Source organism: Arachis hypogaea, chromosome 7 (genome assembly GCF_003086295.3).
Source record: "Arachis hypogaea cultivar Tifrunner chromosome 7, arahy.Tifrunner.gnm2.J5K5, whole genome shotgun sequence".
Taxonomy (NCBI): Eukaryota; Viridiplantae; Streptophyta; class Magnoliopsida; order Fabales; family Fabaceae; genus Arachis; species Arachis hypogaea.
The window spans coordinates 5,097,474-5,169,562 of NC_092042.1; the positions used below are offsets into that span (position 1 = coordinate 5,097,474).

Sequence of the window (72,089 nt, forward strand, 5' to 3'; positions counted from 1 at the left end):
CGGGCTTGGATTTGGTAGTGATTTGCTTGGCCCGTTTGATTCCTCGGCTTTGTTTTCTTTTGAACTTTGTTTATTTCTTTAACCCATCAGCCTTGTTTTATTCCATTCCATTTGGGTTGTAATTCAGATTTTGGCCTGCAACAATAAATAGTTAGCAATATGCAATTATAATTAATCAACACTAATTATTTATTTTGCCTAAAAATAATGTTTGTCATCACTAATTAATTTAGTTAATTTTTTAACTCAACATAAATCAATTGAATTAATAATAAATACGATTTTCCTAACTTTTACAAAAAGAGAAAAAAAATTTGTTGATTCATATTGTCAAAATATTTATGGAAGTCACGATTAATGAAAAATTTATTTCGTTGTTGCTTTTAATTGTTTGTAAATATAAATTATTAATAATAAAATAATAATTATATAATAAAAATATATTTTAGAATTAAATAATAGATGAAGAATTAATTTATAAATAAAATTAAATAAAATTATAACAATTATTATATTAAAAAATATATTTTGTTATTAAAATTATTTAATAATTCAAAAATTATGAGACCGCTAACATAAAAAACAGTTGATAAACAGACTATAATAATAATAATAATAATAATAATAATAATAATAATAATAATAATAATAATAATAATAAAAAAAACTGTTAACAGTTGATAAAACTCAAAAGGCTTTCTGGCGGGTAAGAAAAAAGCTCACTTTCTCTTGGACCAGGCTGAAGAGAAGAGGAAGGGGCCTTCATCATTGAGGAAGAAGCCTTTCTCAATGAAGCCTCCGGTTGTTCTATTGTTTCCTAACTAAAAAATGTTTCCCAAACAGCAGCAGCAAACAGGCGTCTCATTCTACTTCTGAAATTCGACCACTTTGCTACAGTAGAAGAATAGAATAAGTGATTGAGCAATATATATATAAAGGCTGAAATGACTGCTACAAAACAGAAACTTTCTAAATTATAAGGTCTTTTGAAGGAAAGGTTAAAGAAATAAGCGCTTAGTATCAAGAAGAAAGAGATCAAGAAGAGTCCATTTGTGTACATAAGGTATTTAGTGATCTGTTATTGGTTGGTCTGCATAATAGTGCAGCAGCACATGTATAAATAGCTTGTAGTCTTTAGGATTAGCTTAGATGAAAAGAATCACTTTTGTGTACACCTTTCTTTCATATAAAATAATAATAGAGGTATATTCAAATTTGTTTTTCTCAAGCTCTCTTCTGCTATTACTTGTTCTTCACATGTGGTGTTTAAATAGAGTGATAAGAGAAATAGTGCGTGGCTTGTATTATATGTATGAGGTTCACAGAAAGTAGTGAAAATTGTATTGGTGTTATCAAGTTAATGGGGGCGTTAATTATGTCCCATCATCCAAGAGACCACTAGACTAGAAGCACAAACAATGCACAAGTGACCACCAAGTATTGAATTATATAACTATTATTAATAAATTTTTGAGTAAAAGACAAATAGGTCCTGACCTTTTAAAACGCGAACATTTTTGTTCCTTTAAGATTGAAAAATACATTTCGATTTCTCACAATGTAAATTTCGTGACAATTATGTCTTTCCGTAAAATTGGTGCTCGAAATGGTAACGGAAATTGCTGAGGTAGAGGGGTGAAGAGTGATGTGTCCATTACAGTTGCTTGCTGAAGTGGATGGAAACAAATTGTTGGAGGACAAATTGGTCCTTAATGGCCAAAACGACGCCAGATGCATCCCCCACTTTCATGCCCATCATCCCAGACCTCTTCTTCTTCTTCTTCCATGGCAGTTTCATCGCGTCCTTTCTTCCTTTCTCGTCTCATAGACCTCTCACTCCACAACCCCCTCCACCTTCCAAATAAAACAAAAAAATAGACTAATTGTAATACAAAGCTAGTATCACCATCAACACAAATAATAAGAACAGCCGAACAAAACCAATAGAGGTTATTAGCAAATGCAGCTAGCTAACAGCAGCAGCAACAAAACTACTAGCTACTCAGGAAACTGAAACTCCCAAAAGGCAAATTGAACCAAAGAATTCACCTTCTCATATTGTCAAATGAGGACTTTGGCAAGAACGCGTTTGCTTTCTTACTAAGATCATGAAAATGCTACTATTGAGCGGGGACATTATCATTGTTATACCACCTTCTCAATGCTGATTGCACTACACTTCTATTAGCCAAAAATCCAAATGTTGCTCTCAACATTGCCAATCCATTGTAACCATTTGATGCTTCTGTTGCTGCAGCTACAACAGCCACCTCCCTATTTTCTCTGTGAAATGTTATCACATCATTCGCTGCATGATCATGATCAATTTGACTCGCATTCAATGCTTCATAATCACTATTATCAAAACTAAACGCCAAAGACTCTCTATGTTCACGCACCCACTCCACAATCATACCAGTAACCTTTCTGCATCTCCTCACCTTAAACTTAATCAATTGGGGCAATCAGAAGCAAGAGCTTCAATCCCCACATTGGATATAGGGCACCCCTTAATGCAAAGTTTCTTGAGTGCAACACACTTGTTGGCAACACACTCAATCTCAGCGTCACCAACGGTATTAAGCCCACAAAGTGCCAATCTCTCCAAAGCCTTGCATTTGGAAACAATTGACTCAAGGCTTGAAGATGTTGGATAAATACCAATAAAAGCAAGTTCCTGCAAGTTAATGCAGTGTTTGACAACAGAAATCAAACCATCATCACCAATCCTATTGGTCCTCCACCAATCAACTTGAAGCTTCCTCAACATCCTACAGTTCTCAGCAACTAGATTGAGACCCACATTTGAACACTCAGCGGTTTTCACAATGTGAAAAGTGTCCAAAGTCCAAACTCAAACACTTAGACAAACCCACAAGACCCACATCGCTAACTTGAATCTTCTCAAGGTGAACATCAACCAACACAGCGTGGAGGTTCCCAATCTTCTCAAGGGTGTCATCCCAATCTCCCCAAATACCCAATTACCTTCAAAGATCGAAGCCTTACCTTCAAAGATCGAAGCCTTTTCGACCCAATCATAAGGGGCGCGAAGCTCTAGCCATTCACGATCTCCTTCAAGGAAACAGAAGTCACCGACGTCGTTCCGGAACCAACCACCTCGCCACGCAGCCGCTTAACGGAGAGCTCTTCCAAATCCTGGCAACGACTGGCGACAGCGTTGATTCCCTTAATGCCGAACACGCACGAAGCGCAAGATAGCTTCTTCAACGCCTTGCAGTTTTCGCCAACAGCGGCCATTCCTGCCTCCGTTATCTCACGGCATCCACGGAGCTTGAGCCACGTTAGGTTAACGCACCGGAGCAAAATCAGGATCAAACCTTTGTCGTTCACGCTTGTTTTGAAGGGTGGAGAGGGTTGTGGAGTGAGAGGTCTGTGAAACGAGAGAGGAAGAAAGGGCGCGATGAAACTGACATGGAAAAAGAAGAAGAGGTGGTCTGGGACGATAGGCATGAAAGTGGGGGATGCATACGGCGTCGTTTTGGCCATTAAGGACCAATTTGTCCTCTAACAATTTGTTTCTCATCCACTTCAACAACAGTAACGGATACATCACTCTTCACTCTTCTATCTCAGCAATCTCCATTACCGTTTCGAACACCAATTTTATGGAAGGATATAATTGTCACAGAATTTATATGATGAGGGATCAAAATATATTTTTCAATTTTAAAGAACGAAAATATTCACATTTTAAAAGGTCAAAAACCTATTTATTTTTTACTCTAATTTTTTTTTTGGAATGGGAGAAAGAGAAAGGCAAAGTGCCTGAAAAATACAATTAAAAAAATAATATTTATATAACTATTATTAATCCTAATCTCACCTTAGTTTTCATTCCTCTTTTTTATTTTTATTTTTTATAGTTACATATTTCTTTTTTTTATCATTTTCTTTAATTTGTCTTATAAATTATCCAAACCGATCCCTTTCATATTTCATTAATTTAAATCAGTTCGGTTTCAATCATAGTTGTCAGAACCGAACCGGTGATCGAACCGGTGAGGTCACTGGGTCACTGGATTACTAGTTCAACCGGTGGGTCACTGGTCGAACCGGTTAACCTGGTATAATTAAGTAATTATGTAAAATTTAATTATTTTTTCTTTATTATAAGTACTTTTATTTTGTTTTTATAAAAATAATAATTATTTTCAAATTTTAATACTTTATTAATTAATTTATATTTATTGTATTATTGTATTATTATAAATAAAAACTTACATACAGTTAATTTTCATGTGAAGTTGATATTTAAAAACAGTTAGATGATTTGACAAGTTTAACTAAATATCATCTAACGATTTTCAATTATTAACTTCATATGAAGATAACTGCATGTGAGTCTTTACCTATTATTATATGCTACAATTATTTATTGAAAAAATAATATTAATAGATATCATATAATCATAAAAAGAAAAAATAAATTATGGTTAATAATTTTTTTATCTTTTTAATATATATATATATTAATAAAATTTATAATTAAATAAAATATAATTGATTTAAAAATGAGTGACTTTAAAATTAAAATTAATTGAATATAAGTAAAATAAAAAATTGCTATATGTATTCATTAAAAATAATATTAATATATTATATAATTATGAAAAGAAAAAATAAGTGAGTTTATAATTATTGTTAAATAAAAATATAATTAATTTAAAAATGAGTGAGTTTATAACTAAAATTAAAATAAAATAAATAAAAGTAAACTATTTGATAAAAGATATCTATATATATTATAATTTGCATATATATTAATGAAAATCAACGCAGTTCAGTGGCAAGGAGAGGTTTTGATCTTCCAGCAGATAGGGGTTCGAACCCCATATCACACATTTTGGATAATTTGCCTTTCAAACGGTTCGGTCAGATTGGTCTTATCGAATTTGACCGGATCGGTTCATCTAACTCGTCTAAGTCCGTATCATAAATTCTGTCAATTAAGATGAGTTTAAAATACTAGCTGTTTCTTTTTACGGTGGATTGGTAGACTGGCAGTGACGGATTAGTCGATTTGATATTTTTTAAAATAAAATTTATTAAAATTAATCAAAAAATAATAATTAAAAAATCAAATACAAATAAAAAATAATCAAATTATAATATAATTTTTTTTATTTTTAACTTCAATAAAATTGTTTAAAATAATATTTGTCGATAGAGTCATCTTTATTTTAAAAAAAAAGTTACATAATTTGAGCATATATACGAATTGTAAAATAAAATAAATAAAATTAATAACTAAAAAAAGAATAAAAATAAAAAATAAAAAAATATTTAAAAATTATATAATTATTTATTTTATAATAATAATGACTCTTTTATTTAATAATAAATAAATAAAAATCATTGACCGACTCGCTAAAATTTGCAAATTTAGCAGTGTGAATTTGGTGCAATTTTTTTTAATTTAACGAGTTTTAAATCATAACTCGACCCTTTTTTTAGCAGATCATCCCAACAAATTTGACCCATTTTATCCTCCTAATTTTAAATTGGTGTTTTAAGTTAAATCACAACCTCACAGGTGTCAATTATTGAACCTAGGTCATCACCTATGGCCAATTGTAGCCATCTTTTAAGTGAGTTGCCACCTCACACCTCACAAGAAAGAAGAAAATTCAATTAATCGAAAAACTCGACATTGTGTCTTCCATTCAAAACTCTACTATTTTTATGTGCTTCATATTATGAAAAATACAACACCAATGTTATGATATCCTAAAAAATATCATTATTGTTATTTTTATTTATTATTAAAAAATATTTTTAATTTAATTTATTAAATATATATATAATAATTTTTTAAAAAAAGATTCACAATACCAAATCTAAAAAATAACCACCAAATCATTACTTATATAAGAGTTTCTCTTATGAAATAGTTACCTTGTACTCTTTTTTTTTATTATGGAGTACTAAAATTCTATATATTAACGTTTTCTCTTTCTTACAATTAAAGAGTACTAACCCAATGAGTTACAACTCAAATGACATAATCTTCTCGTACTCAATTAAGAGATTATGGATTTGAGTCTCTTATTTTTAACCAAAAAAATAAAATTAAAGAGTACTAAAATTCTATATTATTTTAGAGTATATTCTCCTTAAAACTTTAGAATTTGGAGTATTAAAATTATTTTAAAAAATTAAAAAAAAGTTAATATTTATATTTATTTTATATTTTTGTATTTAAAATTTATTTAGACTAAGATTAATATTTTATTTTGGACTAATTTAAGTTTATTATTTTTTTTAAAAAATTATATTACTCGTTTTTTTTGTTGGTGAAGTACTTGTTGATTTATAGGCTGTCGAGGGAGATTTGTTCACCTGGAGGTTGAAATTAATGGTCACAAGTTGAATGAATTGTATGATTTGTTCACCTGGAGGTTCACCTGGAGGTTGAAATTAATGGTCACAAGTCGAATGAATTGTATGATTTGTTCACGTGGAGGTTAAAATTAATGCTCACGTAGGTTTTTTTGTTCTTTTTTCTTTTTCTTTCACGCACGTATATTTTTCGATGACATGATTATTTTTTTATTGTGTTTCACTCTCAAATTTTCGCTCTCGTTCCTTCACTCATTCTCTTTAAATATGGAGTACGTATTCTTTCTAAAATTAACACTAAAAATAATTGATAAAAATTTGCCATTTATTTAATTTGTATGTATATATATGTATTATTTAATTATTATATTTTGAGCTTTAGTATTATTATTTGGCTACACAAATTAAACATTGTTATTACCAGTGTATTATGATTTAATTATTGTCATCACGTACTCATATTTGTATTATTGTATTAAACATTGTTATTATGATTGCATTGTTATCACGTACTCATATTTGTAGTTTTTAAAAATTATGAGTATTTTTAAAAATATTTAAAACATTTTAAAATAAATTTGTTTATTAATATTTAAAATATCATATATAACTTCATATGTTAGCAAATATCTCATTTTACTCTTATATTCATATTTATTTATAGTCTTTTTAAATTTTATAAATTATTTTTAATTTAATTTATCAAATATAGATATTATAATTAAAAAAATTATCTTTTAAAGTTAATTTTAATAAATTATTTTTAAAAAATGAAAATTTTATAAAACTAAATCTAAAATATAACCACCAAATTAATATTTATATAAAATATATATTAAAATATAAATTATATATTAAAATAAATTAAATAATATATATATATATATACATACAAATTAAATAAGTGGCAAATTTTTATCAACTGTTTTTAGTGTTAATTTTAAAAAGAGTACGTACTTCACATCCAAAGAGAATGAGAGAAGGAAAGAGTGAGAGCCAGAGATGACCATGCCATGTAAATATGTTAGTAAAATATTGTTGGTAATGACGAAAGATATGCGTGCACGAAAAGGAAGAAGAGAAAGGAAAAAGAATATGCGTGCACAAAGAAAAAAAACCTACCTGCGCAAATTCAAAAGAAGGAGAAGAAGAAGGAAGAAGAAAAAAAAAAACAAACAGAGAAAGAGAAGAAGAACGAAACCGAGAAAAAGGCGCATAATTTAAAAAGCAGTTATAACAATTTTGTTAGACTTGATTAAGTATTTTGTTTAAATGCAAAGATTTATTCTTATCAAATATCGGTATTATAATTTAAAAAAAATTACAAAACCAAATCTAAAATATAACAACCAAATTATCACTTATATAAAATATATATTAAAATATAAAATATATATTTAAAATAAATTAAATAATACATATTGCGTGTGTTTGAATGATTTAAATGCAGGTAAAGAAAAATTAATTTTCTCTCCATAAATTCTAGTAATTAATTTTGGCAATATCATTTTGACCGCATCTTATACATACATATTGGTCAAGATGTATGCTCTATCCATCCTCTAGTATGGGAAAATATTTAGTTATACATTTTCCAAAGACAAAATTATATATAGACCTTTATTATAACAGATTTTCTTTCCATTAATAAGTTTTTCTTCTCATTTTTTATTATTAACTCCACACATATAATAAAAACTTTACTTTTCTCCTTTAATTATATATATACACATTAAGTTTCATTTCATATATCATATAATATATTTTGTTCAATCAGATTTCTTTGCATCAAATAGTTATGGATTCTAGCTCAGAAGAAATAGTTTCATCATCATCATCACCAACTAAAAGGGTTTGCAAGCATTGTAATAGGAAATTCACATGTGGAAGAGCTTTGGGGGGTCACATAAGAACTCATAACATCAAAATAAGATTCTCCAACAACAACAAGTCACCAAGAACAACAACAACAAAAAAGAGTATTAGTAACAATAATAATAATAATAACAATAATAATTATTTTTTGTTAAGTTGGAAGGTTCACAAGAAGAGAGGAAGCAACCAACAAGTAGTGGAAGAAAGCATCAAGAAGCCAAAGACACAAGAAAATGATGATGATGAAGTTGAAGAAAGTAATGGTGATGATGATCATGATGATTATCAAGAAGATTCATCAGAGAAAAGGTTATTGTTAGAGAGGTTGAAAGAATTTGATAAAACAAAGCACAAGATCTCAAGAAAGATTAGAGAAAGATATGTGTGTCACACTTGCAAGATGGTGTTCCCAACATTTCATGCAGTGAGTTGCCATGTTCATGATGAGAAGATCAATAATCATAATCATCTTTCTTCTAATTCATTATCATCACCATCTCCAACAACAACAACAACCGTTAATGATGACAACAATAAAGTTGGTAAGTTAGTTATTAATAATTTTAATGATGAACATGTCAAAAATAATAGTGAGTCTAAATTCAATAAGGGAGTAGTGGTTAATGATCCTCCTACTATTAGAAGAGTGCTAGATTTTGATCTCAATGAGTTGCCTCATGCGGAGGAAGATAAATAATAGTTGTGAAATGTTCAACATAATCTCTTGTCTTTGTTTTCGTCGTCATTATTATTATTATTATTATTATTATTATTATTATTATTATTATTATTATTATTATTATTATTATTATTATTATTATTATTATTATTATTGGTCTATCTTTTTAATTTTAAATTTCTTGCATATACATATACATGATGTGTTAAAACTTATGCTACCAAGTAATGTGGTAATTGGTAAACATACGATTAATTATATGCTGAATAATAACAATATTAGTATATTACCGCAGCAGCAATGAAATTTAAAAGAAAATAATAATGTTCAAGTCTCAGAAAATGGTCAATTATATCAAGTCTAAATTTTTAGCCAATGTTTGAGTGGCAATACAAAACCATATAAAAATAGTTTAATGAAAAGGTCTTAAATTTAATTAACTTATGAAAAATGTTGTGATCCTCTTTCTATAAGTCATGTCGCATGAGTCATGCAGAAGACAACAAAAAAGTAAAATCCATCCCGACTCGATTATATTGGTATTATACCCGACTTTAATAAGTTCGGATATCGGATTTAAAATTGTGAAACTCAATTATCCAATTATCTAATATATTATATTAAAAACATAATATTTATATAATTTTTACTAATCTTAATCTCACTTTAATTTTTAATTTTTTATTCTTCTTTTTTATTTTTATTTCTCATAGTTACATAAATATTTTTTCTTTTTTTTTTTTCCATTTTTTCAGTTTGTCTCATAATTTAATTTTAATCGGATATTCGATTACCCAAATCGATCCAACTCATATTTCATCAGTTTGAATTAATTCGATTTCAATAACAAAAGCACATTAACCCAATCCAACTCGAACCGATCAAATTTAATCGGTTTAATTCTCAAATTCACCCAAACCCAACCCAACCTGACCTGATTACACCCATAGGAACCAAGCAATGACATGCAAACATTTTTTCTTAATGAACGTATTTATATCCCCCTACAGCTCTACATATATATGGGTTACTTGGATTGGTATTTTCGATTGAACCCCAACTTGACATGTGTCAATCATTGAACCTACATCGTCATGTAAAACCAATTGAAGCTATTTTTTGAGTGAGTTGCCACCTCAAACCTCACAAGAAAATTCAATTTACCAAAAAACTTAACATTGTCTCTTCCAGTCAAAACTCTACTATGTGTATGTGCTTCATATTATAAAAAATACAGCATCAGTGTTATATTTGTGCCTTCTAAGACGAAAAGAGCCTAGAAAACAAATAACCATGGCAACCCTGCATTGAATCTAGCAGAGGTGCAACTTGGCATGCATCGTCATCGTCGCGATTCTTCCATTTCTCTAGTATATCTTCAGCATTAGGAGCAAGTTGATGCTGCAAAACTGCAGCACCAAGAGACCTATCAAATTCAATCTTGTAGCAGCAGAAATAACATCCCTTATTGTGATGTACATATAAGCTCTTTGAGAATCAGTACTATCTAATCCTAGTGTGCCACATATAAGTCCAAATATAGGAGCATGGTGAAAAGATACAGTACCTGAAAGAAGCATTTCTCATTGTTTTCAAAGAAGAGAGTTCCGAGAACACGGCCAAACCCACCCTCATTAGTGCAGACCCTTGTGAGATCGATGCCTTTCGGCTGACTTCATTTGTCAGTGTGGCATCCAATATTTTGTTAAGATTGTGCCAGGTTTCCAACTTGGGCGACACGGAAGCCGAGTGCACGAAAGGAAGGAGTAAGCTTCCTGTGTTCTCCAAGACATGGATAATGAATGTCTTGAGTTCATCTGGATTTGAGACCAGGTTGGACTGAACTGCTGCTTCAAGGCCAAAAGAGTGAGCAAAGCCGCCGGTAGGTAGAAGAGAATCAAGCAACTGCCATTGGCTCTACTGTGAAATGGAGTCTGCAAGGCGAGGTCCGTTGTCACACCCTTCACCTATTTGCATTGTAAATGATACTCAGCTGGCGTATCAGATTCCCACAAAAGCCTAGAAGAAGAAACCAGGCTTATACATTCAAATTCTTTAAGGAAATTGAAATATTTGCAGACATCATTTGAAAATGAATTACATATCATACAAGAAATAAAACTCAATGTGTCGACCAAAATTGAGCTTCCAAAAGCCTGATCTTGAGGTCACACAGAGACAACTCAATCATTGCTCCAAACCTATCTTCAAACAACTGCTTACAATCCGGAAGAACCTTGAAAATTCCTCGGTTCCCATTCTTTAATTATTCTGAACTCTCTATGCCATGCTTATTAAATATTAACCATAATTCACTTATAGAGGGAGTAAGATATTTATTTATCAGATCTCATTATGAATTTGATCTCACTATCTTGTTCTGTGTCCAAACAAGGATTTGCAAAAAATATTTTTTTTCAGTCCAATCAGAATCATATCTTCCAACATAACAAATCAGCATGTTAAAATGAAATTGCACAAGGAAGTAAGAGTTGCAACAATCTATTAATGGTGATTCTACATTATGAGATAAAAAGACAAAACATTCAGTAGTTCCAACTTACAGACAATCCACCTATGCTATCACATTATCTATTATCTCTGTCCCTAATATCATTACCCAAAAGAAAAGAGAAAGGGAGGGGAGGGACTAAGACTTGTTTTCTTGGGATTTATCATCGTCCCTGTTCATGAAATGGAATCCCATAATATACCTATATTCTCCGGTACCAAGGCAACGGGAGCAGTAACCAAGACCGCTTCCACCACAAGTTCTACACCATTTTGGCCATTCGCCTTTTGGGAGCATTTCCAAATGAACCTGGTTTGTCCTTCCCTTCCCACGACACTGGTGGCAATCGACTCGTCCACTCCCCTCACAGACTACACAAAGCGGATCCGGGTTCTTTCTTCTCTTCTTCTTAACATTTGACTCCGTTCTCACAACCCAAGATGGCTTAGTGAGTGAGATGTGACTATGTGGCGACAACTTGGGGGAGCGAGGAGGAGGTAGGCCATTGAAGCTCCCACTCTCGAATCGAACCATTGTCAATAAACTCAGGGTCCCAATAGCCATCTACTCCACCATGACCCTTGATATCTGAAACAAACGAACTTCTTACTTACTTTAACATTTTCTCAAACATCTGGTGGGCATGATTGTGACTGTTCCTAACAATGTATATTGAAACAACATTGCATCCCTTTAACTGGATGGTTCTCCATTGATTCTATTGTACTATACACTCACCTAACTTATACATCCGCTGTAATCATGCTGATTGAAAAAATGAAATATTTGAGGATTAAATCATAAAATTTTCCCCAAAAAATAAACCAAAGAAAAAAAAAAGTCGAAACATTATTGAACAATATCATAGTACTTAATATTTTCTACTGGCAACAAATGATTATTGAAGTAAGGAAGATATGCAATTGACTCCATAATCCATGACACAAAGTATTGAGGTTCAAACAAAATTCACAAAGCAATTTCAAGTTTTCAACATAAAGTAGAGTAATTCAGAGAAAATGAATCAAAAGGGTATGTGAAAGTTTACCAGGTGAAAAAAAGGTGGTGACTGAATCTAAGGCCAAAATAGCTTAACTGAAAAACACATATTTAATAGAATAAAATATATTTTTTATCTTGAAATTTGGTAAAAATTTTAAAAATATTCTTAAATTTTATTTTTTTCAATTTTATCTCAAAAGTTTTCGAGATGAAATATATTATCAACCGCTAAATTTTCAAAAAATTTAAGATCAATCTAATAATAATGCATGAAAATTATACTTAATTTGCTTGTGTTAAAAATTATTCTTATAGAATTGTTGTTTAATTAGCTATTAAGAATATATTTCATGCAAATTAAAAACTTTTGAAACATAATTAAAACAAAATAAAATTTAAAAATATTTTTAAAATTTTTATCAAATTTCAAAATAAAAAGTATATTTTACCCAATTTAATATATGTCTATTAAAAATTTATTATGTGCATGACTTTGGTCTTTTGGTCTCGTTGGAATATGCTGGCTTGGAAGCACTTAATTGAATAAGATAATTTTTTTTTGGTTGTACATGATATTTTTTAATTAGTAGATTAATAATTAATTTATTGTAGATTTAGTTTTATATAAGATAATATTTAAATTTTTAATATTTATTTAAATAGTTAAAAGTACTGATCATTCAATCAATCTAAAATTAGTTGAATAAGATAATTTGTCTAAAAAATTTTAAAAAAGCAATTTGATCTATATCTTTTGTAAATTGACTTGTTACCAATTTGTCACCTAATAATTATGGAAAAAAAATTCTAAATGGTACTTGATAATTATTTTGAAAGATAATAAAATTTTTCATAAAAAAAATCTTTTGATTCTTGAATTTTATTTCTGTGAGATTATTTAATCCTTCTGTCAATATTTTATTTTTGTATTAATAGATAAACTTACATAGCATATTAAACTGTTAATTTTTCTATTAAGTGTCAATTAGATTTGACAATTTTTTTTGTTAGGAGTCTCATTATTTTTTAAAGGTAATTGTTAGTCTTTTTATTTTTTAGTTATCTTTTTTAAATACATTGACTAAATTTATTATGTAAAACTAAAAAATATTAGTATTTTTTAATGATTTTTATTTATAAAAATTAAATAAAAGATATATTAGTAATTAACGAGTGACATAAGTATATTCTGAAGAGAGATTATTAAAAAAGAGATTAATCAGTCTCATAAAATTATTTATCAAAAATCGAAATAGATATTTTTTTAAGACCCCGTAGTCTTTTAAAAAAATCCAAATTTTATATTCGAATTTTCGAATTTACATTATGGTCAAGTTAATAAATGATGATTTGATTTGATTGAATACTAGCCTATTAGGTAACCAGATTTTATAACAAGAAATTTAACTTTACTTAATCAACATCAAACACTATTTCAATTAAAAAATTATTAGAATGAGTACTAAATTTTTAAGGAGATTAATAAATTTTTTATTAAATATAATTAATATTCATATTCTAAAGGGTTATCTTGAAGAAATAGAGGTGAATCAATTTAGAATAGAAATCATCTAAAGTTTATAAATTATAAAAATGACAGATATGAATATCTGTAAAAGATTTTAATATCAAATTTAGCAGATATATGAATAGAGTAAGTTACTTGTATTAAAAAGTTATTAAGATGTGTATTTATAAGAGAGTCAAGAATTGACTGTAAAAAATCTTTCAGTGACATGTCGTGCAAATAATTATCGTATTTAATGAAGTAACCATTTTCATTGTAGGAGATTAAGTCTCATTTTGTGTGTAAAATATTTTCGTTAGTAGATAGTTATAAGTATGCTTTCAAAGTCAAGTCGAGTACTAGATTAGAGGATTGATTTTTTATGGTCTTTTTCAATCCGACAGACTAAAGATTAATCCGTTGCGAATTAAATTCTATTTAAGAATTTATTGTTGCTTAATTGGTTATTGCATACACAAGACAAAATTCGAATTTTTGATATTTATTTAAATGAATTAGTGAATTGATAACTAAATTACCTAAAACTAGTTAGGAATCAAAATTACATCGAACCAAGTAATATTTGGCAACTTGTTGCGATTCGAAATAAGCCCAAAGTATCTCTTCGGTCCTTGCCAAGTCCCTTTATCTTTGGATGGATTGCAGAGGTTGGATGATATAATGAGTGAAATTTGGCTACAAATTAGTCCTTACCTATCAAATTAGAAAATATTGTGAGCAACAAAAAAAATTAGAATAATATAGTTTTTCAATTTATTTGTTTGTCAAGTAAAAAAAATATCAATTTCTATATGATATAAATATAAATATAAATTATATTAATTTATTATAATTTGAAAAAAATGATAAATAGGTCCTTGATCTTTTGATTTACGAATATTTAAGTATTCGAGAATTTGAAAATACATTTAAATTTTCGACCTTTTCAAAATTTGGATATATCGATCCTTCATGTTTACTTGGGTCTGTCAGACCTAACGAAAAAATAAAACATGACTTTCGTTGTATTGACCTGATTGATATAGCTGCGTGTGTGAAAGAATTTTTTAAAATGAGACAAATTAGACTCAAGAATCAATGTATCCAAAATATCAGAAACTTAAATATATTTTTAAATTTGCAGAAACTTAAATGTCCATAGACTAAAAACTCATGTATCGATTTATCTTTTTCTCTTAACAAAGTAACCATTCTCATTCTAAGAGATTAAGTCTCACTTGGTGTGTGAAATATTTTTGTTAGTAGATAGTTGTAAATATGCTCTCCAAGACGAGTATCATATTAGAGGATTGATTTATGTTATAGTATTTTTCAACCCGACTGACTAAAGATTTGTACGGTTGGTTGGTTACCGGACGGTTCGGGTAGGGGTTTGAGGTGGCGGGAACGCCTCGTCCGGAGCGATCGCGCTGGGACTGGATCTACCGGGTAGTCGAGCTCTCGTTGTGGAAAGAGGGGGGTGTCACCTGCAAAGACACTCCGACGCTCTAGTCAGTTAGTGTGCAGGCGAGAAATAGGTTAGGTGGAATGTGTGACGTACCTTGGGGAGGGGCTGGACCCCCCATATATACCGTGTCAGGGGTGGGCCCCGCGAGGGCAGAGCCCACCTTCTTCGAAGCTTCCTTAGACAGCTGTGATGAGGAGTTGCCCTAGACGCGTGTCCGGGTCGGACTTCGTATGCTTCTCGCCCGACCAACCGGGTCGGAGGGCCCATGGGTCGGGTTGGCCCATACCGCTTTGGGGCAGGCCGTAACAGTGCCCCCAACATGCCAGTAACAGCCGTGTGATCTGTTGTTGGCGTGTTATCCCCTTTTTCGCGTGTTGTCGTCAGATCGGCCGTCCGTCGCGAGGACGCGATCTTTGCGCGCGTGTCCGTTCGTTGCTGAGGTGACCTTTTGTCGCCTTGTTCCTCGTGCAGTGCATTAAATGCTCATAATAGGTTTAAAACCCTTCGTGCAAAGACTAATATACCCCTGGGCTTTCGCGCTCCTTTTGGTGGTGGTTTTAAAACAGTTTTGTGATGCTTTTGGTATTCATTTGGCATTTATCTCTTCATTTCCAATCTAGCCATCCGCATCTTCTTTTCCCTCAGCAATTCCAGGGTGTTGTTCTTGTCTTCCTTTCGGATCTTTGCGGTCAATACAGGTAATTATGCATCCTTTTTACCTTCTTTTGTTGTTCTTTTGCTTCTGCCGTTGCTTCCTTTTCATGCATGCTGTTTGTTTTAACTTTGCATGATGGTTGATCTTTGCTCTTAAGTAGGTGCGTTAGGGGGAGGTTGCCATTCTAGGATGGGTTTTGTTTGGGTTTTACCTTTTAGCCATGTTTAGTTTTAGTTGCAGAATAGGTTGGGTGTAGTTTCTGCGTTGACTCCGAGCACCCGACCTCTTAGACTAACTGGGTGGTGCCCCCATGTAGGTATGGCTCGCATCGCCTCCCGGGCTTCCCCTTCTCTCGCGGCGTACGACCCCTACGCCTGGGTGGTTTCCAATCTGAGGGACTCCGCCAATCAAATGGGCGAAGAGGAGCTCACCGAGTTTCGTCAAAATGAGTACTTATGCGGCGGTACCGACGAGGAGTCTAACTACGACGTCTTCGTCCCGGCTCCCCACGAGCGTTTATACGAGATCAACTTCAGTTCTCCCCGAGTTGCCGACTGGATTTGGTTCTATAAATCCATGTTTACTCAAGTGGGGGTTCGTATTCCTTTCTCCGCCTTCCAAATGGCGCTTCTGGGCCGGGTTTCCGTGGCGCCGTCGCAGCTGCATCCGAACAGTTGGGCTTCAATCCACTGTTTCGAGATGGTTTGTGAATATCTCGAGCTGCCGGTGTCTGTGGATGTTTTCCTTTTCTTTTTCAACCTTACAAACCCTTCGAAGGAAGGGAAACATAAGAAGGGGTTCATGTCCTTCCGATCTGCCCAAGGTCGGAGGATTTTTGACTTGTTTGAGGACTCCTACCACGGGTTCAAAGATAAGTATTTCAAGGTGCGCCCCGTCAAAGGTCGCCATCCTTTCTGGCTGTCGTTAGAGGGGGAACGCCTCATCCCGACGTATTAGAGCTTCGGGGCGGGGTCCAATGCCTTTATTAAAGTATCCTATAAGGGTATGTCCGCCGTGGACAAGAAGATTGCCGACGTGTTATTGGCAGTCTTCGGGAGGAATCATGTGAATCCTCACCTCCTCATGGGTGATCAGGAAGTCGGTCGGAACTATATTTGTGAGCAGTTTTAACTTGAGCTTTTCTTTTTGTTTCTTGCTTTTTTCAATATTCCATTGCGACTAAACAATCTTCTTTTCCTGTTACAGTGGGGATGTCTGCCGAGGTGACGGGTCTCTCTGACTTGTTCCAGACCTTTTTATGTGCAAGTGACGATGAGGCGGCCAATGAGAATTCGACTGCTCCCCCAGAGGATAAGAGCATGGCCACTTTCGAGCAGGGGGCTGTGGCCAATGAGGTCGGTACTTCGGTTCAGGGTGCTTTGGCTCGCGGGGACAAAGAGGTGCGTGTTTCCCCTTTCCACGAAGTGGTCAGTACTGGGGGTTCGACATCAAACCCAGTGACCGACGACGATGTGGAGGAGGTGCCCCACCTCAAAAGGAGGAAAACGTCCAATAGTCTTGAGGGGGTTCTCACTGTGATGGAGAAAAATTTTGACGCCGGGAATTTCATAGACGCTCAGTTGATTCCTGGCACTGAAGAGCACTCCCACGAGTCATCTCTTGCCGGGCAAGCGAGGTGGATGTATCGTACCCTCCTGCGTGGCGCAGTGATAGCTCGGAAGGCCGAGTTTGAGCTGTCTGGGATGGAATCTCTCCGTAGGAGGTTGGAGTCTGCTGGGAAAGCCAATAATGATTTTAAACGCGAAGTTGAAACTCTTCGGGAGCAACTTGCCCAATCTAATGAGAAGCTCCAGGCTGCCGAGAACAGGGCCTCCGCTGCTGAGAAAAAACTGGAGGAGTCTGATGCCACCGTTTTGCGACTTGTCAAACGGGAAATGACTTTAGAGGGTCAAGTCGGCGTGGCTCAGGGGCGGGTGACCGTGCTAGAAAAAGAGCGCGATGAGGCCATTTCGGCGAAGGAGGCTGTCGAGACTGAGCTCGCGGGGTGGAAGACAAAGTACAAGGAAGTCGTTAAGCAGGGAAAAGGTGCAATACTGGCGACCGAGGAGGCCCTTAAGGCTCAGGTCCAAATCGTTGCCCTGACTTCGACACGTCGGCAATTAGTGTCTTCAAGATGATCAAAGACGACAAGATTGTCAACATGCCCAGGAAATGACTTCTTATGTCTTGTATAACTTCATGAAATCTTTGTGAATGGTTTTGTGTTGTCTTTTGTGAACGATGTTTTTTTTTGGGCCGTCTGCCCGGTTTATTGTAGTTGATACTTTCTTGTTTGTCTGGTTGTGTTCTCGTTATATTCACCGTTATTGGTTTGTTGTTCGCACTCGTTCTACCGTATTGATGGTATTCTGGCTAAGCCAGGTTGTGGCTTTTTAGTGTAGCCGTTTGCCGTCATGGTAGCTGAATGTCTCTCGGGGTGATCAATCCTGGGGCCGCATATTATTGTGTCGCACGGTGCGCATTGCGTGGGATTCATTTACGTAATGGGTTGCCCAAGAAAAGTAAACAGAAGAAACAACTCATTTTGACAAGTGTATTTTAGTCGGTAATTGCAAAAAAGGTCTATAAGCCATATTAAAAAGTACAATCTCATGAATTGACTACTTAGCTCGTTTGGTTGCTAAATCGCCACGCGCGTGCTAGGAGTAAAATCTTCTCAAGTTGCTCGCGTTCCACGTTCTCGGGATTTCTTTGCCATCGAGCCTTTCCAACTTGAAGGCGCCTTTGCCAATCACCTCTTTAACTCTGTAGGGATCTTCCCAGTTCGCCGCCAGTTTGCCCTCTCCCAGGGTCGGTAGACCGATATATTTGCGCCGTAGGACGAGGTCATTTGGTTCAACCTCTCTTTTGAGTACTTTGGTGTTGTAGCGCAGGGCCATTCTTTGCTTTAGCGCTGTTTCCATCAAGTGGGTCATCTCCCTGGCTTCATCTATTAGATCCTTCTCCACAGCTTCCCCCACTCCCTTCAAAAGTAGTCGCGGGCTTGGCTCCCGATTTCCACAGGTATTACCGCGTCTAGCCCATATGTTAGTCGGAAGGGGGTCTCCCCAGTGGACGACTGCTCGGTTGTACGATATGACCAGAGGACCGAGGCAAGCTCGTCGGCCCAAGCGCCTTTTTTATTATCCAGCCGCTTCTTAAGTCCTAACAAGATGATCTTGTTTGCGGACTCGACCTATCCGTTTGTTTGGGGTGTTCTACTAAGGAGAACTTCTGTCTTATGCCTAGGCCGGTGAGGAACTCCGTGAACTTCTTGTCGGTAAATTGTGTCCCGTTGTCCGAGATGATGACCTCCGGGATACCGAACCGTATTATCACTTGCTTCCACATGAACTTCCTGCAATTGGATGAGGAGATGCTGGCCAACGGCTCGGCCTCTATCCATTTGGTGTAGTCGTCAATGGCGACTATGAGGTACTTGACTTGTCCTGGACCAATCGGGAAGGGCCCCAAGAGGTCGACTCCCCATTGTGAGAATGGTCAGGAAGACGTTAACAAGCTTAGCTCGGAAGCTGGTGCTCTGTGAAAATTGGCGTTCTCTTGACACTTGACGCATTTTTTAACAAATTCTTTAGAGTCTGCCATCATTGATGGCCAATAGTATCTAGCTCGGATTAATTTTCTCGCTAGGGCTTTGCCCCCTATGTGATGGCCGCAACACTCTTCATGGACTTCCCTAAGAACGTAGTCCATTTGGTCAGGATGTAGGCATTTCAATAGGGGTTGGTTGAGTCCTTTTCTGAACAACTGACCCTGGATGATCGCGTATTTGGCTGCTTCCCTTCTCAGTTTCTTAGCATATTTTTCGTCGTCGGGAAGTTTGCCGTTTTCTAAGAAGTTGGTGATGGGATCCAACCATAAGGGGCTTAGGCTTGACAGGTGTAGAGTGACTACCGGCTCCCTCATCATACCCTGGATGAGAGATCGGTTGCCTTCTCCCGGTTTTGTGCTGGCCAGTTTTGATAGGAGATCTGCCCGTGTGTTCCTTTCTCTCGGAACGTGGTGGATCGTGACCTCCTCGAATTTCTGGCTCAAATCCTTGACTTTCTCCAAGTACTTTTGTAGTAGCGAGTCTCTGGCTTGGTAGCTCCCGTTTACTTGGGAGGTGACGACTTGTGAATCGCTGCATATTTCCAACCTCGTCGCTCCAACTTCCTTTGCTAGGGCTAAGCCTCCTATGAGGGCTTCGTATTCTGCTTGGTTGTTCGAGACGGAGAACTCGAACTTGATCGACTGCTCGTATATGACCCCGGCTGGGCTCTCTAGGATGATCTCGGCGCCTCCGGACATCTGATTGGAGGCCCCGTCCACGTGGAGCCTCCACCATGTGCCCGTCTCTTCGGTTGGATCTCCCGTTACCTCTACCAGGAAGTCTGCCATTGCTTGTGGCTTGATTGCTTGCCGGGGTTCATACCGTATATCATATTGGGAGAGTTCAATGGACCAAGTCATCATCCTTCCCGCCAAATTGGGTTTTTGGAGTACTTGTCGAATTCCTTGGTCCGTCCTTACGACAATCTGGTGACCTTGGAAGTATTGTTTTAACCTCCGAGAAGAGGTCAATAGTGCCAGAGCTAGCTTTTCCAGTTTATTGTACCTTAGCTCCGCCCCTTGTAGGGCTCTGATCACGAAACAGACTGGTTGTTGAGCCCTTCCTTCTTCTCGTATCAAAACCGTGGCCAGGGCGTCTCCTGTTATGGCGAGGTATAGGTATAACGGCTCCCCGGCCTTTGGCTTCCCGAGCACAGAGGGTGTTACTAGGATTTCCTTGAAGTGTCTGAAAGCTTCCTCGCACGCGGGCGTCCATTCAAATGCTATCCCTTTCCTCATGAGGTTAAAGAAGGGTAAGGCTTTTGTTGCCGAAGCTCTGAGGAAACGGGATAACGAGGTGAGTCGACCTGCCAATCTCTGGACGTCCTTGACACAGCCCGGACTCTTCATCTGGAGTATCGCTTGGCATTTCTCGGGGTTGGCTTCTACCCCCCTTTGGGTTATCATGAATCCTAGGAACTTTCCAGCTTCCATAGCGAAGGCACACTTGAGTAGATTGAGCCTCTTGCCGTTTTGTCGAAGAGACGCGAATACATTTCCCAGGTCATTCAGGAGGTCATCGGGTCACGCAGTCTTCGCGAGGATGTCGTCTACATAGACTTCCATTGTCTTGCCTATGAGATCGCGAAATATTTTATTCATCAACCTTTGGTATGTTGTCCCTGCGTTTTTTAGGTCGGACGGCATCACCTTGTAGCAGTAGGTCCCCCCTAGGCGTTATAAATGCTGTCTTGTCCTTGTCAGGTCGGTGCATCGGTATCTGATTGTACCCGGAGTAGGCATCCATGAAGCTCAGATACCGGTAGCCCGCCGCCGCGTCGACGAGTGCATCTATGTTGGGGAGGGGGAAACAATCTTTAGGGCATGCCTTGTTGAGGTCGGAGTAGTCTACGCACATTCTCCATTTGCCGCTGTGCTTTTTTACTAGAACTACATTCGAAAGCCAGGTCGAGTAGTCCAGTTCCCGTATGAAACCTGCTTCTAGGAGGCTGGCCGTCTGCCTGGCCACCTCCTCCGCCCTCTCCCGCGACATCTTTCTCCTCCTCTGGGCTACCGGGCGGGCTTTCGATTTGACGGCTAGGTGATGCGACATGACTTTGGGGTCTATGCCCGGCATGTCGGCCGGTGTCCAGGCGAACAAATCCCCATTGGCCCTGATCATTTCTACCAGAGGCTCCTTCAATTAATGCGGAAGGTTTCTATTGACAAACATGAACTTTTCTTTCGTGTCACCGACCCTGAACTTCTCCAGGTCCCCCTCTGGTTCCGGTCTGGGCTTGTCATCAACCCTGGCATCTAGGTCAGCCAGGAACACCCCGACGCCTCTTTAGATTTCTTCCTTAGGGAGAGGCTGGCGTTGTCGCAAGCGACCGCCGTTTCTAGATCTCCCCTTATGGACCCTATAGATCCGTCGTCAGTAACAAACTTCATGACTAGTAGCTTTATGTTGATTATCGCTTCGACATCGTTAATCATCTTCCTTCCCAAGATGATGTTGTAGGCTGTGAAATTTCGGAGAACCACGAACTCAGCCATTGCCGATCTTCGGCCTTGTGCCTGTCCCACAGAAATCGGCAGAGATATCACTCCGTCTGGCTTGATGAAGTGGTCACCTAACCCGATGACCCCGTGCTGGTGAGTCGATAGGTCGGCGTCCCTTAAACCCAGTGCGTCGAACACGTTGCGGAACATAATGTTCGAGTCTGCCCCCGTGTCGACAAGGATTTGTTTGACAAGGCCGGTTCCCACTCTGGCCGTGATGACCATGGGTGGGTTTTCAGGGGCCTCGTCGAACCATTGATCTTCCGAGCCGAAAGAGATGGATTGGGGCTTCTTAGAGCTTCGCACCAGCGAGGAGGAGACCGCCAGGACCTTGGCGTCTTTCTTGTGCGTCGATCTCGACCTTGGTGCGGTGTTTTTGGCGGTTACTACGTTTATCACGGTGAGGTCGTGGTCTTTGTCCTCTGGCTCTTGTCGCCACTTTGCCGACCGGGTCTTGCCTTCCTCGTCTTGGTCGCGATGTCACCTCCTCGGCTCCCTTATAAGATGGGAGAATTCTGTTAGTTTACCGTCCCTTATCGCTTGTTCTAGTGCGTCCTTCAGGTTAAAGCAGTCCTATGTTTGGTGCCCGTAGCCCTTGTGGTAGTCACAGTAGAGGCTCTTGTTTCCCCCAGGACGATCCTTTAGTGGTCGGGGCTTCGACAAGATTCCTTTCTTGGCTATTTGCTGGTAAACTTCCATGATGGGAAGAGTGAGTGGAGTGTAGTTGGTGAATTTTTTGATCCGGGGAAACGGTCTGGGTGCCTTGCTCGGCCCTCCCTCTCTGGCTTGCTCCTTCTGTCTTTCTCCATTACCTTGTTGCCTAGGTTGATTGTAGGAGGAGTGCCGTTTATTGGTAGCCACGACTTGGCTGACTTCCTCGTCATTTATGTATTCCTTAGCTACCGTTTGGATCTTGTGCATCATCCAAACCGGTTTCGTGGTGAGGTGTTTTCGGAAGTCCTCGTTGAGGAGGCCGTTCGTCAGACAGAAGCTGGCCACCGAGTCAGTTAAGCCGTCAATTTCTAAGCATTCGTCGTTGAACTGGTCCAGGTATTTTCTGGTCGGCTCCTCGGGCCTTTGGGTTATCCCAAGTAGGTTGATTGGGTGCTTTGCCTTTGGTATTTGTGTTGTGAATTGAGCTAAGAAAGCACGACTGATGTCTGAAAACCCATAGATGGATCCCTGCGGGAGGCCGTTAAACCACCGGATCGCAGGTCCTGCCAGGGTGACCGGGAAGGCCTGGCACATCACTTCGTCTCCTACTCCCTCCAGATTCATTCTAGCCTCGAAGGCCGTGAGGTGTTCCAGAGGGTCTTGGGTTCCATCGTACCTCATGTCCGTTGGTTTGTCGAAGTGCTTCGGCTACCGGACTTCGAGGATGGATCGATGAAACGGGGTGGCGCCCATTATCACGAGTCGCCGTGTCCTCACAGGCCTCTCTTCTCCGTCCTCATGATCTCGTCCCGTGAGGCGCGTTTCCTTGCCTCGGGAGTAGATGATTGTGTCATTTCGTCTTCTCGGGATAGGCAAATCTTCTCGGGTGCTTTCCGCTTCCGTTCTGGAAGCGGAGGCATGCCGGGGGCGACTCCGGTGGGAATCTCTCTCTCGGCTTTCAGGAGACGGGGAGTAGCTAGGGTCGGTGGTTCGTCGATTATGCTCCTGATTGGCTAGTTGTCGTTCCATGTTCTGGACCCTATGGCATAGCTCCTGCATTATTCTGGCGCTGTCACCGCCAGTTCCTCCGAAGGGTCGCGTCTCTCGCGTCCTTGTGCGTGGTTTGGTGCGTTGCTAGGGGGACCTTCGTCGCCCTTCCGGTGAGGCGACAGAGGCTGCCCCCTCTGCGCTGGCTGTTCGGACTTGGTCTCCGGTGCCCGGCACGACGTCCATTTAAGCGTTTCCCACAGACGGCGCCAATGTACGATTGGTTGGTTATCGGACAGTTCGGGTAGGGGTTTGAGGTGGCGGGAATGCCTCGTCCGGAGCGATCGTGCTGGGACTGGATCTACCGAGTAGCCGAGCTCTCGTTGTGGAAAAAGGGGGTGTCACCTGCAAAGACACTCCGACGCTCTAGTCAGTTAGTGTGCAGGCGAGAAATAGGTTAGGTGGAATGTGTGACGTACCTTGAGGAGGGGCTGGACCCCCCATATATACCGTGTCAGAGGTGGGCCCTGCGAGGGCAGATCCCACCTTTTTCGAAGCTTTCGTAGATAGCTGTGATGAGGAGCTGCCCTGGACGCGTGTCCGGGTCGAACTTCGTATGCTTCTCGCCCGACCAACCGGGTCAGAGGGCCCATGGGTCGGGTTGGCCCGTACCGCTTTGGGCCAGGCCGTAACAAGATTTATCCGTCGCGAATTAAAATTTCATTTAAAAGGTTGTTGTTGATCAATGAATTGTTGCATAGACAAAACATAATTCGAAATTCTAATACTTACTTAAACGAACTAATAAACTAATAATTAAACGACTTAAAATTGGTTAATGATCAAAATTATATCGAACTAAGTTGTATTTGGCAACTTGTTGCGATCCAAAATAAGCCCAAAGCATCTCCTAAGTCATTGGCAAGTTCCTTTGCCTTTCGACGGATTACAGAGGTTAGATGATACAATGAGTGGGATTTAGATTAATCTATGATGAATTATTTTTTGACTTATCAGATTGAAAAATATTATCAACAACCAAAAAAATGTAACAATATATTGTTTAATTTATTTGTTTGTCAAGTAAAAAAAAATAGGCTGTTTTATTTAAATAAATTAAAAGAAGAACCAAATTACTCGATTCTCCTAAATGGATTTTAAAAACGCGATTCCCCTAAATTATATAATATATAAATTGTCCTAGACTTTTGTATTTTAAATAATATATGAATCATGTTATCCTGGGACGATTTATGCATGAAATGCAGTGCTCAAAAACATATAAATCGTCCCACGCCTTTGTGTTTTATAAAATGTATATAAATCGTCCTACGCTACCATGAGTTACGTTTTTTTATCCTAAAGCTTATTGTCCTAGCACGATTTATGTGTAACTAGTCACCCCCTCAAGACCCTAACAAGATTTATGTATTACTATGGTAAGGCACATTAGACTGGGACGATTTACATTCAAAAACACAAAGCTCGTTACTATGGAATAATTTATGTGCTAAGAGAGGTTATAAATAAAGGAGAACCATGAATATCGATCCATAGTTAAGTTGAGAGTTTTAAAAAGATGGCTGAGAATATGTTTTTGTAGTTCATTACCAGAGAAAAATTGATGAAAAAGTAAGGGTGTAACGTTCGGTAGTAAAAAGTAAGTGAGAGTGTTCGTAAATCCTTCAACGAGTTTAGAGGATTTACGAAATAGTATATCATAGAAGTAAATAAAATTACGATAAAAAGTAAATAAAATTCATATGAATAAAACCAAATAAAAAATAAAAAATTTTATATACAACATAAATAAAGACAATAAAAGATAAAAAAATTTATATAAACAAAAAAATAAAAATATCATAAAAATAAGAATTTATACAACAATATTTGTCATATGAATAAAAAATACAATAAAAATAAATAAAAATCGTATGAATAAAATCAAATAAAAATAAAATTCATAAAAAATATACATATAAAAAATAGTTTAGTAGATGATAAAAAAAACTCATATGAACTAAGAAGTAATACGTACTCTAAAATATAAGATCAGCACACTAAAAAATAATATAAAAAATATTTATCATGTACATAAAAATATAATATAATCTTATATTTTTTATATTATTTTTTTAATATTCTGATCTCATATTTTTAGAGTACATACTATTTTTTTAAATTATTTATTATACTATTTTTTATATGTATATTTTTTATGAAATCTTTTTTTTATTTGATTTTGTTCATATAATTTTTTATTTATTTTTATTATATTTTTTATTTATATGACAAATATTGTTATATAAATTTTTATTTTTATTAATTTTTATGATATTTTTATTTTTTTGTGTATATTTTATTGTACTATATTTATGTTGTGTATAAAATTTTTTATTTTTTATTTAATTTTATTCATATGAATTTTATTTACTTTTTATTGTAATTTTATTTACTTCTATAATATACTAATATACTATTTCGTAAATCTTCTAAATTCGTTGAAGGATTTACGAATACTCTGACCTACTTTTTATTACTGAACGTTACATCCTTACTTTTTCATCAATTTTTCTCTGGTAATGAACTACAAAAACACAATCTCAGCTATCTTCCTAAAACTCTCAACTTCACTATGGATCGATATTCATGGTTCTTCTTAATTTATAACCTCTTTTAGCACATCAATTATTCCATAGTCATAATCTTTGTGTTTTTGAATGTAAATCGTCTCAGCCTAATGTGCCTTACCATAGTAATACATAAATTGTGTTAGGGTCTTGAGGGGTGACTAGTTACACATAAATCGTGCTAGGGTAATGAGCTTTAGGGTAAAAAGATGTAACTCATGGTGGTCTAGGACGATTTATATACATTTTGTAAAACACGAAGGCCTCGGACGATTTATGTATTTTTGAGCATTGCATTTCATGCATAAATTGTCCCAGGGTAACATGATTCATATATTATCTATCTACTTAATATACTAAAACTGGATTTTCTCCCGACTAATAAGGGTGACGTGTCGATCTCTTGTGAGTCCGTTTTTCCTCCAAAACGAATGAAATTTTTTATCTATTCTAAATTATTTTATAAAAATACCTTTATTATAATTATATTATTATATTATAATTAATATTTGATGAATAATATATAATTATACTAATTTAGGAACATATCTTCATTATAATTATATCAAATCAATATTTAATGCACTATTAAACTACTTATCAATTATAATGCGTAATTACTGTACATAATAAAAAATTGCCTTAATAATAAGTAATTTACATATTTATTTTTGTTTTACTAAGGTCTATAAATAGTATTTTTCTGTGGTACATGAATCTAAATTTGAGAGTCAGCTCATAATTTTATATTTAGTATTTTTTTTACTACTTCATAAAATAAGAATGTATTCTTCGTTTTTTATTGAAGTTGATCATTTTAAGGTACAATTTATAATTTTTTATAATATTTTTCATATACTCATTCTATTATATTATTTTTTAATAATTTATTAATTGTTGTTACTCTAAGTTATTCTTATCGTCTAATGTTCCAGTTCGATTGTCTTTTACCACAATCATTCACAATGCATCACATCCATGAAATACCTCATCGAGTTGTCTTCACTTATTCAGGTTCCAACTACATAGATGTAAGCGTTCAAAGAAGGGGCAATAATCTCTACTTTACCGAAGGATGGTTAGATCTACTCACCGAACAACCGAATGGAATGTGATTAAAGTTAGCTTTCTTGGGAAAAGCCCGATTTTTGATTGAGGAATTGCATCCACGGAATTTTATAGGGCAAGTTCAAGTTCCATCCCCTCCATGCTTTTTACGTCTGCCCGAAAATCTTCAAAGTGGAGCACATAATGAGATTGAATTCTCTCAGTTTAAGTTCAGTTTTGCTAAATTCGTGACAAACTCGGATATGCAATTTCAACGATTGGTAATATATTTAAATTTTTTTATTTTAAGTTGTTTATTATTAGAATAATTTTATAATATATTGTGATTTTTTTTTCAAAAATTACCGGCTTTCTTTTGCATGCATGCATTGCCATTGAGAAGAACAAGGGTTAGTTTGGTTTCTCGGTGTGGCAATTCTATACCTTGCCGCATTGCATGGATAGCGGATGATGAAGCTTATTTAACAAGAGGATGGTTTGAATTTGCACGAATTTTAAATGTTGATATTTACGAAGTTATTTCAGTTGGTTATCGTTACGAGAATGACTCTATATTATATGTGACTAAGAACTAGAATAGATTCAATATTGTTTAAGTAATTTGGTTTTAATATTAGTATTTGATTAAATTATAATTAGAAAATTTTAAATTATTGCCTCAATTTATATATTATGAGTATTTTTCGTGGATGTACTATTTTTAAATAATTTAATAATTAATAAAATGAAATGGTGCCAGATATATTATTTAAGTTTATTTTTATCTTTTATTTCTTTATTTGTATTTTCATTATATTTGACAAAAAATCTCTACCTAAACATAGTTTTTGTTGACCTAAATACAATTTAGTTGCCAATAAAAATCGATTTTATTTATAAAAAATAATGAAACATGTATCTTTTGATATTATATTAATATAGTAAGTAGACATTATGATATAATAATATCTTTAATTGTATTATAACTAGCTCATAAATAATGTATGATTATATTATTTTAGAAAACTTTTTTCATTATAATTATATCAAATCAATATTTAATTATAATAAAATATGTTAATTATAATTATATCATAAAATTATAATAATTACGATAGTTATGTTATATATTTTAATCATTTATGTAAGTAAATAAACTAGAAAATAATCAAATCAAATCATGACGGTAAATAAATAATATAGAATAGTATTATACATTTAATTGCATTATAATTAGCTCATGAATAATGTATGATTATATTATTTTAGAAAAATATTTTTATTATAATTATATCAAATTAATATTTAATATATTATTTAAATCTATTTTTTATATAACAATAATATTATATATATTTATATATCACTTTTTTAAACTTATTCTTACAAATATTGGCATATAATTAATATAAATAACATATATACTTAATAAATATCTTTATTAAATTAATTATAACGATTAATACAAGATAATCTCATAAGTATAACCTAATTATAGCAAGAATTTTCATAAAAAATTGATTACTAATTTGAATATAATTGATATATTTAAATTGATACAACCGATAAGATTGAGAATATGTAGCAATTATAGCAATTATTATATCAATTATAATAATAATTCACGTGACTTCATATATAGTAATTTTTGAATTATAATTGTCATATAATTATACTTGAATATTATTTAATTTTAGATGTTTTATAGGTAATATTCATTATCACATGAATTATCATCATTACTCAATAATAATAATAATAATAATAATAATAATAATAATAATAATAATAATAATAATAATTTCAAATTTATATAATTAATATAATTGATATAGTTCTAATTCTCATTCGTATGTAATAATTTTATTAGTATGTATTCACAGTTTTAATCAATATATAATAATAATAATAATATTATATGGACATAAAATTAATTGGTTAACACATTGAATTTAGCTTATGAATTTTTATTTTCTACTCAAATTTTTAATCATTAGTGATTTTATTTTTTATATTTACAGTAAAATTTGACTATAAAAAATAGTTTTGATTATTTTCTATTTTATTTATTTATAATCATAATTAAATTTAATATAATTATAGTAATATAAAGCTGCTTCATATATAGCAATAATATTATAAAAAATATTATTGCATGATTATAGAATAAAAAATAATCATATATATAAAACGAAATAATTATAACAAAAAAAATTAATACATGTGATTTAAATGTTTTTAATAACTGGTAACATGGAATTTAACAAAATATAATTCATATATTTTTTATTTATGTATATGTATATAATTATATATATATATATATATAGCATTATTTAATAAAATTAATATATACGTATATATAAATAAAAAAATTATTATAATTTCTGAAAATTATACATTAATTTTTTTTCAAATAAATTTATTTTAATTATATTACAATTAGCTCATGAATAATGTATGATTATATTATTTTAAGAAAATATCTTCATTATAATTATATCAAATTAATATTTAATGCGTTATTAAACTACTTATAAATCATCGATATTTTTAATCATTCTAATTATATTAATTGATATAGTTCTAATTCTCATTCAAGTGCAATGATTTTATTATGAGATAATTGATGCACACATTAATAGTGTCCCATTTAATTTGATATCAATTAGTGGACAACAACAACAACAACAACAACAACAACAACAACAACAACAACAATAATAATAATAATAATAATAAAGTCTACACGGTACATGCATTATATTTTAAAAAGGTAAAATATATTTTAAAAAATTAGAGTATTAATAATCAATCATGATTAATATCAATATCAATAATTAATTTTTATAATTAGTTTTTGTACTACTAAAGACTACGTATAGTGTTTTTCTTTTTTGTAGAATAAAAAAGGTTGTGATTCATAACATTTTTGTAAAGTTATATCATATGGACACAAGATTAATTAGATAATAAATTGAATTTTAATTAATATATTTTATTTTTTGCTCATATTTTTTCATTAATTATTTTACTTTTTATATTTACAGTAATATTGAATGTAAAAAAAAATATTGAATCTTATCTATTTTATTTATTTAGATTCATAATTAAATTTGATATAATTATAGCAAGTATCTAAGATTAATAATAACATGATAGTATAATTTTAAGTTGTATAACATAATAAAAAAATGTAACAATTTATGTATGCTTCCTATATAGCAATAACATTATATATACAACAAACAACAACAACAACAAAGCCTTGTCCCACTAAGTGGGGTCGGCTACATGAATCAAACGACGCCATTGTGCTCTGTCATGTATCATGTCTACAGAGAGACCGTTTACATGTAGATCTCGTTTGACCACCTCATGGATGGTCTTCTTAGGTCTTCCTCTGCCTTTCGCCCTTTGTCCATCTTCCATCTCATCCACCCTCCTGACTGGATGTTCTATCGGTCTTCTTCTCACATGTCCAAACCACCTGAGACGCGATTCAACCATCTTTTCCACAATGGGTGCTACTCCAACTCTCTCCCTTATATCTTCATTCCTTATTTTATCCAATCGCGTATGACCACTCATCCATCTCAACATCTTCATCTCTGCCACACTCAGCTTATGTTCGTGCTCCCCTTTAGCCGCCCAACACTCCGTACCATACAGCATAGCCGATCTTATAGCGGTGCGATAGAATTTACCTTTAAGTTTTAAAGGCACTTTTTTGTCGCATATAAAACCAGATGCACTCCGCCATTTTGACCAACCTGCTTGGATCCTATGATTTACATCATGTTCAATCTCTCCATTATCCTGTATGATGCACCCAAGATACTTAAAACTTTTAACTTTTCGTAGGATGTTCTCTCCAATTTTCACCTCTATATTGGAGTTTTCCCTTCTCAGACTGAACTTACATTCCATATATTCCGTCTTGCTACGGCTTATGCGCAGACCATACACTTCTAGAGCTTCTCTCCATAACTCCAACTTCTTATTTAGGTCTTCCCTTGACTCTCCCATAAGGACGATATCATCGGCAAAAAGCATGCACCATGGCACAGGCTCTTGGATGTGCTCTGTGAGTACTTCCAAGACTAATGTGAAAAGGTATGGACTTAAGGATGATCCCTGGTGTAATCCTATACCAATAGGGAATTCCTCTGTCACACCACCTTGAGTTTTCACACTAGTTGTGGCCTCATCATACATGTCTTTAATTGCCCGAATATATGTGATCCTTACTCTCCTCTTTTCTAAAACCTTCCATAAGACCTCTCTTGGTACCCTATCATACGCTTTTTCCAAATCAATAAACACCATGTGTAGATCCCTTTTATTACTACGATACCTCTCCATCATCCTTCTTAATAGGTATATCGCTTCAGTGGTAGATCTGCCTGGCATAAATCCAAATTGGTTCTCTGTTACTTGTGTCTCTTTTCTCAACCTCCGTTCTATCACCCTTTCCCATAACTTCATAGTATGACTCATAAGCTTAATCCCTCTATAATTTCCGCAACTTTATATATCCCCCTTATTCTTGTAGATAGGTACCAAGGTGCTCTTTCTCCACTCATCAGGCATCTTCTTTGACCTTAAAATCTCATTAAAAAGCTTGGTTAACCAGTTGATGCCTTTTCCTCCAAGACCCTTCCAAACCTCAATCAGGATATTATCAGGTCCTACTGCCCTGCCATTTTTCATCTGCTTTAGAGCCTCTTTTACCTCGAAGTCTCGAATCCTTCGATAGTAGTCAAAGTTTTGATCTTCTTCCCTTGTGCATAATCGACCAAGGCTCGGAAGAGTCTTCTGTCCCTCATTAAATAACTCGTAGAAGTAGCTCTTCCACCTTTCATTAATCTTCTCCTCTTGAGCCAATACCTCTCCATCCTTATCCTTTATGCACTTAACCTGATCCAAATCTCTCGTTCTTCTTTCCCGGCTCTTTGCAATTCTATATATACCTTTTTCTCCTTCTTTCGTGCCCAAAGACTGGTAGAGACCCTCATATGCTCTTGTTCTTGCTTCACTTACAGCCACTTTTGTCTCTTTCTTAGCCGCCTTATATTTTTCCCAGTTATCTGCATTGCGGCATAAAGACAACTCTTTAAAGCATTCCCTTTTTATCTTTATTTTTTCTTGTATACTCGCATTCCACCACCAGGACTCCTTGTCTCTTGGTCGTATTCCTTTAGATTCACCAAAACTTTCTTTTGCTGTTCTTCTAATAACTTCTGCCATCTCCCTCCACATCTCTTTCGCGCTTCCATTCCCATCCCACTTTGCCTCTTCTCCTACCCGTCTTAGGAAGCTTCTTTGTTCCTCACCTTTCATCCGCCACCACCTCGTCCTTGGGTTCTTCGTATGATGTCTTTTCCTCAACTTTTGCTCAACGCGAAAATCCATGACGAGCACCCTATGTTGTGTTGTCAAACTCTCTCCCGGGATAATTTTACAGTTAATGCAAAATTTCCGGTCGACTCTCCTCAACAAGAAGAAGTCGATTTGAGAGCTTGTCATGCCACTCTTATAGGTTATAAGATGTTCGTCTCTCTTTTTAAAACATGTATTTGCGATGAGAAGATCAAAAGTTGAGGAAAATCCAAAATAGTTTTACCCTCGGCATTGATCACCCCGAAACCATGGCCTCCGTGAATACTCCCATATCCAGTCACTTCTCTCCCAACATGGCCATTTAACTCTCCTCCTAAGAAAATCTTATCTCCCAAAGGTATGCCTTGAACCAAACTCTCTAGATCCTCCCAAAACCTTATCTTGTGTTGTTCGTCCGAACCCACTTGCGGTGCATAGGCGCTAATCACATGGAAAGCACCTCCCTCCACCACAAGTTTGATAGAGATGATCTGATCTCCCACCCTCTTGACTTCAACTACGTCCTTCTTCCACTGCTTATCCACAATTATTCCAACTCCATTCCTATTCTTCACCTTTCCTGTATACCAAAGTTTGAAACCAGAAGAATCCAACTCCCTAGCCTTTGCACCAACCCATTTCGTTTCTTGTAGGCACATAATGTTAATCTTCCTCCTTGTCATGGTGTCCACCACCTCCATGGACTTTCCTGTTAGAGTGCCTATGTTCCATGTCCCAAATCTCAATATTTTGTCGCTTCGACCTTTACCTTTTCCTTTGTGAACTAGCAATAACATTATATATATATATATATATATATATATATATCTCCTCTTTAGCTCTTTCCTAAAAATATTGGCATATAATTAATGTCGATGACATATATATTAAGTAAGTATCTCCATTGAAAATATTTGTTAACTATTACCGTGTATAATTAGTGTGTGTATATATATATATATATATATATATATATATATATATATATATATATATATATATATATATATATATATATATATATATATATATATATATATATATATATATATAAGGATTAATAACAAATTGTTACAATTATTTATCATCTAGAAAATTCGTACCTCAGACATAGAACTTTTTCTGTTTATTATTTTTCATACCTAAAGCATACTAACTACGATTCTATCAATAGTATTACCTATGATAGATTATGTAATGAAAAAGTTTAAAAAATAAAGACAAGAATTATAAAGTTATGAAAAGTCTCATCCAAATTTGATAAGCACAACACGACTTACATAGAAATTGTTCTTATGGATGATAAGGTAAGTTGATTATTTTCCATGATTCTTTCAAGTGATGCTAGGTCCATTTTATAAATATTTTTTGTTTATATTTTAAGTTTATTTGATAAATAAACCCTTGCACGAATTAAAGATAGTGCAATTTTATAGATTTATAAATGCGTGCTAATAACCTTTATATTTAATTTGTTTTAGAGTGTGATAATAGCCAATATATTTGTTGGTAGATTTAGCTATTACTATATTATTTATGATCACATTCAGTATATATGTCTGATTTATTGAAGAAAGTAGATTATTAAAATCGATTAATAACTATTTTAGAGTTAATCCAATTAATACTAAATTAAAAAAAACGTGCATAATATATTAATTTTTTATTAATCAAATTATTATAATTTAAATTAATTTTAAAAAATAATTTAAAATTATAATTTCAATCTTATCACGTACATGACACGGGTAATTACACTTATTTAAAACACAAAAGTCTAAGACGATATATATTATATGATTTAGGAGAATCACGTTTTTAAAATCCATTTAGGAGAATCGAGTAATTTGGTTCTTCTATTAATTTATTTAAATAAAAAAGCCAAAAAATTATCAATTATATGTGATATAAATATAAATTATTTTGATTTATTATAATTTTAAATTTGATATAACGACTATCCGTTAAAATTTTTTTTGGCTATTTAAGATTTCTTTGGATCTAATCTGAAGTTGGTTACCTTGTTTGGGCTAAATAGTCTCTTTGATGTCTGATTAAAAAAAATATATATATATATATATATATATATATATATATAGGTCTGTAAAGTTATTAAGAAGGGATGATATAATGTTCAGATTTCAGAACTTAATATGTAAATCAAAATAAAAGATGAGGTGCTAGGTTAGGTTTATGTAAAATTGAAGAGAGCGTAGAAATGGGTTTGAAGAAGGAAGAGGAAAGAAAATGAAAATGGCATCGGAGAGAGATAGAGAACATCCATAATGCTACAGCCACTAAAACATGTAACCAAACGCAGATCCCTCTTCTCTTCTTTTCTCATTCACATCAACAACCTTTCTTCCTTTTCTTCTTCTTCTTCTTCATCTTCTTCTTCTCATAACTGCCACACCGTCTTAAGAAAAATAAACCAAAACGACTTCGCATCCTCCGTCAAGGACTGGTTCAACACGCGCGACCCAATCATCACCCGAATCTTTCAGATTCTTTCTTCGACGGACTCTTCCTCCGACGCCGCCCTCGACGCCTCTCTCGCCGCTCTAACACTCCCCCGTCTCGACGAGTCCTTCGTCCTCACCGTACTCCACCATGGCACCGCCGCTGCCCACATCTACCCCTGCCTCCGCTTCTTCGATTGGGCCGGCCGCCAGCCCGGCTTCCACCACACTCGCGGCACCTTCTCCGCCATCTTCCGAATCCTCGCACGCAACAGATCAATGTCAACCATCATCGAGTTCCTCCGAACCTTCCGCCGCCGTGGCCCCGCCTTCTATCCCCATGCGCGGTTCAACGATACTCTTGTCATTGGATATGCTATTGCGGGTAAGCCTGAGATTGCACTCCAACTATTTGGTAAAATGCGTTTTAATGGTTTGGACTTGGATACCTTTGGTTACCATGTGCTTTTGAATGCCCTTGTTGAGAAGAGTTATTTCTATGCTGTTGATGACATTGTTAGGCAGATTAGGATGAAGGGTTTTGAGAATCGGTATACCAATGCGCTTGTTATGAAGAGTTTGTGCAAGCAGGGGAGGTTGGATGAGGCTGAAGGGTTTTTGTTTTGCTTAGTGGATGGTGGTAAGAAGCTTCATGGCTCCGAGGTCAGTGTTCTTGTCCGTGCTTTATGTGGGAGCAATAGGTTTGATCATGCTGTTATGTTGGTTAGAGAGTTTGGGGATTCGGGCCTGGTGCCGTTGGATCATGCTTATGGGGTTTGGATAAGGGGCCTTGTGCAAGGTGGCCGGTTAGATGAGGCCTTGGAATTTTTCAAACAGAAGAAGGAAGATAAAGGGTACATTCCTGGTTTGGCGAGGTACAACGTGTTGATTTACAGGCTCTTGAGGGAGGACAGGCTCGACGAGGTGTATGATTTGTTCATGGACATGTATGAGACTGCTGTTCCACCTAACACAGTTACCATGAATGCTGTGCTGTGCTTCTTTTGCAAGAAAGGGATGGTGGATGATGCTCTTGATTTGTTCAAGTCGAGGTCAGAGTTTATGCTGTCCCCAAATCATATGGCTTATAAGTACTTGATACTTACTTTGTGTTGGGACGGAAACGCCAAGGAAGCATTTAGTGTGTTGAAGAGCTCAATTGATCACCGTTTTATTCCAGATAGACGGACCTTTACTAGGCTTGCCAATGTTCTGTGTAGAGAGTGCATGATTGATGAGATGAAAGAGTTGCTCCATCTTGCCTTAGAATGGAAAATTATGCCTATTGCTTCCACGTATGATAACTTTATAACGGCACTGTGCCGGGCGGGAAGAGTGGAAGATAGTTATTTGAATAGGGGAGATATTGCTGCTCGTCTTCTCATTGAAATGAAGGAGAAGGGTCATAAAGTGACACCGGCTCTATGTAGAGTTGTTCTTTGTTGTTTACTTCAGATGGACAATTCAAGATCTCGGTTTTTCAGTTTGTTCGAGATGCTGTCCCATAATGATCGTCATATTTATGATTGTTTCATTGATGCAGCTGGGCATGCCAAGCAGGCTGAGTTGGCTTGGAAAGTGTTTGAGTTGATGCAGAGGAATGGCATTCAGCCCACTTCATCTTCTCTAAGTCTTATGTTGAAAGCTTATTTGAAAAGTGGAAGGACTTCTGATGCTCTTATCTTCTTTAATAATGTTTGGTCTCGTGGATTGGCGACTAAAAAGTTATATAATTGCTTTGTTATTTTTCTCTGCAAGAGCAAGAATCCTGAACCTGCGTATCGGTTCTTTCTCAAAATGTTAGAAGACGGTTTAAATCCAAGCATTGAATGCTATGAAATTCTTGTACAGGAGCTTTGTTCATCGGAAAGATATCACGAGGCAGTGAATCTTGTTGATATGTATGAGAAAAAGGGACGTCGAATAACCTCTTTTCTCGGTAACATACTTCTTTATCAATCTATGTTTTCACCGGAAGTTTACAATGCCTGTGTTCGTTTAAGAGGAGTTAAAGAGGAGGGAAAAACTGATTGGTCAATGCTTAGCTTTGTGGTTGGTGCATTTCGTCGTCATCATAGAGTTAGCCATGTTGAGGACTTGGAGAAATTAATCGCAAAGTGCTTTCCACTTGACATTTACACTTACAATTTGTTGTTGAGAAAAGCATGGAAGACTGATAAGGAGCAGGCTTGTCAGTTGTTTGAAAGGATGTGTCAAAGGGGCTTTGAGCCCAACCAGTGGATTTATAGCACCATGGTTGATGGTTTCAAAAGGCATGGGATGAGAGACAAGGCTGAGAGGTGGTTTCAAGAAAGTAAAAGGATATTCTCCAACAGAGAAACCAGAATGCTCATTTAAGGAACAATTGATCAGTATGCGTTAGATATCCAAAATGGTCCACCCAATTTTTGTAAGGATATTTTTTAGAATTGCATTTTTGTCAAAAGAAAAAAGTTATCTTGGATGCGTTGGATTTAGTTTTTTTTTCTCCGTATCATTTACTAATATTACATCCTGTGCAATCCTTTTATGTTGACTATTCCTCTCCCCCACCAAAAAAAAACATTCTTTTTATGTGTGGAAGCAATAGGAAATAAAATAGTTTCCACATTGTGTTATTTATCAGTTATCACATTAGATTTACATAAGCTGTGATATTTGATTTAACTTCATTTTTATCTGATACTGTTTTTTTTGCAAGTTTGATGTATTGCATCTTAACCTCATTTGATGGTAATAGTCATTGCCCAAGAAATAAAAAATCAAATATGATACAAACTTGAAGCTTCAGATAGGGGATTGGTGTTCCCTCATTAATCTGCAACGTCTTCATTGCATCCTTATTTGAGCATAAGCTATATTGGTTTATCTTCATTTGATAATAATTCTCTCTTCTACTGGCTCTTATTTTGGTTTGTAGAAGAATTAATCTGTCCTTTTTACCTTGGTTTTTTTAATGATTGTGTGCTTGACTCCCTTCCTTATTTAGAATTTGCACTTGTAGTCATATTTTAGTTCTTACATCTGGTTGCCATTCATCAAAGCTTTCCTCATATTTCATCAAATGATTAGCCTCAAAATTTTCAAAAACAGGAATCAAGTATGTTGATCTCTGGGTGGCCTCTTTTATTCTTTTCATGAACATATTTGCTAGCTCCAAACTAGTAAATTATTATGAGAGCTTAGTATCTATATTTGTCAGGGATTATACAAGTTTATATATACTCTTCTTAGAACTCATTTTGCTAGAAACTTGCTACTTAGAAATACAGATTGAAAGCCAATGTAAGAGTAGTTTGGGAGAGCTTTTCGAACAAGGTCTACTGCTTAGTGCAAAAAGAATCTAATTGAAAACTCAACAAATTGATATTGTTGAACAAGGTCTACTGCTTAGTGCAAAAAGAATCTAATTGAAAACTCAACAAATTGATATTGTTGAAAGAAACTGAGAGACGAGAGGAAAAAGAAAGGAGGAAGAAGAAAATGCAGGGTGGAGGATGAATAGAGTCCAGCGGTTGATGGGGAGACATTACTTGAGAAGTGTTTCAAAATTTCAAATTGGAGAAAATGAAACACACTGGATTTTGCAAAACGTTGAACTATTGCATCTTTTTCTCTGGTGTTTGCACTGCCAAAATTCATGGAGTCATGGTTCAAAGGATCTAAGCTTCATATATTTGAAGATGTTGACAAAGCTGCTTTGAGTTTTTTATTTTTATTTTTTTGGGTGATATGAAAGTGAAAGAATTGAAAAAGAATGCTGAAAATAAGCGCACTTGATTGTTTTCATCATTAGGTGGCTACTGGCTAAGATTAGACTATTGTTTTTGTATCATCAGAAAATCATGGAACCTTAGAAAGTTGGTTTATGGCTCTATGCTAACTATGTAGAAGTAATTTCATCCAATGAAAGAACCTCATAAAGGAAGTTGTCTTGTTGATATTGCTATAACTAGGAGTGATTAGGTCATGTAACTGAATTACATGTGATGCAACTAGGTAAGATATTTCAGTCTATTTTCAGATTTTCTTATTCCCTGGTCCAAATTTACTCTAGACTTTAATATGATTGGTTGAAAAATGATATTCCATTATGAAATGATGCATCATGACAAAGGCAAAGACAATCCAATAGTTGATGCATGATGCTCAAGAGAGTGTAGTGGCAGCTTCTTGATGGCTACTTGCACCATCTTAACAGAGTGATACGTGCTTCAAATGTTTGTGATATGAAGAGATCAAATATCATTTAAAAGCTATTAGTTTATTTTGATATATTTTTTTTATTTAATTACTAGATTAAGCTTTATGTTTGTGGGATTTAGGGTTTTCTTTGTTTCAACTTAATAAGAGGTTATAAGTACCTCTTTAGCTATTGTAGTCGTAGTATTGAGTGATTAGAGGTGCCAAAGCACTTTTTTTTTGTTTCATGATGAAATCATAGTGTGAACAAGTGATGTTAAGTGAGTCCCTCTCGTTGTACGGAGAATTGGGTAGAAGGTTGATTAGTCTTTTCAATTCAATTTTTAAACTATAATATGGACAAGTTAGGTTGAGGAATTTTTTTATTTCAATTTTAATGTATCTTTCTTATTCAATTTCAATTCATGTCAATTTGTTTATCTATTTTTCAGTATCAGAGCCATGATCAAACTAGTTCTAATTACCAAATATCAGTAATTGAATGCCATGAACAAATGTTTTGAATGTGCAACAGTGCATGCTTCCTGAAAAAAATTGCTTGGCAGAAGATCTTATTTTTGGAGTACACAATATAACACTTTGAGGCAGAGTTTAGGGTGCTCACATGTGCTATTGAAATAAAAGAAATTATTTACTGCTATTTAGGAGAAAAAGTTACTACAAAAATTAGCTACAATGTGACGAACAAAATTTACAAGAAAAGATTATAGGTAAATAAGAAAATGGAAGCTATTTTATAAACTAAAACTATATATTTTTACTATTGTTCTTGTATATTCATTATTGTTTAGTTTATTTCCATATTCTTACTAAACATACTGTTTTCAGTAAATTCTATTTCGACAAAATTTCCTCTATAAAATAATTATGTGGGAGCTTTGGCCTTTAGAGAGGCTGCTCAAAGCCTCAAACTACTCAAATATTCAGATAAAAGGAGACGAAATAAAAATTAAATCTTCCTTTTTTATGAAAAAAAAAATGACTGTGAACAATTGTTTAGATATTAAGAGATTTCACTTATCCAATCCAGAGAAGTAAACTATATAAATAGCTAGTTAACATATTTGATGTCATCCACCAAAAAAAAATATATTAAGTCTATTTTATCCAAACAGTAATGTTTTATTGTGCTCACCACCAATATTATTTTCACAGGCACAGGCATAAGTGGGTTGGTGATTCCCTGGATCTATGCCTTTCTAAGATTGGGATTATAATATATTTTTGTTTGTGTCCTCCATTCCTTTAAATTAAACCTCGCCTTTCCAAAAACGTTGTTTAAAAAAATATACAAGCTTAAAATTTTTAATATATATTTTATATTTTTTTTTGGGTTACTCACGGTATCCTTCAACCCGACAGGTCAAGCACTAATCCGTCGTGGTTCTGAGCTCCATTTAAGGATTTGTCGCTGGCCAATGTATATTTTGTATTTATTAAAATAAAATGTTCATGCAAGTGTCGGGGGTTCGATTCCTGCCTTGTGCATGTAGCAACCTATTGACCAGCGACAGACCCTTGAATGAAGTTCAGATCCGCGATAGATTAGTCCTTGACCTTTTGGATTGAGATATACTATGGGCAACCCAAAAAAAAATGTTCAAAAAGTATTTAGTTATATAACTTCAATGATATATTTTAGGCTATGTTTGGTTATAAGGAAAGAAACAGAGAGAAAAAAGAAAGGAAAGAAAAAAAATTGGATGGATTTTTATTTTTCTTAGATGTATTTAGGGAAGGAAAATAAGAAGGAAAGATATGTTATAAAAAGATAATTTTGAGAAAAATTAGTTTTTTCTCCATTTTCTTTCCAATGTCAGAGAGAAAAAAAATTGGTAGATCCCACCAAATTTTTTTCATAACTTTTCTTTCTTCTTTAGTTTCTCTCCTCAACCAAATAATGAAAAATAATCATTTTTCTTCCCATCTTCTTTTCTTACTTTTTTCCTTCAAACAAATATAAGTATTTTTTATGATCGGACGTCTTAAAGTTGATTCCTACAACATAAGTATTTTCCATTTTTAAAGTTGATTCCTACAACATAAGTATTTTGATTTTGGGACGTCTTAAATTACCTATTTTTTTGTAGTTGTCCACGGTATTCTTTAGTCCAATAGGTTAAAAACTAATTCGTCTTAAATTTGAGTTTTATTTAAGGTTTGTTGTTGGCCAATAAATTATTACATGCACCAGATAAAATTTAAATTTCTGACACTTATTTAAGCGGACAAGTGAATTAAACAAGACACTAATACTAAAGATCAAGCTCGAAAAATAATATTTAAACAAGTAACTATAACTCTTTGTATTTGGTTTTATGATTTTGTTTAACGTATTTAACAATGAATTCTTTATTATACATTATCATTTAAAATTATTTGTTCAAATAATGTTTTAATTTTGATTTTTGATTTTTGATTTAGTGCCAGTTTGGCTAAACTTCTTAAATAAGTTCTTTTGAAAAAGGAGTTTAAAATATAAGGACTTTTATTAATAATAACTTTTAAATAAGTTATTTTAAGTTTGGATAGTTATTATAGAAGTCCTTGTTTTAAAGTTGTGCATTAAATAAGAGTGATAAAATAGCTTTTGAAAATAGGAGAAGTCACATTTTTTAACTTTTTCAAAAACTCTTAAATAACTTTTTGAAAAGTTAAAAATTTATCTAAATAATTATACCAAACACATTAATGTAATTTTCTATAAGTCAAAAGTTGAAAAAAGTAATTTTTTGGTATTTCCGAAACGGACCCTTAACATCCAACTCAATCACCTACTTTGAAATTATTGGTGTACATGTAGCAATGTCATCCACTCTTATAAGTTATAATAATACTTGTTAGAATTTTAAATCTTATAGCATCACCAAATTTTATTTAAATAATTCTTTTTTTTTTGGTAAATTATATGAATAATTCAAATACGGTAACATTTTAATGAATTCAAACAGATTACCTAGCAGTTTAAATTACAACAAATATCTGCCCTCCCTTGTAACTCCTTTTTTATGAATATTATAAAACTTATGGTATATTTAGTTTTAGAGTTAAAGTAAAATAAAAATAATTCGTCTAAATGATTTTATGAGTGGAATTGTATAAAAATTATATCCAATACAAACACATCTTTAAGTTAAAATAGAGAAATTAACACAACAAAAAGTAAAAACAACAAAGAATATAATAATAGTTTTAAAAAATAGGGGGTAAGGTATTTAAGAGCTTTAATAGCATGTGTTGTAAAAATATTTGAAATTTTTTATTTTTATCTCAAAAATGTTAAATAATGTAAAATAAAATATTTTAAACATTAGGTATGAAACTAAAATTTGATTGAAAGATTAAGAGCTAAAATATAAAACTAAAAATAAATAACTACGATTTGGTTGGTTGTGTTATAAGCAACATATGGTTATTTGTTAATCCACGTATGCAAGGGACTTAATTATTGTAATTAAGAACATATTCTGTTTGTGCTTAGCCATGACCGTTCATTTTCTTCATTATTATTATTTTATTTTTCACTTATTCAAATGTGTGATAATTAATATGTACCGCGTGAAGAACATAAACAACAACTCAATTGAAACAATATCATCACTAACTAAGACCATCCACATTTTCAATCAACATTATTATTTTATTTATGACAATAGATAAAATAATTAAAAAACATAACGTAAGCCAATTATTAATTAGTTATACTATACTATACTATATTATACGGGTAGCAGTTACCACCACTATAATTTCTAATGCACGTTGGCTCCAATATCTTCATATCAAAATCATGAACACACTAATCAATTTAGGTTGATCGAGTAATTACAATTTATTCGTCTATTTAAATAAATATTAAAAATTTAAATTCTGTTTTGTACATATAATAATTTATTAACTAACACTAAATCTTTAAATAAAATTCAAATTTACAAAAAATTAGTATTTAATTTGTTAAATTAAAAGATATTGTAGACAATAAAATTTCAAGAACACACCATATATAGCAGTTGACTATTTTACATTGTTTCCCACTTTTATTGTTTTGTTGACAAACCAATGTCTAATCATATCACCTCTTTCTTATATTCTTCTCCATTTCTCTAAAATCTTTTTCTTTTTTCTAATTATTTTTTAATAAACCTTTTTCTCGATTTAGTAGTTCTATTAATTATATCCTTTTCGAAACTATATATTATATAAGAATTTCCTCTCCATCAAGTATTTTTTTATCCTTTTTTTAGGTTGCGTCTTCTTGTCTTTAATGTGGCTATAATGATTATGTAATTTTGATAATACTTATAAAATATTGTTAAATTTTAGGTCATATTTTTATTATTTGACAATATTTTTTATAATTTTTTCAAATTAAAAATATTTCTAAGTAATTAAATTTTTTTATTTTAGTTTTAACAATATTTTCTCTATGTAATTCTACTTATTATTATGCCAATTAATTAAGAAAGTAGTGGAGCTCAACAACCATGACAATAATAATAGATTATATATCGATTGTAAATTGAAATCATGGTGCTTTGATATAATTATAGCAACTTGAATCAGCATTATAATTAATAATTAATAATCTTATTCCAAAAAGCTTTTAATTAAAAACTATGAAGCACAGATACTTCATCGAGTTATCGTGTCCGCGTGTTAGACATATTTTGGACACGATATTCATCGACACTCGTCCAACATACGTGTCTACTGTGTCCAATCGTGTCTTAATAAAAAATAAAAAATTCTTCTCCAGACACGCTTGAACACACCTAAATACCATCACGTGTCCATGTGTTCAGTCTTATTCTTAACGTATATTCTTAAAATAAATTTAGATATAGTATATATTATTATTTATTAAAACAAAAAATATTTTAAATATTTGATATAATTAAAATAAGACATTAAAAATAATTAAAAATCTTATTTTATATTTTAATATCAATAAAATATCAAAATATCATTATAATTTAGCTAAAAAACACTTTATATTTTATATATATGCGTGTCCCTGTGTTATGTAAGATTTTATGATTCGCGTATCGACGTGTCCCGTATCGTGTCGTATCCCATATCTGTGTCAGTGTTCGTGCATCATAGATTAAAAATAAATAAAGGTCATGAAGTCAAGGTATCATTCTTTATTGTTCCATTAAAGTATATTTAGTGTAATCAGTAATTATATGAAGTAGAAATTAGTTAGATATTAAGTTAATCATATTTTAGAATGTTTGTTAGAAGAATTGTACAGCTGGCTCTCCTCTATTGGTTAATTAAATTAGTCTAGATCTCAATTTGTTAGCTAATAATATCGAAAAAATTTTAAGTGTTTTTAAAACACCAATATTTCTTCAATAATTTTAATCGTTAATTTTAATTAATATCTATATATAGTTAGTAATATAGAAAAAAAAATTTAAGTATTTTTAAAATATCAGCATTTTTTAATAATTTTAATCGTTAATTTCAATTTATATATATATAATATATGCTCTTTGTAACTTTATATTTTTGTGATTGATTATTATACAGTGATGAATTAATCTCTCATTTTCTTTTTTCCCCTTCTTCTCTTCTTCATTCAATTTTCTCTCGTTCTTAATTGTCTTCTTGCATTATTCATTGACTCACGTGTGGACAATCGTAACAAATACGTTGTATGTAACATTATTGCATATTGAATCAAATTGAAATTAAAGCTATCTGGGAAAAAAAAGAAGAAAAAAAGGTGCATGTCTTAATTCTTAGCACTATATCGGATATAAAGTTATTGCAGCAACTTAGACAGAAGAGGAGGTAGTTGAGGATAGTGGATTTATGAGTAGGTCATTAGTTTTTAGTAATGATAATAATTAATGGCTCTCACCATGCTCAAATGTAATTAATTAGATTAATTAGTTAGATTATTCTCCTTCTTCTTCAACTTATTTTTATCAAGTTGTATATTTTTCTTAAGCATACATATAATTAATCTATTGCAAAGGTTTTTTATGGTTACAATTAATCTATTAGCAACATTTGAAGCAGGTTACTAATAGATCATGTAAAAGTGTTACTAAAACTCTTTAATTAATACTTATAATGTATCTTTTATTGATTAAACTACTAAAATAGTATCTAAAAATTCACATCGCTGAAAAAAATAATCCCAAAATTGAAGATGTTAACGACAAAAAAATTCCAAAAAATTTAAAAATACGATAAAAAAAATTAGATATTAAATATATATTTTAAAAAAATTTTAGAAATTATATTTTAATACAACATTTTACAAGCATTATTAGAAAAATAAGATCTTTTCATCCTGAAAATTTTGTAGTTTTATGTCAAAATAAATTTTTTATTGTGAATTACTAAATCTTTTTGAAAAATAAAAAGAAAAATTTACAAATCAAATTTTGCTCTGAATTTTTTTAGCACCTTTTAAATATTTATTTAAATATTAGCCCAAAATTAGAATTAAATGGATAAGTCATTTGCTAAATACAAAAGTTTTTTGTCACTTATAAAAAATATAATATTTATTATTTGTTTTTGTGGCATTTTCAAATAATTCAAAAACTATATTATCAATAACATCTTTTAAGAATCTTTTTATGAACACTTGAATCTTTTACGATTTTTAGGTGAGTATGGAAAGATTATGGCATTTAAGTTATAGCTAAACTTTTAAATTTTTTTTAACTAGAGTATCATATGTATACTAGCTACCATCCAAATGCATAAATCAACCACATAAAATTACTATAAATATGATTTCATCAAACGTAAGTATGATTTACCTTAATAATCTATATAATATGAGTTACCTTAATAATCTATATCTATATATTATATATTAAACTCGGATACACCTTAAATATAAATGTTGCACTAATTTAATTTTCACAATAAAGTTAATTAATTATAATGTAGGTGTGCAAGAGTGGGATTGTACTAACCTCTAGAATATAATCTGTTATTCCCATATCTTGGAAAATGATAATTTGGTAACCCTAGAGTTCAAAGGTTCTCTTTTAGTGATAACTTTAATTTGGAGAATTGTTGATGGTGACTGGGCTTTGTATCCATTAAACTGATAGAAAATCTTTCTCTTAAAAAGTAAGAAAGAAAATAAAAAGAAAATAAAAAAATTCAGAAGATAATATTTGGAGATTCCCAAAAATCAAATACACAAATTAATAACCTTTACATATACATATTTAGAATAGATTGAAGGTTATATATGAATATTGTGAAATTCTGTGGACACTAATAATAATACACTACAACAAAAACGTTGTTTAGTAGCAGTTTTTTTTATTAGTGACGATTTTAGATCGCCGTAAAATTAAAAGCTGACGATTGATCAAATCGCTTTAGTTATGGATGTGGGGATTGGATTTGTCGACAATTTTCAGCAACCGATATTATAACCGTCGCTAAAATCGTATTTCGCAGCATGCGGTCAAAATACCGCCGCTAAGCAGGAGTGCCACGATAGATCACCAACTCCCTTTAATTTGTATACTAATTAATTAATCTAAATATTATATATGTTAATGTTTCCTGCGCCGCCCACACACTTCGACCATGATCTTAATAAAATTGAGAAATTATATTGTCCGTACTACTAATTTATTATGCACTTATATAATTTATTCGATGAAATATGCATAGTCTCATTCATATCCTCTTGTTGTGCTGAAATTCTGTAACATTTAATTAGAAAAGGTTCAAGATGCATGCACGAAAAGTATGGGATGATTTACACTGCAATATCATGAAATTCATGATTTAAGAGAAGCCAAGGATTATTTATTAGCCAATAGAATTAAATTTATGTTACTTATTCTGTAGGTTAATAGTTAAATTAATTTTTAAAATATTACAAATTTATTAATTTAATTTTTGAAAAATATAATAGTGATCATTTTGCTAATTAGATGATAATGTATAGTAGAATAGTTATGTCATATATTATCATTTTTTTCTCTTTAAAAAGATTTATAGCTATTAAGTAGAATTACATAATTCGTATCCTAATTCCCAACTATTTACTTTACTTATTTTTGGAGGACTATTAAAATAAAAATCAAAGGAGAATTCTATGACAAATTAAATAAATAAATATTGCTATGCATCAAAACATACATGATGATGCTACGCCATTGTATATTTTAACATAATTAAAAAGTTAAAATTATTTTGTAAATGCACATACAATAATATATGATCAAAGCTAGATTTAGAATATTATCTTGATCCCACTTAATTAACCTAATTTATTAATATTTGGCTAAAGTGAAAACAAGTTGAAAATTCTACCAACCCGGATCTCCTATTTTATAATTCAATTTGTTCATTTGGATTATTACTTCACTTTTTCATATTCATTTCCTTTATGGCATTCTTTGAAGCCCCAACTTGACAAATATTTCAGACACCACAAACAAACAAAAAAAAAAGACCCTTTCCATATAACATAACTACCTTAACTTTATTATTACAATATATATATATATATATATATATATATATATATATATATATATATATATATATATATATATATATATTCACTTTTCACCATTTAGTAAATGTAAATAAGGAAGCCATCATAGCTATTTTAATCTGAGAAAAACAAATATGTGCATTAATATTAAGAAAGATAAATATAAAAAATGGAAGAAGAAGAAGAGAGAACTTCATTCCAAACATATATACCTTTTTATTAATGAACAATGGTGTATACTTCTACATCTAGTAGCAAGAAAAGCAAGCAATAATTTTTCTATAATAACATATATTCAAATATTCAATCACCTTAATTAAGTAATTCATATATATTCCTAATTATAACAAAAAGAAGAAAAAGAAAATAAAAAAAAAGTAGGGACAAAAGAGAGGAAGATAAGAACACAACAATTATTAATTAAGCTACTATATTCACATCTTTTTTTTTTCTTTCTTTTTTTCCCCTACATCAAAATTGCATATCTCATGCTATCACTTACCATGAGATGATTCATCTCAGAAATCTGAGAGAATTCACCAGTAGTAACCCAAATCCCATCAGAACCATTAACCCTAGGATGAGAAACACATGATAGTATTGAAATTGGTGCTTGAAGTATGCTATGTATAATTGAGAATCCACCATGCCCTCTTCTTCCATTTTCATGTCCAAAAACATGAATCTCAACTCCGTTCGCGCCCTCAAACATGCTCTCATCGGCCACTTTCGAACTCTTTTTCGTACTCTGGAGATTTCTCGCCACAGCAGCCAGAACGCGCCACATCTTATATCCTAAACCCTAAATTTTACGAATATGTGTACAATAAATGTTGTAGTACAATATGGTGTAGAGCTCTTGTTTAGTATTTAGTAGGATTTTGAACTCTTAAAAGAGAAGTTCAAAGGGTTTGAAGGATATAGAATAATGGAGGCAATGACTCTTATGTTACTCTACTACTTACTAGTGCTTGTGTTTATCTCACAAAAAAAAGCTTGTTGGTGCCTTTGAGTTTTAAAGTGGCAACTAGGATCAATTGCAAACATTTCTTTTCCCATTAATCAAAATGTGGGGCCTATTAAGCCCAACTTGCCGACAAAGCTGCCTAATTGTACAAAAAAGTTGACCTTTTATGTTAAAATGCCACGCATGTTCTCATATTTTTAGTACATTAATTAAATAAATTGATTCATTCTTATTATTATAATTAATTAAGATGGAGTGTTAGATTAATAGGATCTTGAAACCTATCTTATAATGGATGAAGAAGTAAATTAAAATGAGGATATGTTATTTTAGAGAATATAAACATAGAAGTATTTAAAAAATATATATAAATCTATTTAAACATAGAAATGAATAAATAATTAAATAGATAAAATATTTGTTTTGAGATAAATTTTATTTTAACTTTTATGCACAAGATCATTTTTTTTTAAATAAAAATTCCAACATTTTCTCCTTTATTTTTTTTATTTAAATTATATATAGTAGTGTTGATCAAATACAACTTATTATTATATGTAAAAAGAAAACAAAAAGGTGAACACAAGAACATTTCTCTTTTATTTTTCAACATTGTTTTGGATTTGGGGGGATTTGCTTGCTTTTCCCAAGTTATTCTTGTACACCAATTTCTTCATATATATATAAAACTTTGTTTTAACAAGGCATAAAAAGAAGGAATTTTAAGATATAGCTTTTTAACACTAGAGATAGAATTGATCATTCAAGTATGCAACTTGATTATTAAGGGTCCCCTCATCACTTGAATTGCCTTTGATCACTAAAAAATAAAGTTATGTTGTTGCTTGAGATCTTATCGGAATTGGGTATCATAATCAATCATTTGATTAAAAACTTCATCATACAATCATAACCGTAGATGATGATCACAAATATTATCTATCTATATAAATTGTTTATTAGTTGTTTTACTAGAAAGATCAATTAATTAATAATCAAAATAATGCAAAGTAGTTTTTCTACTTTTTCTTTGGTGTGATCCCCACAAATGGTAGAGTCAATAGAGGTACCAAAATTGTGATGGAGACCCATGTGGTGGTGGGTATGTCAAATGTGTACTATTGCTCCACTAAGGAACATAACCCTCAAATGCTTTTTTATTTTATTTTATTTTATTTTATTTTATTTATCAACTTTAATTTGTGGAAAACCTAATTAAATATGTAGATAGATAGATGAAAATTAATAATACATACATTATTGATAAATATATTTCTTCTAACAAAGAAGAAAAAGTCTTCTCATATTTATATAGGTTAAAGTCAATGATAAAATATATTTGATATGATGATTGTTTTTAAATAAATGACACTATAATATATCATTTTTTTAGTATGTTTTATTTAAATTTGTTAGAGATAATTATTTATATACGTCTTCCTATAACTTAAATCTTTAAGAGAAATAATTTTATGATATGATATCATTGGAGCTTTTAAAACTTAAAAATAAAAAATTTTATCATTGTTGACAAAAAAAAATAGCATAAGATCAATAATATATATATACAAAAAATTCATGCAAACCAAAAAAAAAAAAAGAAATTGCATGAGGGAATGTATTAAAATTATAATTTAATTTTGATATACTGTCAGTGTAAAATAGTTTTACACGTGCCAACGAACTAAAGTTTAAATGGCATAATCTCTCCATACTCGTCTAGAGGTCGCGGGTTTGAGTCTCACTCTAACTTTGGGAGAAAAAAAAGTAGTTTTACACATTCATCAAATCATGTAACACTACATCATCAAAAAATAATTACTATTTTTATTGATAATCGCATGAATGGTCATCTAAAAAAACAGATGTGATTGTACGACTGTATAAAATATTTTACACTGTCAGCAGATCAAAATTAAATCCGTTAAAATTATACTCATTCATATACATTTTTCTATAATTTAAATTTTTGGGAGAAGTAGTTTAATGAAAGAATTCTAATTTTGAAATCCTCCTACATAATTAATATTACAATTAATTTTATATGAAACATTAAGAAACTTAATTAATGCTATGTGAGTCATGTAACTCAATTAAGACCACAATTTAAAAGGTTCATATTTGTGAGTTCAAGATGCGACTATATACACTATAGAGTATCCTTAAGTAAACCACAAAACCCTAATTTTTTTTCTTTATCACTATTAAGTTAGTCTATATATGTCCCTACTTGACTATAGTTGGATTTTGAAAATTATAGTTCATATGATGATACATCCAATTAACATGCTGATCACGATTCCACACTATACATTTAAATCATAAATAATATATACATGATTGACTATGCTTAATTGATTAATAGGGTCATCCCAATTAGGGTGACATAGCACTAATATAACATTATTATTCCATTTATGCGTAATAACGCATATAAGATAGAGGTCTTCAGTTTTGTTTTTATGGGACTTTCCATTATTGGCTTTGGCATCATAGTCTTCACGCCAAAGACCTTAAAATTCCTTCGACATATATACTTTCGTCATACCAATTACTAATTACCAAACTATAACCAATCATTAAGGCAGGGTTGCTTTGGATGGAGGTGATAAAAGAAGAAAAAAAAAAGTTTTATTCAGGATTAAGTACTATTATATTTTTTATAATTTTGGTTAAAAATCAAAATCGTACGTGATATTTTTTTTTTTTTGTTAAAGATCGTTCTTAATATTCATTTTAATTTTAAAATCATCTTTTTGAGTGATGAAGTATAGATAAAAGATTTTGCGAGAATGAGAAAAAGAAAAAGAAACAAATGAGCAATTTTGTCTTTAAAAAAAATTAGAATTGAAAAGATAATTTTAAAACTAAAATTAATATTAAAATAGTACTTAATTTTTAATATCCATGTATTTATTTTTTAATTTTCATACATAAAAAATATAAAAGAATATTACAGAATGATTTAATTATATATTGCTATATTATCATAGGTAATTAATTTTTAATTCACTACTTAAAAAATAATCTGAATACATAAATTTAATTGGATAATCATATGAAATTATATAAATTATCAATACATTAAAATTAAAATAATGTGTTTATCTCTTTTATTATGAGGCATTTATATCAAAATACAATATTAATATACTGATTTCTTTTTCATGTAGTCATTATAATCTTATATGAACTTGAAACCATAATATGATTGAGTGTGAGATTTTTGAGAGATCCTGTAAAGTCACAAGATAAAATCATATAAAGTAATAATCATATATAGTACGTACAATGTAAAAGAATAAGGTGAATTCGATCAACTATATATAAAACGTGGTTAAATTATAATAATAGTATAATATAATTCTTCAAAAAAAAAAAAAAAAAACCACTACCTCATCACATACATAAAGCACTTTAGTGCAATCCACTATTATTCTCGTGACTATATAAATTTTAAACATTGTGAAATGGCCAATAATGAAGTTTAAATTTCCTGTGGGGTTTACCATTTTATATACATAGTCCCTCTTTAATTTGGATTTTTTTTTTAAATTATCCGCAAAAAGTTTCACTTATTTAATTTGCATTGAAGTATATATAAATTAAGGAAGAAAAAAAATTTCCGTGTTATTTTTATAAAATAAATTGTGATCTATCAAGTTAATAAGTATTTTAATTTTGATATAGTGACAGTATAAATAGTTTTAAACACTGTTATTTCATTAAATTTATATATTTAAATTTTTTTATATAAGAAATTTAAAAATTAATTATTTTAATAATGTAACAATATACAATTAGATATTTATATAAAAGTTAATAATGAAAATTAAATTCTTTTCATATAATAGTTTCTTTAAACATAAAATGTATTGATTGATAAAAAAAAAAACCCCTCATATTTTATGTTAAGATTGAACATAATAAAGTCATAAACTACTTAGAAGAAAAGGTGTTGACCAAAAAGTGCTGAATGCCTGGATCCAAATTCAAAAATGTATGAACACATATTCTGTGGACGAAGAACTTTCTATATACTTGCCTCCTTTTTACCTACCAACTACCTCAGCACGCGTTAAAAATTGTATTATTTGAGTAGACTAAATTATTAAAAAAGATTTTCATGGCTGATAAAAATAACTTTGAAAAAAATATAATAAATTAAATTTAAAAAAATTTAAAAATATGATAAAAAATTAAATATTAAATATATATTTTAAAAATTAAATTTTGATCTATTTTTTTGTAAATATTATTAAAAAAATAAGTTTTTTTTTATAAATTTGATAACTTTGTGTTAAATGAATTTTTTTTAATTTATTGTGAATGACCAATTTTTTAAAATAATAAAAAGAAAAATTTTAAAATCAAATTGCGTTTTAATTTTTTATGTACCTTCTAAATATTTACTCAAATATCACTATAAAAATTCGGATGAGATGAATAAATTATTTATTAAATATGAACATTTTTTCGTTACTTATAAAAATATAATATTTATTAGTTATTTTTATCGTATTTTCGAATTATTCCAGAACTGATTTATCGTACGTATTTTTAAGAGTTATTCTTGTCAACATTCAATATTATAAATTTCAGGTATTATTTTAGTAGTTTATTCTATTTGAATTAAAAAGTATATTTATTGTTGGTGTTTAAAAATATTATATATTAATTAAATATTTTATTAAAATTAGGTTATAATTTTATATTGAATAAATATTTATTTAGACAATGATTTTATAGATTATATTTAATAAAATTCTTACAATACCAAAGAAAATTTGAACTTATAAATTTCTATGAAGTATATATTTTTAAGATTAAAGTACTATTTTGACCATCAATGTTTAGGCCGAATTCTAATTTAGTCATTAACGTTTCAAATGTCATATTTTAGTTCCAAAAAGTTTTAAATTGGTTCAATATGGTCCTATCATTAAATTTGATATTAATAATTAACAAAATAAGTGACATCTATTATAATAACGTTACTAGTTAAGTCATATTTAGAAAAGCATAACCAAAACCTTCTTGTAATACTTTTTTTCCTCAATTTTTTCGTTGTATAAAACTGCAAATCCTAACAATTAATTATCAACACTTCAAAATTAAAAAAAAAACTTATATTGTTGGTAATCGTTGGTTCATCAATTTTATTTATATACTAAAATCAAATGTTATTGGCTCTTTAATAGGTGAATTATTTGTGTCAAATTTAATAGTGGGACAATATTAAACTTACTTAATTTTTTTTGAATTAAAATAAGACGTTAAAAGTTTTTGAAACTAAAATAGAACGTTTAAAATGTTAGAGACTAAATTAAAATTTATCCCAAATATATGTTGAGGATCAAAATAATATTTTATTACGCTATTTTTAATTTCAACATTCTTTGATATATATATATATATATATATATATATATATATATATATATATATATATATATATATATATATAAAATGACAAAACTATCAAACTGAGCCTAATCAAAATTTTCAATAATGTATCAAATGAATATTGATACAAATATGATAAGATAATAAAAAAATATTCTATATATATATATATATTAAAAATCCGCTATTAAATTAATTACTATATATATATATATATATATATATATATATATATTAATTCACACATTTCTTAAACAATAATTAGAATAATCAAATATGTCATAGTATAATACTCAAACTTGTTAATAATAGTATAATAAAATTTCTTATAAAATATTAAATAAATATGTCTTTTTATACACTATAATTAATTAATGGTTGGTTTTTTGTATGTGTATATATAATATGATTAATATAATTTAGAAAAAACCATTGTTCCATTAACTAAAGAGATATTAATAGTTGTGTAGCAAAGAACGAAATTTGTTTAATTAAGGTGGGGAAGAATAATAATCTATTAATTGTAATTAATTATTAATGAATATTATCTTGATACAGTTGCACGCGGTAATGTGATGAGCACACTGGTTTGATGGTTCAATTTAAATCTACTTTTCATTAAGGCTTTACTTTACTTTAAATAAAAAGAAAATAATGATGATAGCATTGCATTGCTCCATTCATAATTGACATTAGTGCCATAACCACCTTAAAACAAATGAAGATAGGGTTTCAAAGTCAAAAGTCAACTTTCACAGGCAGGCCAAGTTTGGGGGAAAAGCTTCTATTTTATTTTATTTTATTTTATTTTTTAAGTATTTATTTTTATTTATTATTAAATTCACCATAATCGCCGCCCTCCTCCCTTTCCTTAAATACTAAATTCCACCGATTATTCCGACAAATTTCAGGTATTTATGAAACACTAACCTAGGATATATTGTAATCAAATTATATCTGGTTTTGGAAAATAGTACGGGATTATCTGAAATTGGTGGATTGGGTTTTGGATAGTGTTCCGAGAATTACCTGAAACTGTAGGTCGATCTTGGACAAGATCTTCTGTGTTGGTCGACACTGTTGCATCCGACTTGATGATGGTGACTGGAGCCGCCATGTCCGACTTGTTGGATTTGGTGGTGGTGCTGATCCTTCGTCACCGGAGGGTGGTGGTACCTGCAAGGGACTCCAATGCTTAAGTTAGCAAGGGTATTAAGCAGGTTTTTAGTAGAATCAGAATATGAGTTATACTTGGGTACTCCAGTGTATTTATAATGGCGTAGAATGATCTTTCTTTAGGATAAGATTATTATCTTTATCTTATCTTTGAGTGAAGTTATCTTATCTTTAAGGGAACCGCCTTTATCTTTCTAGGCTTCGAGCTGCCTTTAGATTTGGGTCATGTTCCTCTTTTTTGGGCCTTCTTGGGCCTCTGTAGCGACTTGGCCGACCTCTTTCATAAAGAGGTCGGGTAGTCCAGGTTTAAACAGGTCGGTCGATTTGTTGTTGATCAGTCCGAGTCGTATACCTCGACCCAGGGCATGAACAGTGCCCCCTGTTTGAGTTCGATCTTTTTTAAAGGACGAGTCCTTTAGACCTCGATCTTTTTCAGGGAAGTCGAGCTCGAGCATTTGGATTTGTTTTTGTAGAACTTCGATCTGGTAGCTTTAAATGCGGAACATTTTCTCCTTGTAACGCGCATTTTCGCACTGCCTTGGGAACGTGCAGGGGGTTTTAAATGCTCATTAACCTCCCTCCTCATCGTTTCCTTTGCTTCCCTCTTTGCTTTCATTTTGAATTTTTTCCAAAAGACTTTCGCCCTTCAGTTTCTTCTTTTCTTGCTCACCGTGACTCCACTTTTAACCTTCTGTACTTGTGTTCTTTGGCTTGTCTGTGACTTCCCAGGTTCTACGTCTTCACGATCATTGGGTGTGGGTTCGTTCGTTTGCTTCCGTCTTCCCTGCTTCCTCACTTTTACAGGTTGGTCTTTCTTTCTCTTTTTTCCGTGCTCGTTCCATGTTTGAAAAGTTTTGATCTTGGTGTTGTGTATGGAAAGCTTGAATCTTTTCTGTATTTCTCGCGTATTTTGATCGGATGTGCGTTTTGGGGGGCTTCTATGGATTTTCGTATTTCCTGCTAGTTAGGGTTTTGTCTGTTGATCTTATCTCTGATTTGCGCCTTTCGATGATTTCCCTGTTTGATTCTGAGAAAGGTTGCACCTTTTGATGATTTCTTGCATGGTCTGTTTGATAGGTTGCTTTGTCTTGTGCCTCTTATCTGTTGTCAATGTTGATGGTTTCTTTGAGTCTTGAAAGAACCCTTTGCTGATAAATTTATTAAAAAGATCGTAGTTTTTTTATGGTTTTGCTGTGACTTTATAACTTTTTTTGTGGAGTGTCACTGTCAAAGGAGAGTTGTTTTCCAGTTTGAGGGGTGTCGAGATGTAAGTTTCAGTCCTTACTTCATTGCTGCCTCCAAATGGTGCCCCTGGACTTTTTTTGTGTGAGTCCTGGGGTTTCCCTTTTACCGCTGAGTCTGCTACTTGCTGTTTAATTTTTCTGTCCGATTTGTTATCTTATTTACCTGAGTTGTGTTGGTAGTTGTTCATACATCGGTTTGAGTTGTAACGAACCGGGTTGGCCGACCTCTTAGAAGGTTGGCCCATGTCCGACCTCTTAGAAGGTTGGCCCATGACCGACCTCTTGGAAGGTTGGCCCATTACCGACCTCTTCTCAAAGAGGTCGGCCAAATCGCCATAGGAGCCCAAAGCAGGCCCAAATAAAGGAGCACAGCCCAAATCCAAAGGCGGTCAGAGCCCAGAAAGATAAGGCGGCTCCCTAAAGAATAAGATGACTTCACTCAAAGATAAGATAACTATCTTATCTCCAGAAAGGTCACTCCTCACCATTATAAATACACTGGAGCACCCAGGTATAACTCATACTCTGATTCTACTAAAAACCTGCTTAATATCCTTGCTAACTTAAGCATCGGAGTCCCTTGCAGGTACCCCCACCCTCCGGTGTCAAAGGATCAGCACCACCACCAAGTCCAACAAGTCGGACACGACAACTCCGGCCGCTAGATCCAACAAGTCGAACACGACAGCTCCGGCCGCCAGATCCAACAAGTCGGACGCGACAGCTCCAACAAGTCGGACTCAACAGCGCCGACCAGTACAGAAGATCTTGTCTGAGATCGACCTACAGTTTTAGGTAACCCTCGGAATAGTAGTAATCCAGTTTTTTCTTTTTCTTGTTGTAGGACTAGTTGATCTCATGTCTTCTCGCAAAAATATTGTCGAGACATCCTCCCAGGTCCCTGATGACATGGCCGACTGGGTGGATTCTATGGTTCTTATGTGTGTTTCCCTGGTTGATTCTGAATTTTGTGAGCAGCTTAGGAAGTTTCATAGGATTTGCAGTAATGGCAGTGATGAAAAGAATTATGAGCTTGTATCCCCTACTTCTGAAGAGAGAGTTTGTTTTTCTACTCCGGTTGTTAGAGACCGTCCCTTTTTTATGCGTACGAATTCTTTTTTAGTCAAATGAATATCACTCTTCCTTTCGCTCCTTTCGAGACCAACCTTTTATGGTCTTGTAACGTAGTCCCGTCCCAACTCTATCCCAATTCTTGGAATTTTATAAAGATTTTTCAATTATTGTGTCATGAATTAGGTGTCCAGCCTTCTCAAACTCTCTTTTTTTACCTTTTTGTTTTGACCAAATATGGGATTTCTGCCAAAAAGAAAGCTTTCTAGGTTTCTTTTCGGTCTGCCCAAGGAAAGAAGGTATTTTCAATGTATGATGAGTCTTTTCGAGACTTCAAAAATTATTTCTTTCAGGTCCGAGCTGTTGAAGGAGCACGGCCCTTTTTTCTGGATGAGAATGATGAGCCAGCCTTTCCTTTAGAGTGGCAAAAGAATGTTGTGGTATCAAGGTATTCGTGGGAGATATTGGACGAGGTCGAACAGACCTTTGTTAGTGTGTTGGAAGAGAACTGGGGACAACCTCCTTATCTTGATACTAAAAAGTTTTTAGGGGATCCCTCGCTTCTCCGGGCTGAGCTTGGTAGTGACCGATTTCTTTCCTGTGTTGCTTTGTTTGTTTCTTGTTGATTTCTTTTCCCATCCATAACTTGGTTTTTTGCTGTGTATTTTCAGAAATGATTAAAAACAATTACTCCATGAAGGCCTTTAAGAAGGCGAGAAAAACTACAGCTACTCTGAACATCTCGGTGAAGGCTGGGGAGAGTGGATCTTCTCAAGTTCTTCCTAAGAAGCCCATCTCGGACACGTCTGGGCCGAGAAGGGTTGTTCCTACTCCTCCAGTTCATTCGGTTGTTCCTCCTCGAAGTGTTGCTGCTACCTCTTCTCACACTACTGGCCCGTCGTCGAAAAAACAGAAGACCGTTGAACTTTTTAACATTGATGCCCCTGGTTTTGATGCTGTGGGGTTTTTCGATCACCAAATTGCTCCTTATGGTATTGTGCCTACGGATGATGTATCCATCCTTCATCATCTGGAATTCATTACCCGAAACACTGTTAAAATGGCGCACATGGGAGCGGCCTTGTTCCGGACTGCTCAGGATGTTCTAGTGCATGCAACAAAGGCTTTCATGGAGGAGGCTAAGTTAGAATATGATAAGATTAAAGGTTTGAAAGAGGAACTTGAGGTGAAGGTGGCAAAGTTGGAGAAAGAGTTGGAGGGTGAGAAGGCTCGGGCTACAGCGGCAAAGGCTCTGGCAGATCTGTCTGAGGAGATGGCTCAGAAGCACAAGGATAGCTATGTCTAGACTTATAGCGAGATGGTAGAATTTCGGGAGAATTTGGAATCTGCTCGATCTGACTATGCCGAGCTCCATGGTCATCTTGTGAGTAGTGTAACTGCTGCTTATGAGAATCTGAAGTCTCAGGTCCGAGTTCTTGCTCCCGAGCTCGACCTGTCTCTCTTCAGTTTAGACAATGTTGTAGAGGACGGTAAAATTGTCCCTGCCCCGGATGATGATGACGATGATGTAAATCTGCCTCATGTGCCTTCTGCCAAAGCTCCTGCTGCCCTGACTTCTTCGGCTCCTACCACTGAGGTTGGCCATCCTGAGTCGGATCCTGATGTTCAGATCCTAAGCCAGCCAGATGGAACTGTTGCCGCTATGTCGCTTGCAACCCATCCTCCTTCGCCTCGAGATGCTGTCACTGAGGAGTCGTTGCATCCTTTATAGTTTCTGTTTTTATTTTCGTATCTGTGATGGCCCGATTTGTGGGTTTCTTGGACTACTATTTTGTGACTATTTGATCTATTCTGACTTTGGATATTTTTAGTTGCTTTTCTTTTAGCAACTTTATTTAGAAAAGACAAGGTATTTTCTTCAGCTCTTGTGGTCGGCTTTTAAGTGGCCTCTTTAGTCTGTTTTATGGTAATAGCTTTGTTTCTTTGTGATATGCCTGCCTGCAGCTTTCTTTAGCACTTTCCAGGAATCTTCAGAGTGTTGAAGTCTTATTTGTTCGAACTCTTTTGATTGCCTTTGTGCTTTGTTTATTTCCTGCCTTAGTTGAAGTGTCCTTTTTAAGGCTAGTTCTTTGTTTTGAGTATTCTTTGATAGAATACTTTGTAAATTGATTTTGGCGAGGTCGTGGTCTTTCGGGTCGAGTTGTCTCCCTTTTGACGCGCGCCTTCTGTTGGTTGCTTCCCTTAGTTGATATTTTCTTGAGTTATTTCTAGTAATCCCTTTGGGTTTACTTTTTATAACTCTGTCATTTTTTGGTCGCCTCGGGCTGACTTCTTCATGTCGGTCTGCCCCAAGTTATTTTGAGTAATCCATTTTATTTGGACCTTGTCTGGTCTCTTTTTTATGGATTACTTTGTATAACTTTTGTAGCTTTCTGGGCCGACTTCGTCGTATCAGTCCCTTCGAAGTTATTTCTAGTAATCCGTTTTATTTGGACCTTGTCAGGTCTCTTTTTTACGGATTACTTTTTATAACTTTTTGTAGCTTTAGTCGGACTTCTTCATGTCGGTCCCTTTGGAAGTAATTTCTAGTAATCTGCTTTTTAGGGCTGGCCATGCCTCTTTTTAGGGATTACTTTTTATGACTTTTTGTCGCTTTGATCTGGTCCAACTTCTTTTGCGTCGGTCCATTCCAAGTTATTTCTTAGCAATCTATTTTTGTTTCGGACCTCGACAGGCCTCTATTCATGGATTGCTTTTTATTATTCTATTTTTATCGCTTTTCATCTTTGTCGATTTTCTAGAGTTTGATCCTTGCTTGGTTGATCTTTGATGAATTCGGTTTTCATTCTTTGTCGATCACGTCGGGCAGTGAATTTGGTTTTCACTTTTGCCGATCTGTAGCTTTATAATCGGGCGATGAATTTTGCGTTTTCAGATTAATGCGTCTTGATAAAGAGATTTTGTAGGAAATCTGAAAAACTTTATTCAAAGTAGAAAATATGCGAAATATATACATGTGAGTGCTTACCCTAGGTAATTTTGTAGATCTTGGCTTGGTGCCTCATTAAAAAACCTTTTTTAGGAAAAAGATTGCACCTTTTGTCCTAAGATCTTTTATTACCTTTTAACTATAATACCTTCTTAGGTTGCAGGCGTGCCATGATCTCGGTAGCTCTCGGCTCTCGAGTTCGGACACTTTGTAGTAACCTTTTTCCAGTACCTCTGGATTCAGTAGGGTCCTTTCCAATTAGCTGCTAGCTTTCCCTCTTCGGGTCGACTTGTTCTGATATCATTTCGGATTAGAATGAGGTCGTTGTTGGCGAAGCTTCGCTGCACTACCTTTTGATTGTATCTTAAGGCCATGCGGCATTTTAGTGCTTCTTCTCTGATCCAAGCTCTTTCTCGGACTTCTGAGAGTAGGTCGAGTTCTTCCTTTTGAAGTCGAGAGTTAGCTTCTTCGTTGTAGAGGATCATTCCGGGAGATACTTCTTCAACTTCTACCGGTATCATTGCCTCCATTCTATAAGCCAATCGGAAGGGTGATTCCTTTGTGGTGGAGTGTGGAGTTGTCCGATATGCCCATAGGACTTGTGGGAGCTCTTCGGCACAGGCTCCCTTTGCGTTCTGCAGCCTCCGTTTTAACCCGGCTAGTATGACTTTATTGGCAGCTTCTGCTTGTCCATTAGCCTGCGGGTGTTCCACAGATGTGAATTGGTATTTTATCTTCAAGTCAGCTACCAATTTTCTAAAGCCTACATCTGTGAACTGTGTGCCATTGTCTGTGGTGATGGAGTAAGGAACCCCAAACCTCGTGATAATGTTCCTATATAGGAATTTCCGACTTCTTTGGGCAGTGGCAGTGGCTAGGGGCTCTGCCTCTATCCATTTTGTGAAATAATTTACCCCTACAATGAGGAACTTAACTTGTCCCGACCCTTGGGGAAAGGGCCCGAGAAGGTCGAGTCCCCACTTGGCAAATGGCCAAGGTGATGTTATGCTGATGAGCTCCTCTGGTGTGGCGACATGAAAGTTGGCATGTTTCTGACATGGTGGACACGTCTTAACATACTCGGTGGCTTCTTTTTGCAAAGTCGGCCAAAAGAATCCGGCTCGGAGTACTTTTTTGGCAAGGGCTCATGCTCCGAGATGGTTCCCATAGGTGCCACTGTGTATCTCTTCCAAGACCTCTTTTGTGTTAGAGGTTGGTACACATTTTAGTAAAGGTGTCAAAATTCCTCTCTTGTATAGAGTGTCGTTTATGATGGTGTAATAATGTGCCTCCTGCTTTAACCTCTTTGCCTCCTTCTTATCTGCAGGGAGTATCTCTAATTTAAGGTAGTTGATTATGGGAGTCATCCATCATTGATCCTGGCCTGATATGGCTAGGATTTTTTCTTCTTCCGAGATTGACGATTTCTGCAGTATTTCCTGGATGAGGCTCCTATTATTGCCCCCTGGTTTGGTGCTGGCTAATTTTGAGAGTGCGTCAGCTTGAGCATTCTATTCTCGAGGTATATGTTGGATTTCATATTCCTGGGATTGCCCGAGTTGTTCCTTGGTTTTGTCCAGGTACTTTTTCATAGCAGGATCTTTGGCTTGGTAGGCCCCTGCTATTTGTGTTGACAACCTGTGAATCGCTAAAGATGACAAGTTTTTGGGCTCCGACTTCTTTAGCCAGCTTTAAACCAGCCAATAGCGCCTCATACTCAACCTGGTTATTGGAAGCAGGGAATTCGAACTTTAGTGAGAGTTCGATTTGGGCTCCCTAATTACTTTCTATTATCACACCTGCTCCACTCCCTGTTTTATTTGAGGAGCCGTTCACGTAAAGATTCAAATTTGTAGGGGTTTCCGGGGTGTCAGTATACTCTGCAATGAAGTGGCTAAATACTATGATTTGATTGCTGTCCGAGCTTCATATTAGAGGTTGAATTTGGACAACTCGACTGCCCACTATAGGATTCTTCCCGCTAAATCTGTTTTCTGTAGGATGCCTTTTATGGGCTGCTTGGTCCGAACTTTAATGGTGTGGGCCTGAAAGTATGGGCGAAGTCGTCGAGAGGTTAATATGAGAGCGTATGCGAACTTCTCTATCTTTTGATAGTTCAGTTCGGACCCTTGTAGCGCTTTGCTGATGAAGTATATAGGTTGCTGTCTGCTTTCATCCTCTCTGACTAGTGCTGAAGCTACTGCCTGGCTTCCTACTGTGAGGTATAATATGAGTGTTTCTCCTTCCCGAGGTCGGGTAAGAATGGGAGGTCGTCCCAGGAATCTTTTGAAATCCTGGAAGGCTAACTCGCACTCTGGTATCCATTCGAACTTCTTTCCCTTCCTTAGCGTAGCATAGAAGGGGGAGATCTTATGGGTGATCCGGTTAGAAATCTGGACAAGGCTGCCAGTCGCCCGTTGAATTGTTGTACTTCTTTGACACAGGTCGGGCTTTTCATGTCGAGTATGGCCTGGCATTTGTCCGGATTTACTTTGATTCCTCTTTGTGTGAGCATGAATCCCAAGAATTTTTCAGCTTCTAATGCGAAGGTGCATTTCACAGGGTTAAGTCGCATGCCATGCTTTGTTATGGTATTGAACACTTGGGCGAGGTCGGACAGTAATGATTCCTCGTTTTGTGTTTTTACTAACATATCGTCCACGTATACCTCCATTAGTTTTCCAATGTGATCTACAAAGACTTTGTTCATTAACCTTTGGTAGGTAGCTCATGCGTTTTTGAGTCCGAATGACCTGACGACGTAGCAGTAGTTTGCCTTGGGTATTAAGAATGAGGTTTTTTCTTGATCAGGTGGGTACATCGGGATTTGATTGTATCCTGAATAAGCGTCCATAAATGAGAGATACTTGTATCCGGAGGAGGCGTCCACTAGAGTGTCGATACTTGGGAGTGGATAATGATCTTTTGGGCAAGCTTTGTTGAGGTCGGTGTAATCAGTGTACATCTGCCATTTCCCATTTGACTTTTTCACCAAGACGACATTGGCTAGCCATAGTGGGTACTTGACTTCTCTGATGAATCCTGCCTCTAGTTGAGCTTGTACCTGTTTGTCCACAGCTTGGGATCTTTCTGGTCTGAGCTTTTTATGCTTCTGCTGTACTGGCTGAGATCCTGGATATACTGCCAGCTTGTGGCACATTAGCTTTGGGTCTATGCCCGGCATGTCTGTGGCCTTCCATGTGAAGAGGTCGTCATTATCTTTTAAGAACTGTATGAGGGACTTTTTTGTTTCTCCCTTTAGGATTGCGCCAATATTGGTTGTTTTATCTGGGACATCTCTGATATGGACTTTTTCTTTCTCACCTTCAGGTTGTGGACGGAGTTCTTCTCGACCTCGAATTCCCCTAAGTTCGATGGTGTGGATCTCTTCTCCTTTGCCTCTAAGGTTCAGACTTTCGTTGCAACAGCGGCATGCTGTTTTTTGGTCTCCTTTTATCATAGCGATTCCTTCTGTAGTTGGGAACTTCATGCATAGATGTGGAGTCGAGACTACTGCCCCGAGCTGATTTAGCGTTGTCCGACCTATTAAGGCATTGTAGGTTGAGCTCACGTCAACCACGATGTAGTCTATGTTGATAGTTCTTGACCAGTTTCCCTTTCCAAAGGTTGTGTGTAGCGAGATGTATCCAAGTGGTTGGATTGGAGTGTCTCCTAATCCGAATAAGCTGTTCGGATATGCTCTGAGCTCTTTTTCTCCCAGGCCGAGTTTGTCAAAGGCGTTTTTGAACAAGATGTCAGCCGAGCTTTCCTGGTCCACCAGTGTGCGGTGGAGGTTAGCGTTGGCCAATATGATAGTGATGACCATGGGATTGTCATGTCTCGAGATGATGCCAGCTGCGTCCTCTTTAGTGAAAGTAATAGTAGGGAGGTCGGGTGCTTCTTCTCTTCCTTCGACGTGATACACTTCTTTGAGGTGTCTTTTTCGAGATGATTTGGAGATTCCTCCTCCCGCAAATCCTCCATGTATCATGTGAACATGCCTCTCCGGGGTACGAGGTGGTCGTTTTGTTCACCTACCCTCTTCGTCTCTTCTTCTTTTTTTGGGCTCATCTGTCTTACTGGCTAGGTACTGATCTAGTCTCCCTTCTCTTACCAATTTCTCTATGACATTCTTCAAGTCGAAGCACTCGTTGGTGGAATGTCCATAGATTCAATGGTATTCGCGGTATTCTGTCCGATTTCCTTCTCCCTTTTTGCTTTTAAGTGGACGAGGTGGTGAGATCTTTTCAGTGTGGCATACTTCTCGGTATACTTCCACGAGAGACACCCGGAGAGGGGTGTAATTGTGGTATTTCTTAATCTTCTCTCCATGCTAATCTTCTTTTTTCTTGGATTCTTTATCCTTATCTCGAGAGGAGTAAAAGGATCCAGATTTCGAGGTCTCTCCTAGTCGATAGTTTTTCTCCATGTTTATGTATTTTCCTGCTCGTTCTTGCACTTCATTCAAATATGTAGGGTGCTTCTTTAATATGGATTGACTAAAAGGTCCCTCTCGTAGGCCATTGATGAGGCCCATAATAGCTGCTTCAGTAGGCAGACTTTATATGTCCAGACATGCTTTGTTGAATCTTTCCATGTAGCTGCGAAGACTTTCCTGATCTCCTTGCTTGATCCCTAACAAACTTGGGGCGTGCTTGGTTTTGTCCTTCTGGATGGAGAGTATAGCAAAGAACTTTCTCGCTAAGTCGTCAAAGCTTGAGATGGTCCTTGGGGGCAGGCTGTCGAACCACTTAATTGCCGTCTTGGTTAAGGTAGTTGGGAAGGCTTTGCACCGAATTGCATCCAAGGCATCGGTAAGATACATTCTGCTTCTGAAATTACTGAGATGATGGCTTGGATCTGATGTGCTGTCGTACGGGGTCATGTCGGGAGCTTTGAAGTCCTTTGAGACTTTGGCTTTCATAATCTCTTTGGTGAATGGGTCTTGATCCTTGTGGGGATTATCCTCGTGATTGGATTGAGTAGTCTTTGCTTTTAGATCTGCTTCAAGCTGTAATAGTTTGTCTTCCAACTCTTTATATCGCCTAGTTTTCCTATGAGGTCCTTTTTGGCTTCTCGTTGATGCTTGGCGTCTTTTTCGAGTTGTTTGAGACGTTCTTGTTGAGCCTGAAGAGCCTCTAGGATTTCTGCGTTTGGTGGACTCTTTTCTTTGTTTAGTTGAGGAGCATCCTTTGGTGTGGCGTCCGCATTCTTGTGCGGCGTCCTGTTCTCTAGATCAGAGTCGTGGTCATTGTCAAGGTTGTTCGCCATGATGATGGGATGACTTCCAGGTCTCCGGCAACGGCGCCAATGTTCCTAGGGTTACCTGAAACTGTAGGTCGATCTCGGACAAGATCTTCTGTACTGGTCGGTGCTGTTGCGTCTGACTTGATGATGGTGGCCAGAGCCGCCGTGTCCGACTTGTTGGACTTGGTGGTGGTGCTGATCCTTCGTCACCGGAGGGTGGTGGTATCTGCAAGGGACTCCAATGCTTAAGTTAGCAAGGGTATTAAGCAGGTTTTTAGTAGAATCAGAGTATGAGTTATACTTGGGTGCTCCAGTGTATTTATAATGGCGTAGAATGATCTTTCTTTGGGATAAGATTGTTATCTTTATCTTATCTTTGAGTGAAGTTATCTTATCTTTAAGGGAACCGCCTTTATCTTTCTAGGATTCGGGCTGCCTTTAAATTTGGGTCGTGTTCCTCTTTTTTGGGCCTTCTTGGGCCTCTGTAGCTATTTAGCCGACCTCTTTCGTAAAGAGGTCGGGTAGTCCAAGTCTGAACAGGTCGGTTGATTTGTCGTTGATCAGCCCGAGTTGTATAGCTTGACCCAGGGCATGAACAGATAGGAAGTCTAAATGTCTAAGAAAGGTGGTCTCCGAGTTATTTTCGTCTAGGAGTCGCGCGTTCGAGTTGTATATTTTGAGGAATGGGGGGTGGTACCTGCAAAGACACTCTAATATCTAAGTCAGCATGGAGTTAAGCAGGTTTGAATATATTGAAACTTATATGTACCTTAGTGTGTCAGGGTATTTATAGGAGATGAGCCAATAATCACCGTTGAAGTAATTCTACTTCTGATAGTGGATAACCGTCCCTTTATCTTAGGGTTGTTGAGATCTCCCTTCTAGAAATGAAAGAGAGATTTACGGAGGTAATTACTTAAATAAGTGTTAAGTGTCCGCTTACGTTGACCTCGATCTCTTTGAGGAGGTTGGATAGGCAGTGGAGACCAATCTTATAAATTAGGTCTTTTAGCTTAATTTAGGCCTGACTTATTATTTGAGATAGAATATGAACAAGTACTATTTTAATAACTAAGTTATTTGAATTAGGACAAAAATGTAGAGAACACTTAACTAACATTACTTTGATGCAAAGACTAAAGTCAAACAAAATAATCATAAAAATTAAATCTAAATCAATAAATATTTTTGTGAATGTTTGAAGTTTAACCAAAGTAAAGAAAAACTTACAATATTTCCAGGATAAACAAAAATATGGAGAAATTCTATTTAAACAACCAAATCCTACTATTACAAACAAATAAGTTATACATTAATTTTGTTGTCTTTTTCAAATAAGCTTTTATAATTCTCTCCATGTATATATAAAAGCACTATTAACATAATTAGTTGAAATTGATCTTTCAATAAAAAATATTATGAAATTTTATATATACACGATATCAGTAATAAATTTAGAAAATTTTATAATCAATTTATATTGATAGAATGATTAGCAATATAACATTCAGAGCAAAGTTAATAAAATAATAGAACAAATAAATATTATTATTATATATGATTCAAAAAATATTCAAATTTTAGTAAAAAAATTTGTTTCTATCATTATGATTATGATACGTGTTATTAAAATTAGTCATCAATATAAAATATATATTAGAATATAAATATACATTGAAAATAAATTAAACTACACAAGTAATTATGTACAAATACATTTATAGCTAATTTTAGTGGATAAATAATATTTTTGATTCACTAAACAATCTAGACACCTGTCACTTAGACTGCATTTGTTTACAGACATTGAGATAAGGATATAGAACTATAAAATTGTATTTAACAGATTAGATATAGACAGAGACATTGTATCCAGAGATACTGAATTAATGTATTTTGTGTTTAGGAAAGACACAAAGACAGTGAAAGACAAAATTTATTTTTTATTTTTTTATTATTCTTGTTAATTTTTTATAATTATATTATTTTCTCAAGTTTTTTAATGGAAAAAAAGAATAAATTGGATTTTCATAATTTATTCTAGTTTATCATCAAACAAAATATAAAAAATACTAATTTTTGTATCTTTATTATTTATATCTTGTTTTCAGTATCTTATATTGTCATGTTCTCTGAACCAAACATAATCTTATAACTTCTTTTTTTAGTCTTGACCTATAGCTTCTATTGTTTTTTTCTTTTTTTGTCATGGGCTAAGCCCAGAAACTCTATCCAAACCCTAAAGCAACCCGCTTACCCAATTCCAATTTCATCATCTCGCTCACGGGAGTTATGTTGTGGCCGAGAAGTGAACTCCAATCCATGGCCTCAATGAGAAGACTATATTATCCACTTCCGAACTGAGTCAAGATTTGAAAATCAAGTTGCGAATCTGTTGATGGGGTCTAAATCAGGTCACTCTGCTAGCTTCATTTTGGTATCAAGCTCCACCGCAGAGGTAAGGATTCCTCCTCTAGGCTGACACCAGGCTTGGCGCCAGATGATGATATTGGTGCTTCTCTCCAAAGAATGCATGCAACGATGCGTGTTAGATCTGTGCACCACCTTTGGCCAAATTTATTTGTAATTGCTAAGTTTGCTATGGTATGTACTAATTGGTTAACTTCTCTTGGAATCCAGGTGAATCCACATTTATTGAAACTTTCCTGCAGTTCAAAGATATCTTGCAAAATCGGATCAATCTCTTGAAGGCTACTTTTTTATTTAATTGCCTTCACCAAAGGTAAACAATCAGATTCAATTAGTATCATATCTAGATGTAGATTTTTTGCCAAAATTAAAGCATTCCTTGTTGCAAATGCTTCTGCTGTAATACTGGATACAGCTGTGATTCTATCTGTGTTTCCCACAAGAAATCTTCCAAAGTTGTCCCTTGCAGCTACTGCCGTTGGTCCATCACTAGAAGCTTCCTGAAAGGCTGCATCAACGTTTAGTTTCAACCAATTTCTTGGCGGGGGTCTCCAGGTAACGCACCCTACTTTAATTCTTTTATTCTCTATTTGGTTCTGAACCGCTTGATCAATAGTTATTTTGTACTGTTTTTCTGCTATTCTAGCCTTGATAATAGCCTCCTTAGGATTGATCTCCTTAGTGTTGAATATGGCTTGGTTCCTGGTTTTTCATATCTCCCATATTAAAAAAATCATCTTTCCTATCCTTTCCTCTTTGTCGGTTCCCCCTTCCTCCTTAATTCTTCTAATTTTCTGTAAAAGCTATTCTCCAAAACTTGTGATGTGATCCTGAGAGGGACAATATTGGCATTGGCTACCAAACCAAGCTGCCCTCGTCCATGGACATAGTAACAATGTATGTTCGATAGTTTCAGGTTCCATGAAACAAATCTGACACATAGGAGAGTTGATTGTATTCCTTTTAAACAACTTTTCATTAACCGGTACTATATTATGTGCTACTCTCCAAATGAAACTTTTAATCTTTTGGGGAGTTTGGACATTCTATATCTCCTTCCATAATTCTTCCAAATTCATACTCGATGAAGCTTCTTCCATTCTATTTCCTTGGCTTTCCTTCTTGACTATGTGATATCCAGTTCCGACACTGTAGCTTCATTCCTTTCTATATGGCCAAATAAGTCTATCTTCTCTTTTCAAAATGCTTGTAGGAGTCTTAAGAATTTTTTATTTGATAATATCAGTAAAAACCCCTTCAATCTTCCTCACATCCCACCCTTCCCCTTCCTTCAAAAGTTCACTAACATAATTCAACTCTATTCCTTCTTGTCTTTGAATTTTTCCTTCGCCCACTACCCACTTATCATCCCAGACATTAATTCTTAACCCGTCACCCATACTCCATCTCTCATTTATGCGAAGAAAATCCCTTCCTTTAATTATACTTTTCCAAGCCCAAGATGAATTACTATAGCATTTTGCATTCAAAAAATCTCTATCGAAAAAATAGACTGCCGTCAAAATACATACCCATATTGAATTAGAGTTTTCTATGATTCTCCGAGCTTGTTTTGCTAAAAGAGCAAAATTTTGGCCATGAAGATCCTTAAAGTCTAGTCCTCCATTTCTTTTACTTACACAAACCTTGTCCCAACTTTTCCAGTGTATGCCTCTTTTTTTTCCAGAATTGGCCCACCAAAACCTTGCAAGCATAGCGTTTAATATCTGACAGAATACTTTTGAAAATTCATTAACTGTCATAACGTAGCTAGGAATAGCTTGTATAACAGTTTTAATAAGGACTTCCTTTTCGGCTTGGTTTAGGAGCTTTTCTTTCCATCCTTCGACTTTTTCCATCACCTTTTTCTCTGTCCAATTCAGAACTTTAATTTTTGACCTGCCCCAAATCCCTGGCAGCCCTAAATACATCCCTGGATTATCCCAACACTTAATTCCTAGGATTTTCTCCATGTTAACTCTGGTTTGTATGGGTATTTGACTACCAAAAATAATTCTCGATTTATCCAGATTGATCATTTGACCTGATGCCTCTGTATATTTATTAAGAATCAAAATGAGATTGTAAATTTCCTCCTCTTTTACTTCTGTAAAAATAATACAATCATTCGCAAACAGAAGATGAGTGATTGGAGGTGTTGTTGGTGCGATTTTGAACCCTGGAATTTCCTTTCTTTCTCTTGCTTTCTCCATGAGAATAGTGAACACTTCAGCCGCAATTATAAAAAGATATGGGGATATAGGATCGTCCTGTCTCAGCCCTCTTTCAGCTATAATTTTACTAGTGAGCCTCCCATTCATTCTAACCTTATTCGTAGCACTTCTAACACACCATTACTAAGGAAACCCACCTTTCGTCAAAACCAAAAGCTATCAATGTAGTCTCCAAAAAATTCTACTCTAATCTATCATAAGCCTTATTCATATCTATCTTAATAGCTAGGTGATGAGCGGATAATTTATACGCTTTTTGGCATTGTTTTTAGTATGCTTTTAGTATGATCTAGTTAGTTTTTAGTATATTTTTATTAGTTTTTAGTTAAAATTCACTTTTCTGGATTTTACTATGAGTTTGTGTGTTTTTCTGTGATTTCAGGTATTTTCTGGCTGAAATTGAGGGTTCTGAGCAAAAATCTGATTCAGAGACTGAAAAGGACTGCAGATGCTGTTGGATTCTGACCTCCCTGCACTCGAAGTGGATTTTCTGGAGCTACAGAAACCCAATTGGCGCGCTCTCAACGGCGTTGGAAAGTAGACATCCTGGGCTTTCCAGCAATATATGATAGTTCATACTTTGCCCAAGATTTGATGGCCCAAACTGGCGTGGCAAATCAGCCTCAGAAATTCCAGCGTTTAACGCTGGAACTGGCATAAAACTTGGAGTTAAACGCCCAAACTGGCATAAAAGCTGGCGTTTAACTCCAGAAAAGGTCTCTACACGAAAATGCTTCATTGCTCAGCCCAAGCACACACCAAGTGGACCCAGAAGTGGATTTTTACGTCATTTACTCATTTCTGTATACCCTAGGTTACTAGTTTACTATTAATAGGATCTTTTGACATTGTATCTGTACCTTATGACACTTTACACGTTTCTTTGTGTACCTTCCACAGCATGAGTCTCTAAACCCCATGGTTGGGGGTGAGGAGCTCTGCTGTGTCTTGATGGATTAATGCAATTACTACTGTTTCTCATTCAATCATGCTTGCTTCCATTCTAAGATACTACTTGTTCTTAAATCGGATGAATGTGATGATCCGTGACAATCATCATCATTCTCAACTATGAACGTGTGCCTGACAACCACCTCCGTTCTATCTTAGATTAAGTAGATATCTCTTGGATTCTTTGACCGGAATCTTCGTGGTATAAGCTAGAACTGATGGCGGCATTCAAGAGAATCCGGAAGGTCTAAACCTTGTCTGTGGTATTCTGAGTAGGATTCAATGATTGAATGACTGTGACGAGCTTCAAACTCCTGAAGGCGGGGCGTTAGTGACAGACGCAAAAGAATCACTGGATTCTATTCCGGCCTGATTGAGA

General features: G+C 34.1%; 4 protein-coding genes, 1 long non-coding RNA gene and 2 pseudogenes across 5 annotated transcripts; 1 reads left to right on the top strand and 6 right to left on the bottom strand.

Annotated features, from left to right (window-relative positions):
* Positions 1-1,901: 1,901 nt before the first annotated feature.
* LOC112703912 (F-box protein SKIP2-like) lies at positions 1,902-3,510 on the bottom strand (annotated as a pseudogene).
* A 6,272-nt stretch (positions 3,511-9,782) lies between these two features.
* LOC112702144 (urease accessory protein F-like) lies at positions 9,783-10,894 on the bottom strand (annotated as a pseudogene).
* A 509-nt stretch (positions 10,895-11,403) lies between these two features.
* Positions 11,404-12,522, bottom strand: LOC112702145 (uncharacterized). The gene is made up of 2 exons (XR_011864252.1): positions 12,478-12,522; positions 11,404-12,017 (listed from the first exon to the last, which is right to left on the bottom strand). It is a non-coding gene; the product is annotated as an uncharacterized lncRNA (long non-coding RNA).
* Positions 12,523-19,562: 7,040 nt separating this feature from the next.
* Positions 19,563-21,795, bottom strand: LOC112701024 (uncharacterized). Its single transcript, XM_025751827.1, has 2 exons — positions 21,434-21,795; positions 19,563-20,949 (listed from the first exon to the last, which is right to left on the bottom strand). Exons 1-2 carry the CDS (start codon positions 21,793-21,795, stop codon positions 19,563-19,565), a joined length of 1,749 nt encoding a protein of 582 aa, XP_025607612.1.
* Positions 21,796-22,748: 953 nt separating this feature from the next.
* LOC112701025 (uncharacterized) lies at positions 22,749-23,510 on the bottom strand. Its single transcript, XM_025751829.1, has one exon. The coding sequence runs from the start codon at positions 23,508-23,510 to the stop codon at positions 22,749-22,751; it is 762 nt and encodes a 253-aa protein (XP_025607614.1).
* An 11,650-nt stretch (positions 23,511-35,160) lies between these two features.
* On the top strand, positions 35,161-37,692 carry LOC112702147 (pentatricopeptide repeat-containing protein At1g71210, mitochondrial). Its single transcript, XM_025753063.2, has one exon. It carries the CDS (start codon positions 35,161-35,163, stop codon positions 37,690-37,692), a length of 2,532 nt encoding a protein of 843 aa, XP_025608848.1.
* A 10,808-nt stretch (positions 37,693-48,500) lies between these two features.
* LOC112702148 (uncharacterized) lies at positions 48,501-48,821 on the bottom strand. Its single transcript, XM_025753064.3, has one exon. It carries the CDS (start codon positions 48,819-48,821, stop codon positions 48,501-48,503), a length of 321 nt encoding a protein of 106 aa, XP_025608849.1.
* Between the last annotated feature and the right edge of the window lie 23,268 nt (positions 48,822-72,089).

Coding starts and splice junctions, on each gene's coding strand:
- LOC112701024 (XM_025751827.1), bottom strand. CDS start 21,795: ATGATCAGGGCCAATGGGGATTTGTTCGCCTGGACACCGGCCGACATG. Junction 20,950..21,433: donor GACGCGGCGGCGGGCTACCG/GTATCTGAGCTT, acceptor CCGTTTCCTCAG/AGCTTCGGCAACAAAAGCCT.
- LOC112701025 (XM_025751829.1), bottom strand. CDS start 23,510: ATGAGGTACGATGGAACCCAAGACCCTCTGGAACACCTCACGGCCTTC.
- LOC112702147 (XM_025753063.2), top strand. CDS start 35,161: ATGCTACAGCCACTAAAACATGTAACCAAACGCAGATCCCTCTTCTCT.
- LOC112702148 (XM_025753064.3), bottom strand. CDS start 48,821: ATGTGGCGCGTTCTGGCTGCTGTGGCGAGAAATCTCCAGAGTACGAAA.